Below are 70,535 nucleotides of genomic sequence, written 5' to 3' on the forward strand. Positions count from 1 at the left end.
TGCTTTTCTGTTTGTTTGTTTTGTGTTTCCTCAACAAAAAAAAAAGTAATGTTTAGTACCACTAAGAGAGAATCTAATGAGCGGTTCCAATAATAGAAACTAGCCTAACTTCTACTTCGCACAATCTTAGCGATTCTATTCTTCACATCAAACAAGAAAGAAGTCAATACACATAGATTCAACAAAACACAGGGATTCAACAAAATACACGACTTTCGCGAACTAACATAAATATGTTTTCAGCAAACAACAGAAAGCGATATACTTGAAGCAATGACATACTCCATCCATCATAATTAATTAGAATACCCATGGCATCACTAGTTTGAAATTGACCTATCCAATTCATCTAAAAACCCATGTGTAAGGAAGAAATAAGTAAGAATATCAAGTTCTCCCAGACTATGTATCGTTTAATCTCAAGTGCTAAACCGAAATAAACAGATGATTCATGCCAAACTGAAACCTAGGTTTCGTTAAACTTTACCAGTTTCCTGCTCCTTCCGTTTTAAGGTATCGGCCCCACTTCGCAGACTTCCTTACCGTTCCAGAACCCATAATAGACCTGGTCCCTTTTAGAGTCAGAGCAAGGCTCAAGGCCTCCTGGACACTCGTGCCGAGCTCCTAGTTCTGAGCTTAGGTGATAGATTTCTTTCAGATCAACCCCCTTGATGACTGGTTCACGGGTTGATCCATTAGCGTCTAGGTCTTACCTTGACTCATTGAGGTAGTCAAGTAATGAACAATATTTGGATCACTGGAGAAGAACTTTCTCATATCTACTCTTTCTATTTCGGTGGCATCCTATTTAGTGAACCTCATCTTACAATACATCAAGCGAGGTAAGGATTTTTGACACCTAAGACTCTGTCTGCAATACGTGCCTTGATCTGCTTCCACCGTACTTCTGAAGAGAGGTTCTCAGTCCAGCACAGGATTCTTTTTTTATATAAAGGGTATCTGATGTCTCTCCTTAGGACATCATCCCTTATTAACTTCGGACCGATGAAACATAAGTGTATGTTCGTTTGGGCCTTATTGGTGTGGCTTATATTTGTGTGACACCTATAAAAGTCTGTTGTGAGGGACCAACTAACAAGGCCTTTTATATAAGTATAACATGACCTTAAGCTTATAAATTACATAAGACTCTGGAAGAGTGCCTCGTATGCCTTCTTAGTTGTGAGGATTGTTTCCCCTTCTTCTATCAAAATCTATCCAAAAATGGTTTTTGTAAGACCTTTTCTCTTGCGCATCCAGTCCGTTCCAAAATTGAAATGTTAGAGAAAACTAAATAAATAACCACGTTCTTTTCGCCATTTTTTCCCTTCCACTATCTTCGCCACATGTATTGGATTCGATTGAATTAGATCGACCCTATTTTATTTCAATTTATATTTTTCTATCTTCAACTCGACAGACAAATCGATTAGGCCTTTGCTATGAAGATGATTAATTAAAAAATTTAGTGATTGCATCTTCACATATCTATTGGAACCAAAAACGAGTTTAAGGTTTACCATTATATTTAGATTAGTTGGTTGTGAGAATTCTACTTAACAAAACCTCTTATGCTCTAAAATAAGAGTAAGATTCAATGGAATAACAAGATAGAGCTTCATAATTAAATTTGGTTTAATGAAACATTGAACAAACAAATGGATGAGCCAATGAGTAATGGTATTTGAGAAGGTGCAGATTTAGTTGCTGCCAAGCTAATGCAGTCATGTAGTTTATTCTAAGTACATGTTTCCCTAAAAACAAAAGTAAATCTTTTTCATTGAAATGATCCTATAGAGAGAAATCTAAACCTTTTTTTGTTGTTGAAAGCTAGGAATAACATTAATGTATCAAAGTTCTATTACGATAGAAATGAGAAATTAAAGGTGGAACATCATTCCAAATTCTATCTTTATTTCGAGTTCTAACCCATTTTGCTAACTTGTCTGCTGGAATGTTCTGTGATCGGTTGATATAAGCGACAGAAATGTGATGAAACCGTGGAAGTAATTTCCTTATCTGTTGGATGTGATAGAGGGATTGCAACTGCACGTTGCTCTTTGCATCTTGAAGGTGATAGATGAGCTTTTGAGTGTCACTTTCTATATTGACAACCAAAAGCTCGAAATAGAGATAAATCTAAACCTAATAGCCAAACCCGATGATCCAATCAAAAAGTACAAAGAGTCACCATCTACCCTAAAGACAACTATAATTTCACACCATAACACGAATGACGAATCCCTCAAAGTAGTAAACGAGAAAAACGGACTGAAAAAGAAAAATTCGAACCAAATAAAAAACATATCATTTTCTCAATACAAAACCGAATCTCTTTCTTTCCGGATTCTCGGGTTTCAATGGGTCGGGTTTCAATTCAATTGGAAAACCGATTTTTACCCATATTAGAGTTACATGCAATGAATAACGGGTCGGGTTTTAATTCAATGAGCAGTTTCGTTAATAGAAACTAGCCTAACTTCTTATACGAAAATGTATCTGCGATTCTATTCTTCACATCAAACAAGAAAGAAGTCAATACACACAGAGATTCAACAAAACATACTATTTTTGCGCACTACCATAAATATGTTATCAGCAAACAACTAAAACGATATATTTCAAGCTATGACATACTCTTTCATCCATCATAATAAATTCCAATACCCATGGCATCACCTTTAGTTTGAAATTGACCTAATGAATTCATTTAAATAAACATACATGTATTGTAAGGAAGAAAATCAGTAAGGTATCAAGTTCTCACAGATGATGTATTCATTTGATCTCAAGTTCTAAATTTGAACAAACAAAGAAAAGAAGATTCATAGCAAATTAAAACCTACGGTTGGTTAAACTTTAACAGCTTCCTGCTCTAACAGTGTATTGGCACATGAATCCATCCCTCCTCTTTAGTTTTAAGGTATTGGCTCCAGAATCCAAAGTAGACCTAATGGCTTTTAGTGGAAGAGCAGGGAATAAGGGACTGAGACACTCATGCCGACCTCTTAGTTCTGGGTTTAGGTGACAGAACTCTTTCGAGTTTTACCCACACCCTTAATTATTTTCCGATCACCATCCGTTCCGCTTGTTGCTTAACTCGGATCTTTCCATTCATCAACTAAAGGCAAAATATTGTTAATACATTAAGTGAAGATAAACCTTTTTTTGGGAAATAGACTACGTTCTACGTTAGTCATTATATGGCATTGATACATCATCAAGATGTAATAAGCACGATAGCTGCTGATAACTGCCGAAATTAAATTGCTATAGAAAGGAGCCCAAAGCCCAACAACATAATAAAGAGCCAATAACCATGGATTCCACCTTCTCTCATAATCCAACCTACGATCCACGATTTTCGAATTTATGTCAATACTTTCAACCACTTGGGCAACCAAGTGTTTACCAAGGTTTGGATTTTTCATACCTAAGACTTTACCTGCAATGCCTGTCTTAATTTGCTTCAGCGAGCACTTCCCCCGTGCTTTTTCCACGGTAGTTCCGGGAACAGGCTCACAAACTCGCATAGGATACTTTTAATATACAAGGTATCTGATGTCTCTCCCTAGGACTTCACATCCGTTATTAACTTCAGATGTATGAGAGAGAGAGGTGTATGTTGGGACTTTGGACACTATTGGTGTAGCTTAGTATGAACCCAAAATGAATTAGTCCTTTTTTTTGTTGAATGAATTAGTTGTGATCAAACAAACTAATTTTTTTATATAACATGACCTTAGGCCTATAAATAACAGACTCTTGAGGTTTCTTATGCCTATTAGTTTTTTTTTGTTGAAACCGTATGCCTATTAGTTGTGACGCATAGCTATCCTTCTTGATTTTTTTTTCAATTATTTTCCTTACACATTTCATGATTGAAATGTTGGAGAAAACTAAATAAGCAACTATGTGATCCCTTTCTTGTCAATTGGCGCGGTTAGGAAAGAGCGAACTGGATAATATTCTACCATTGTTTCAATCATCCTTGTCAATCATTCGATGTTGGAGAAACTGAAAGTAATAACTCTTCGGATCAACTTTCATTCTGTAATGCCAATAATGTTGGTAATGGTCATCCTCATTACATAGATAATAAGGAGATAGTAAGACAACAAGAGAGAGAAATATAAGAGAGAGGATGTATTACACAGATATTTTTATTCCCATCAATTTATGGTTAATTCTCTCTAATAGTTTTTCTAAAACTAAAGAACATCTATAGTAATTAGACTAAGCATCTCATTCTTTAAGGAGCCAACTGAATCAGTAGTTTAATGAAACAGTAACCATGAGAGTCAGCTAACAATGTCATACTTTTTATTCTAAAACCATGTTTCACTAAAAACGATGATTTAGCTTTTCTTCAGCTAACAATGTCATACTTACTTATCTCATCGATAAAAAAAAAATGTCATACTTACTTTTATTCTAAAACCATGTTTCCCTAAAAACGATTGGACAATAATCTTTTTCATTGAGATGATTGGACAAACTAGTGACGGTAGGAAATGAACTCAAGGGGGGAAATTAGAAAAAAGAAAAATCTAAAACATATCATTTTTTCCACTACAAGACGGAATCTCTTATTTCCAGTTTTCGGGTTTGGAAAAACCGATTTACCCAATACCCATATTAGATACATGCAGTGAATATTCACCTACCGTATGATTGGAATTGCATAAGTAACGGATAGTACTACTTAGAGAATCTAATGAGCAGTTTCATTAATAGAAACTAGCCTAACTCCTAATACGGAAAAATATCAGCGATTCTATTCTTCACATCAAACAAGAAAGAAGTCAATACACAGAGATTCAAGAAAACACGCCATTTTTGCGAACTGACATAAATATGTTATCAGCAAACAACGGAAAGCAATATATTTCAAGCAATGACATACTCTTTCATCCATCACAATAAATTAGAATACCCATGGCATCACCTTTAATTTGAAATTGATCTAATGAATTCATCTAAAAGAGCATGTACTGTAAAGAAGAAATCAGTAAGATAACAAGTTCTCACAGACGATGTATTCGTTTAATCTCAAGTGCTAAATTTAAATAAACAAAGAAAAGATGATCCATACCAAATCAAAATCTAGGGTTGATTAAACTTTACCAGCTTCCTGCTCTATTGGCACATGAACCCATCCTTCATCTATAGATTTCAAAGTCCCACTTAAACCATCATCGACGAAATCCCCAACCTTCTTTACTTTAATCTCTGTGCTAGGTGGTGAAACAGGATATTTCCCAGTAAAGCAAGCATAACAGAAATTAGAAGAATCCTCTTTTAGCAAATTCTTCAAGCTATCAAATGGGAGAAAAGCAAGTGAATCGGAACCGATATATTGCCTAATTTCCTCAACGCTTAACCTATTTGAAATCAACTCTTCCGAACTAGGTGTATCGACTCCATAATAACAAGAAGCAACCATGGGTGGACTAGCAATTCTCATATGAACTTCTTTTGCTCCTGATTCTTTCAACAACCTAACAATCTTAGAAGAAGTTGTTCCTCTCACAATTGAATCATCAACAACAACAACTCTCTTCCCTTCCAAAACAGCTTTAACTGGGGCTAATTTCAATTTCACCCCAAAATCCCTAATTCTCTGAGACGGTTCTATAAAAGTTCTACCAACATAATGTGACCTAATTAGACCTTGTTCAAATGGAACCCCAGCTTTTGCTGCATACCCAAGAGCAGCAACAACCCCGGAATCAGGTACAGCTATAACAACATCACAATCAACAGGAGCTTCTGTTGCTAAAATCTCACCAAATTCTCTTCTTGATTTATAAACGGAACGACCAAATACTATCGAATTTGGTTGAGAAAAGTAAATATGTTCAAAGATGCAAGCTTTTGGTTCAAAATGAGGCATTAAACAAAGAGTTTGAATACCATCTTTATCAATAACAATAACTTCACCTGGATTAACTTCTCTCTCATATGTTGCTTCAATAAGATCAAGTGCGCAAGTTTCAGAAGCAAAAACATAAGCTCCATTACTTCTTCTACCCATTACTAATGGTCGAAAACCATGAGGATCACGAACTGCAACTAATTTATCTTCAGTAATAAAAACCATTGAATAAGCTCCTTCAAGTTGTTCACATGCACTAACAATTCTAAGAAGAAAAGGTCTAGCTTTTGAAATAGCAATTAAATGAAGAACAACTTCAGTATCAGAACTAGTATTAAAAATTGAACCATTTTCTTCAAGCATAGCTCTAAGTTTACGATAATTGACTAAATTACCATTGTGGGCAACTCCAACTGATCCGAATCGGTAACCAGCAACAAAGGGTTGAACGTTTTTGAGCATAGAAGAACCGGCGGTGGAATAACGAACATGACCAATTGCAGAATCGCCGGGAAGTTGATTGAGTTTCGATTCATTGAAAACTTCAGAGACTAATCCAACTCCGGTAATGGATTTGAGGATATTTTCATGAACAGTAACGATTCCGGCGCCTTCTTGGCCGCGATGTTGAAGAGCATGAAGGGCTAAGTAACAGAGACGGGAAGCTTCAGGGTCACCATAAATACCAACAACTCCACATTCTTCTCTAAGTTTATCGTCATCATCACCATCAAAATCAATCTGATTAAGAACAGAGTTATTGATTTGAGGCAAATCATCATCTGGGTTTCCTTCAGAGGTGAAAACAGAGATTGGGTTTTTGTTATTGTTGCAGGAAAGATTCAAAAGGGATTTGGGTTGGGTAAAAGAACGAGATTGATGAAAAGAAGAGTTTAGGTTTGTTGAACTGGGGGAGAAGAAGGGTTTAACAAAGGATTTAGAACGAGAAGAAGAAAACAGATGATGATGATGGGTGGTGGAAGATGATGAGAAAGAAGAGAAATGAGTTGCTGCCATTGAAATCAAATGAAGGAGAACCAAGAGAAAGAAAGGGTAGAGAGAGAAAGAGATGAAGATAACTCCACCCCAGGAGAAAGAGTAAAGAAGAAAGACTAGAAAAGAGGGATTTTTTAAAAGAGAGAAAGTGAAGTTTTATGGAGCCTCGCAACTTGCAAAGTCTAGGGCAAAAAATCTTATTCTTTTTTGATGTTGAAGTCGGCTAGTTGGAGTAGTAGGGCAAAATACGACCAAATATAAACCCTAAACCCTACCAAACCGTTTGCAAATATATATATTCCCCTATATTTTCTAGCCAGTGGAAATTAGAGTTTCTTTATTTTATTTTGGCCAATCCAAATATTGACCGTTCTTCATTGTTTTAGTGGAAATTTTTCGCAATCCTAAAATCGACTTTTTTTTTGTTTTATTCGTATCATCTTGTTCCTTTTTTGTTCCAAAATCGTATCGTTATGTTGGTTAACCTATTCCCCTTATGTCTCGCTTTTATGGTTTAGAAAATAAATTTAGAATGTCAAAAACGGTTACTTATTATATTGCGATGTCTTCAAAATTCAAATAGGTTTTTGTTCAATCAAAATCGAATTCCATACTCTTTTGGTATTATCTTGTTCAATCAAAATTTAGTTATATGCTTTTTTGTTGACGGTTAAATATGTAAATAATGACAATAAATATGTGTTTGCAATATCTCTTGTTGATTCATTATTTGTTATTCTTAGATATTGATTTATTATTGAACAAATTATGATTCACTCTAAATCTATTGTAATCCAAATTTTGATAATTAAAATGTGTGTTTGCAACGGGGTGAGTGTTGACTTATTAAGAACATATTGTTTAGTCAAAATTGGAATTTATTATGGTTTGTAGGTTTCTAAGCGATACCATAATGACTGAAAATAAAATTTCGAGGAAAGACAAAATAATTGTGAAGAAAGACGTAAAATTTTAGAAAGAAATTAAGACGTTGTTGAACAAGAAATATCCAAGTTCAATTGGTACTCTAGACTAACAGTAGACGTATATTTGCAATTGCAAACGACAAATTCAAGTAATAGGTTAACAAAAACGTAAATCTAGTCAATAAGTGTTATCAATAAAGGAGGTCCACAACTAGTTGTAGACTAAAATTTGCAATTGTAAATGACACATCCAATATGTAATTAACAGACCTATGTAGTTGGTCTCGGCCGAGACATGTATATTTTTTTTTGGAAATTTTATACTTCATTTAAAAGCCTAATGGCTACCGAAAAGCATACAATGAAGCAAAAAAACACGTCACTCGACTATCCACAACATTCCAAAATGTAGGGACTAAAGTGAAAAAACCAAAGTTAGGAAGAGTTCAACACAGATTGGGCCAGGTTATGGGCATGCTTGTTCGCCACCCGGCTTACCCACACGAATTCGAACGATTCTAAGTTGGCCACGTTTTCCTTGATCTCGGTCATGCAAGTAAGTATCCTCCACGGGGTGGCATCATCACCGTTTGATGCAGCCTGTATAATGGCCCTTGCATCTCCTTCAAATATCACTCTTCTAAACCCTAGGGCAATCGCTAAATCTGTTGCGAACATGAGATCCCTAGCCAGTGGCGAGGCCAGAAATTTTCTTCTATGGGGGCACTTTTAATAAGAGAAACCCACATGAATAAATAAATCAAACAGTATCTATTAACTCATTCTGTTTATATTATTTAAGTATTTTATTCAAATTTCTAAGCAAAAAACAAGAATGATTCAAATTTAGATAGAAATACGAAGACAAAGAGAAAGAAAAACGGCATTTACTTTTTAGGGGACAAAATTTACATGTGATCAAAATTCTAAGATTTAATAGATACATATATATATATATATATATATATATATATATATATATATATATATATATATATATGTTCAAGTTTGTTTTCTTGTTTGATTTCTAAGACGACTGACTATCTACGATCACATTTTTTACTTAAAAGTTTTACATTTTATTTTGATAGTAATTTGGTTACATGTTATTTAACTAAATAATCAAGCTAGCTAATTAATGTAACACACTAAATACATTTAAAAATATAAATGCTATGCAAGAAAACAACAACCTTATTTTAGAGAGGAGATGACTAGAAAAAATCTTACCACTCAATGGATTAGGTTTACGAAGAACTTAAGAAATTAAATTACAAAAGACATGTATCATTTCTAAGTGTGAAGAAAGAGGTTATAGTGGGTGGTCTTTACCCTATTTTCTATGGACTTGAACTACAATGGTACATATGAGAAGTGGATGCACCTTTAGTAGTTAAAAGGTGGCCTTTCTGCAACAAACAAAACGGAAAGGTGGGCTTCATTAGGGGAATAGTTTTAAGGGGAGGTATATGGAGCTTGTGGGGGCATGTGACCCCACATGCCCCTTACTAGCCTCGCCCCTGGCCCTAGCTTCGCTCTCCAAAGGCGATTTAGGGTGTATTGTACGACCTTCTTGAAAGATGATTTCCCCCTCTCTGTTTCTGAATACAACCCCGATGGAAGCTCCTCTTGGTCCAAAAGATCCGTCGAAGTTGGCTTTAATCGTGTCTTCCGGTGGTGGAGACCAAAGCAGATCTTCTGTTTCACTTGTGATTTCTTGATCTCCCTGTTGATGATGACAGAGAGCCAGTGCTTTGGTGATGATACTCTTAAGATTAAGCTTGGATCTGTTGAAGATGATATTATTCCTTTCTTTCCAAAAGCTCCATAAAAGGTAAACATAGAAACTTACTTTACTTTGATTCTTTTTACTTTGCATAATCAGTTTTGTGATCAATTTTTCTGGATCTTAAAATCGCGAGAGAAGATTGTGTATGTTGAAGAAATGTTTCATTTTGTGATAATCAGCTTACATCTTATATTGCAGGCATGAATACATGAACGACTCTGATTTTATGAGTTCAACTTCCAACACCCACCCGTTTGATAACCTACAAACCATCATAAAAAAATTAAAAAATATAATTACTCCCTGTCTTCTCTTTCCAACACCACCATCTTCCGATCATCACTAACCCACCACCACCATTTCTCTCTTCCACTCTCTGTTATGGACCATCATAGAGAAATGAATATTGAGATATAAGGGGCGAAGAGATATTACAGGGGTGGAAGGTGAAGAGGGGAAATCAAAGGAAAAAAGAGACTAGCATTTTTGGCGAAGGTCGTTGGTGGCCAAGTGGGCGTCCGACCGCCAGTTCTCAGACGAAGAAGAAGAGATGACGGACCGGAGGAAATTATTGAGTAGAAAATAAAATAAAAAATCAGCTACTAAAATTGACTAAGTCAAATTAAAAAAATGCCATTTTTCTTAATTTATGGGAAGTTAGGGGCCAAAAAACTGATCTTCAACCATGGGACAATTTATAAAAACAACATAAAAAAGTTACTTTAAAGTACGATATCTATAAAATATATTTCTATCATATTACTGTTGTATTTTTGTTTTACCAATAGATTTTTAACTCTACCTCCACAAAAAAATGTTTGGCAGGTCTTAGTGTGCACAAACTTAATGGCTCTCTCAGTATCGCCAAGTCCGGGCGATATCGTCTTACTCAAACCCATTATGTTTTATTACCTTATTTGACAGAAGCATTACCACATTCGACATATACCTCGGATACTTTTGCATTTTAAAGTTTAAGAGCTTTTCAGGACTTAACCACTCCAGATGTGTATATTGTTATCGTCAGATATTCTCCGACTTTCTTTTATCAGATTAACGGCGGTTACAAAATCTCTACAGAACGATACCTGATAAGTCTCTGGGTTTCGCACTTGTTTGGTCTGCATGTATTTTGTACTTTTTTTTCTTTTCAGTATGTTTATAGACAAGCATCCCGCACACGACACAACCTTCACTTTATCGGGATATACTGGGTCTTCTGTTTTTCAACAAAAAAAATATACTCAGTTCTTCTGTGGTTACTTAAGTTTGTTATCGAACCGCTGTCATTTTTAGCTAGCTTCAAGTTCAATCTTTGTGACTTTTTGTTAAATAAACGAAGTTGAAAAAATACATATTATTTTGAATCGAAGAGCCTAGGTTCACAAAAAAGTTGACAAAATTTTTACCGAAATGAAGTGACAAGATTATTTTTCAAAGTTTGACTGAATCTGGACATTTCTCTTTACGAGTCGTTCATCTTTTAACAGTCAACATTTAGTCGAACTTTCAAACGGAACTTGCCACATCTTTGACAAAAGTCTGTTTCTTACCCAAGTCCTTTTCTTTCACCACCCATATTTTTGTAGGTCCCTTATCCAACATCATCAATTTAAAGGGGAAAAGTACTCATCTTTGGATTTTCAATCATCAATTCTCAAACTAAGAAAATTTCTAAAGAGACGACCACACCTCTTAAAATATGCATCTCATGCTTCTTGCTTCGTATCCTAATGGCTAGTGTGTGTATCTTACTTGGAGAAAGAGCATGCAAATTTTCAAATCAAGTAGGCATATATCTATAAACTATTTCCCAAATTCCCATAAAGACGTAGAGGGACTTAGCTCAAACAGTCTGTCGAGATTATAATGAAGTAGCTTGATTTTTAGTTTTAAAATTACAACAAATTTAGATGTTAATCGGACGGTCATTAGCATATAAGGCCTACCTCTATATGACAAGTTACAACTTAAACGTCACCGAGATGGGGTTTTTGCACTTTGGGGAAAAAAAAAAATTCAAGGTACAAAGAGCTTAGTTGACTAATTTTTTTCTAATTGTTGGAGGGAAACGATTTTGAGTAAAATGGTTTTGTTTTCCCTTCTCCATAAATCCACCACTATTTTTAATCCACTTCGGTAATGGTCACCGACGAACGACATCGAACAACATGGTTAAAGTATAGTTTATAAAAAGTCAATGAGTTATAATGGGGAAGACAGAAGATTCTAAGTTTTTCATTTAAGATTGGGCTATAGACCTTTTTTTTTTATTTTGGCCCTAAGACACTTAATCTCTAAGAGTATCTCCTTGCGAAACTCACAACAAAATCAAATTGTCCTATGTCTCAAGTCCTAGTTCAGATTCTTTTTCCTCAGTGGTACAATTGATATCTACAATTCAAAAAACATAATTCAATGTAACAATCTAAAAACTTAAAAATTACTTAGGTGTCATTTTCTAGATATACCCTTTTGTTTTTATTATTGAGTAGCAAATTGAGATAATTAAGAGAAATCTCAAATATTGAATTTCTTCTTGCGACGTCTTAGAATTAAATGTCGCCACACACTTTGAAAACCTATATTGAGTTTCACGTTAAAGATAATCTTTTGTAAAAAATTCAAAAAAAAGTTGGGTGACGCTTAACTTATAGCATTGGATATAATTTTTTGTTAATAACTCAGAAAATCTGTAAGTATCACTCTGAAGTTTTCAATTTGAGTTTTGGGAGATGCTCTAAAGCCCATGGCCCTCTAACAAACTAGAGATAAAGAAACCTTACGATGATTCGTGAGGTAATGGGCAAAAATGCCTAAAAACGACATCCATAATTGACCGTCGACACTTGCTTGCCCAAGTAGTTGAAATTGTTGACGTAAACTCAAAAATCCTCTGAGGTCTCAACTTCGATTTTCAGAAGAAGTGGAATCCATTATTGAACTTGGGGTATTAAAGGTACAATAATGTAATAAATTTGTGGGACTTACATTTCTTTCATGTTGTTGGGCTTTAGACCTCTTACACTAATTGTTTAACTTAGGCGGTTATCATACTTATTACATCTCACGATGTATCAATGCCCCGATTTGTCAAAAAAAAAGGGTTATTTTCCAAATAGCCCTCAACTTTATGACCAGCTTCCTCCCTAGCTCCCTACTTTATAAAAAAAAACCTAGATGACCCCCTTTGTTAATTTACCGTTAAATGTCTGTTACTTTCTCTCTTCCATCTCATCATCTCTCTCTGCCACCTCATCTTCTCGCCACCTCACCGTCTTCACCGGCGAAGGTCGCCAGCCGACCAATTTCCGACCGACGACCTTCAAACATAAAAAAAAACTTTTTTTTCCTCTATCTCTCTGAACTTTTTTTTATCTCTCCCCTCTCTCTCTAAGTACTCCGGCGAAGGGGGTTTCCCTTCGTCGGAGGTCAGTCGAACGGACCATTGAAGATTTGTTCGACAAACCTATGAAGGTCTGCGAACAAACAAACCTTCAATGGTCTGTTCGACAAGACTCCGGCGAAGGAAACCCCCTTCACCGGAGTACTTAGAGAGAGGAGAGATAAAAAAAATTTAGAGAGAGAGGAAAAAAAAGTTTTTTTTTTATGTTTGAAGGTCGCCGACTGAAATTCGGTCGGCCGGCGACCTTCGCCGATGAAGACGATGAGGTGGCGAGAAGATGAGGTGGAAAAGAGAGGTGATGAGATGGAGGAGAGAGTAACAGACATTTAACGTTAAGTTAAAAAGGGGGTCATCTGAGTATTTTTGATAAAGTAGGGGCTAGGCAGGAAGATGGTCATAAATTTGGGGGCTATTTGGGAAATAACCCATTTTTACCCTTGATTGGAAGCCTCTGGTGGTGCCCCAAGCAATAAAAAAGAAAGGCCGAAAGAAAAGCTAATTTCTTCTTTATACTGCACTGACGGTCCAGAGAACTCACACGCTCAGCCAAACCCAATTACTTCCACTTTTTCAGGGGAAAAGATTTCCTCTGTCCTAAATCGGAAACCCTAGGTTCAGCTCAACAGTGAAAGGAAAGGAAAGGAGTCAACCTTAAAGCTCAATCTCAGCAGCTACTCCTCTAATTTTTCAAAACTGGAGGAGAAGAAGAAGATGAAGAGAAAGAAATGGACAGAATCAGAAGAAGAAACCCTAATTAACAAATATTCCGAGCTACTAAATTCAGGTACTTTACTTAAACTCAGAACTCGAGAGAAGAAATTTCAACCAATTGCTGATCATGTTAACTCTGTTCATCATCTTCAAAACCCTATTTTATTTCCATTTAGTTGGTCATGGCGTGATGTTTCAATTAAAGTTCAGAATATGCGTCATCAGTATTTAGGTGTTAAGCAGAAAATTAGGGTTTCAGATGAAGAGTTCAATTGGAGTGATGGACAAGATCATTGGACTAATTTCTTTAAGTATAAAGAAGTTTTTGGTGATGTTGAATTAGATGTTGTTAACAATTTGAGTAGAAGAGGTTTGATTGATGATGATGATGATGATTGTTGTAATGGTAATGAATCTTCTGATGTTATGGGGTTAGGGTTAGGTATTGATGGAGATGGGTATGATGATTTTGATGATGTTGAAGGTGAAGAAATGGGGATTTGTGATCATGGGGAGGTGAATTTAGGTTCAATTAGGAGGAAGAGATTGAAGAAAAATGGATTAGGGTTTGTAGGATCACAAATATTGGAACTTAGAGATTTGGTTGGTAAGAGAGAAGAAAGATCTAGGGAGAGAAAATTTAATGAAGAAGTGGAAATGTCAGCAAGAGAAGATAGAATTAGAGAGAGAGAATTTCAAATGGAAGAAAGGATGAGAGAAGAAGAAGAAAGAATGGAAAGTCGAGAATTCGAGTTCGAAGAGAGACAATTAGTAATGGGTAGGATGAATCTGGATAGAAAATTAAGAGTAGAGAAAGAATTTAATGAAGAAAGAAGAAGATGGTTAATGAAAATGGAAGAGAAAAGGGTAGAAGAAGAAATGTCATTTAGAGAGAGAATGATTGAATTACAAATAGAACATGAGAAACAAATGATGCAAATGTATACTGAATCTTGTCAAAATCAAATACAAGTTCTTGGCGTTCTTGTTAGGGTTGTTGGTCAATTTTTTGGATCAGGGAATGATGGTAGTTCACTTGGTTCAATTCAACCACAGGTTTTGCAGAATTTACAACATCCTAATAACTTAGTTGTAGATGATAGTGTTAAACCAAATGTCAATTCAGATACCCATTTCATGTAATTTTTGAAATGTCTTAAGTGATGTTCATCTAGCTTTGCTGTACTAAATTCATAAATTGTTGTGTTTGTGAATTGTATTCTTGTTTATGATAATGAAAATATGAAGAATTTAGTCCTCTTGTATTGCAAGTTGAGTTTTATTTTCTCTCTATCTCTCTAGACAATCTTATCAGTCTAAACCTTTCGATTGCTCACTTCTTCATGTGCTATATATTCATATATATCGCTAGCCCACGGACTATATATATAACGAGGGTATATCATGTGCCTGGTTGGGAACAGACAAATCTATAATCTCAAAGTTTGGGAGGTATAATCTCATCATTAGAGATAAGTTTAGGATATATAATCTCAACTGTTAAAGATAAGATTGAGTGGTGTAATCTTAGCCATTAAAGAGGTCAGTATATTCTAAAAAATGTCATCCTCCCTTATTATATCGATTACAGACATTATATAAAATCATAAAAAATAGTAGCAAAACTATTACAGAAGTTGTTCGACAACAAGCTTCGACACGGGAGCAACCTCTCTCTCTCTCTCTCTCTCTCTCTCTCTCAAGTGTGAAATTCTTTGACTCAGGGGATCGGCTCACTCTACCCAGGATCGCTAGTTGGACCGACTATATATCTAAAGCATATATGGTATATTGTGATCTCGTATTTTTCGATTTTTTTATAATCATGAACATTTGAATGTGTGACTCAGACGGAAGTTTGAATCTCAAACTCAAAATTTGTAACATCATTCGAAGTAGTAACTAGAAATCCATCTCTTCTGGAGCCAAATCTACACCTTCCGAAACAGTAATAGATGTAAGAAATAGAATGGAAACTTTAATAATGCATAGAACAAACTAGATATTAATCTGCCTACTTATATAATAGAAAACCATACATCATCACTGTTCTTTTAACAGATTAATGGGATAACAAACCAGTTTCCGTCAATCTCCAATCCACAAACCACACTAGATATAGGTAAACACTAGAACAATATTACTTTGTCGATATTAGGACGAAGACAAGTCATCAACCATGAATCAAGGCTGACTTTTTCGTCTACCTCAGATGGTTTTCTTATTTATAATTAGTTAGTGAGGAACTTGAGATGAAGTCCTTTCTGCTTGATCTGAAGCTGTAGCAAGACCTTGAAGCATTCTGACTATCTCTGTAGTGTCCTCTAAGTAATACTTTGCTTTACTAGGTTTTTGACCAACTGTGCACGCGAAAACCTCGGCCACAGGTGAAAGAGAAGGACCTGAAATTGCACTTGTGAAAACTTCAAACATGTCTTCGTCTGATCGATCATCACCGATGCATAGAACAAAGTCGGGAAGCATTCCTTTTTGTCGCATTGTTGATAAGAGGCGCCCAGCCACCAAGCCTTTGCTCACATCCTAAATCAAATGGATTCAAAATAGAGAAGACTACAAGTAAATAATCGGAAATTGGGGCATGACTGAATCTGACATTCTATTTGTACGCTTACATATGAATTGATAGTAGATATGTAGATACACATTTAGTTTGCATTTTTTTTTTGAGAATAGTTTGCAGGTTAGTCTTCAAACCTATTATGGTGTAATTTCTGGCGTAAATTATAAGTACATGTTTGGCATGCACATATTAAGCGTGGCACTGGCAGTTGTGGTGGTGGTGGCAGTGATGATGGAGCGGCAAATGTGATAGTTATGGTGGTACTGGAAAAATGGAGGTCGACAAGGTGGTATCCACTTATGGGATCTAAAGACAATAATATTTTCCATGTGCATACTAACAGACTGAACACGAAAATCATAAGTCGGAGCTTATTACAAAACACATGTCGTGTTCAAGCATATAAGCACAGGACACCAACCCATTTCGAAAACTAAAATTGATAAACCACCAAAGAAAATTTATATGATGACATAATTGATAATATAGGAAAAAACTGTTCTTACTAACCTGAGGTTTGACTTCGACAATATGCTGTCCACTCTTGACAGACACTGGCTCATTTGCAAGAACACTTTCAAGATGATCAAGAAGTTCCTTGGCCTGGCATGACCCAAAATCTGGATCCGCGTATTGGTAATGCCAAACAAGTGCACTCTCTTTGGTCTCTATAGTTGAACCATCAGTTGTTTCGGTGTATAACTTCATTACTGGCTCTGCAGTCTGTTTCCAATCGAAATCTGCTACATTGACACAATTTTCCCATTCCTCCTCCTGGTTCAGCCTGACGAAAATGGAAGATGAGTTCTCAAATCTCTACCATATAAGCATAGAAAACTACCCGAAAAAGGAAATCTAAGTTTAAGGCTTTATCATTCCCAAAAGAGTAAATCTAATATCACTAAAGATCATTGAATTGCGTAATTCTAGAGAAGAAACAATTTTTTTTTTGGTTTTGGTTAGTTAAACAAAATATTGAACCGAAAATGAGAATGAACACAACGAAGTGTGGGTATACCTCATGAAGTAACCATGTTCAGCTGCAATTCCAAGCTTTTCGCAAGACGAAAACCACCGAGTCAAAGTCGTCTTATCTCTCCCACTAACAAGGAAAACAACGTTCTTTGGGTCTCGACACAAGCTATTCAAGAAACCAATAACTTCGGGGTTGGGGGTTTTATTTATCGATGTTCGTGGCATCATAGTACCGTCATAGTCTAGGAGAATCGCTCGGTTATTAGTTCTCTTATATGCAGACACTATATGTTCAACTGAAAGCTTCCTGAAAGTGGGATCAAGTGCAATTACCCTGAACCCTAAACCAAAACCGATACCCCAACACCGCCTCCTCAAATGGTCCTTACAAGCCCGCTCAAGATCCACTAAGAAACTATGGGCCCAGTACCCGACATGATGTGTACTCACATATCTATAGTGTTTTTCATGTCGCAAGTGTTTTTCTGCTTCTGGCACTACTAAAGCAGAATCCATAGCTTCAGCAACAGCTTCGATATTCCAAGGATTGACCCGAATTGCCCCACTGAGTGATGGGGAGCAACCAATGAACTCTGAGACCACCAACATGCTCTTCTTTGGGGTGGACTTATCTATCTGCAGTGCTTCATCTAGCTTATCGTTCCCTTCCCGACATATAATATATTCATATGGAATTAGATTCATACCATCTCTCACTGCCGTCACCAGACAGCATTCAGCAATCACATAATAAGCAATTCTCTCATAAAATTGAAGTGGGGTATCGATCAAAACCACGGGTTGATAGCCCGGGGTTCCGAATTTCTCATTAATCCTCTTGACTGTCGAATAAGTCTCAGATTGAACCTCTTCAACATCTTTCCCTCTTCCTCTTGCTGGATTTGCTATCTGAACTAACACGACTTTTCCCCTCCAATCAGGATGGTGTGTGAGAAGTTGTTCCATTGCTAGTAACTTCAAGCTGATCCCCTTGAATATATCCATGTCATCCACCCCAAGTAACACTGTACGACCCTTAAACTTGTCCGCCAGCTCTCCCACACGGGCTTCAGTCTCTGGAAGATTCATTACGGATTTCAGCTGGCCCATATGAATCCCAACAGGAAGAATCTTAATGCTGACTGTTCGACCATAGTACTCAAGCCCGATATAGCCCCGTTTAGACTGATAAGCAAGACCGAGCATTCTACTACAACACGAAAGGAAGTGTCTGGCATAGTCAAATGTATGAAAACCGATAAGGTCAGAATTTAGGAGAGATCGAAGAAGCTCATCCCTCACAGGAAGTGTTCTATAAATCTCAGATGATGGAAATGGACTATGAAGGAAAAATCCAAGCTTCACCCTATTAAACCTCTTTCTTAAAAAGGTCGGTAATACCATTAAATGATAATCATGAACCCACACAAAATCATCGTCAGGGTTAATTACTTCCATTACTTTATCAGCAAAGATCTTGTTCACTGATACATAAGCTTGCCAGAGGGATCGATCAAACCGTCCGCCTAGATCAGGGGAGAGAGGAAGCATGTAATGAAACAAAGGCCATAACTGCTGCTTACAGAAACCATGGTAGAATCTAGTGAAAAGATCGGGTGGGAGAAAAGCCGGAACACATTTGAATGTTTCAAGTAAGGTTTGGGCAACTTCGTCTTGTTCATTCGGATCGATTTCTTCTCTTAAACATCCAATGTAAATCACTTCAACATCTTCTCCTAGACCATCTTTGAGTTGTAAAAGAAGGGAGTCTTCATCCCAACTGAAATACCATCCCTCGTTGTCGGGTTTTCGATGAGCTCGAAGTGGAAGTTGGTTACCCACGATAATCATCCGTTCTTGAGTGACAGATGAAGGAATATCTGAACCAACACTGTTATCATCATCTAGTTCAGATATTATTCCAGCCACAGTCATAACTCTAGGAAGCCTCTTTCCTACTCGTCCAAAGGTCGAACTATCACCAGAAGCAAGATCCAAAAGATTGGAATAAGACAGAGAAACCATTTTCGCTATCAGATCAAATGCTCAGACTACTATAAGGAAGTGGCTTCAGATGAATTTTTCTTTCTCCCAATTCATACAATCAAGTCCTAAACAAAAGAAGATGAATTCGTAGAAGTGAAGTCAGATTATGAATTATGTAATTACAACATAAGCAAACTTTGAAACATAAATACCTACTGATTTTTACTACTTACTAGACTTGAATTTAGGGTAAAAAATCATTCAAACCAAATCTACTTCTAAAATTCATGCAAAACAAAAAACAAATTAGAAAAAAGAATCTTAGAAGATCTAAATAATTATTAAGACCTTCACCTAAAAATTAAACTAATTTTATGTCTACTCCTAATCAAACAATAAACTTCCATAAAAGAACAACAACATTTGATGCATGAGAAAGAAGAACAAAGAAATAGCAAGTTTTGGGAATAACCCACAAAATTGAAGAAATAAAGGATGATTTAGACATTCCAAAAAACCCCAAGTAAGAAAATGACTTCAAACTCATAATATGTACTAAAAAGAATCATCTCTACTTAGATCACCCACTTAACCAAATCATCTCATAATATAAATTAACCAACATAATCAAGCAAACCACTATTCCCCAAAACTTAATTAAAAAAAAATTAACTAAAAACAGAGAGAACCAGTGTGAGTTCTATTAGAGAGAAAGAGTGATAGAGAAAACAAACACTTACCCAAGTACCATTTTGTTAAGAACTGTATGAAAATGTAAAAGTAAAGAGAAAACACCATGAAAAGGGAGAAGGTGATGAGAGTGGAGAAACTGAGAAAAGATATATCTACCTTTAAGATGGTAACAAAGAGGAGAAGAAAGTAGAGAACCTAATAAATACTCTTCTTCTAAGCCTCTCTCTTAAAACCCTTTTATAAAAGCATTGATTCCCTTTGAGCTTTTCTCTCTCTCTCTCTCTCTCTCTCTCTCTCTCTTTCTCTCTTTCAGCTTCACAGTCTCATTCAGTGGAAGAAAGGACAACACTGGAATATACCAAGTAACCAAATTATAGGGGGTAGGTTTTAAAGGTCTCCACTATAATTGTTACAAGCACCTCCTTCTCTCACGTACTCTCCCTAAATTTGCCTTGAGGGAGGTGTCTGTGACATTTATAGAGAGCGCTGTTAGCAGTTCCAATTATTGGCCCCTTGCTCGGCTTAGCTGGCGCAGCTAGGTTTTGGCTTCTGTTTTTTTTATGTTTTATAGGTCAACTCATTTTTGTTAATAGACCCCTTCAGTACACCCATGACTTAGTCAATTAGTTTTCCCAAGCGAGCATCTCCAATGGGACACTCAAACTCTAAAACTTAGAGTATCACTTAAGATTTGTAGAGATTTTGTTAAAAATCTGTTTTTAATGAGACTATTTATTAATTGAGATTCTCAAGGGACACGATGTGTATCCTTGAGACTCTTTAAGTGTCACTTTAAAACAAGACTGATTGAGATTCGTAATTAGCTGCAATAAAAGAATACGCTCTTTCGACAACTAATTATAACCCTTACTTTTTAACTACTTTTTATCTATTGAATTAAAGAGTGACACATGCATTAAGTAGTGGTATTTTAGAGATCTCCATTGGAGACAAACAAAAGTTTACAGTGTCTCTATATTGACGTTTAAAAAAGAAATTCTTCACTGACCCTCGACAACTAAACTTTTAGAGTATTTATTAAAGTGTCCCATTAGAGACGCTCTTAGCGAGAACGACTCCCTTTGCTATGGGTATAAAAGTTCACTTTTTGAGGTTTTTTCACCCACATTATTTTTTTTTTCTCCCTCTAAAAATTCGAGTCTTAAATCTCAAAAAACCTCAAATCAATAAGCAACCACTTCTCACTAGAATCACCAAGGTCACCCATGACCAACGAGCTTTTGAAACATCTCCATACCGAATTTGTGCACGAACCCATGTTGTTGCCCTCAAACTCCGAAGTACAAAAGATATCTTTTATGTTGCATACAAACATGGATGGATGAAGTTGATGAAGTTTGGAAAGAGTTGGGAAGCGCCAATCGACTATACTAAATCAATTTATGGACATGATTCATTCTTCATAGAGGTAGGTATATGAACATTTCCTAACACATTATTACATGTTTCATGAAGTATTTTCTGGTTATGCAAAAAAAAAAATTGGAGCACGAGCAAAAATTCAACCTGGTGCAACCAATTTCGCTCAACAAGTTTAGTTGCAACAAGTCGAATTCAACCTTCAGCTAACATAGTACAGTTATGGAAGTTGAAATTAGTGACCTTGAACTGAATTTCCTCAATAAAAGCTCACCGTTTTCAACTTCCCAAGATTAAGTAATTTATTAGAGTCGAAATAGGGGTGCCCAAACCAATTTTTCAAGGTAACTCAGTGAGCTCGTGTCGATGTATATAGGAGAAATTTGTTTTATGTCTAAAAATTTGTAAGTAAATTGTTTAGATATCGGAGTTGTTTTATTGTTTTTTTTTTGTAAATTTAATTCTGAAGTTATTTTGATTGGTTTATTTTAGTCGCGGGTTCCATCTTGGATGAGGTTGAAAAGCGATACGAGAAGAGAAAGTCTACAGAAGGATCGAATTTTTTAGCCTATGTGGTGTAAATTTTATGTTCAAAACGTTTAAACAAGGATGAATGTATTAATTGAACTTTGAGGTGTTAAAATTTGTGGAATTGAATAGTAAGAAAGACAAGTTATGTAATTCTAATATCAAGAAAGATGTTAATATAAAACTCATTTTAACTCCATGACGCAAGCTCAAAACATGTATGTACATCAACACTCACAACTCAAAAATATTATTACCTAACATCCAAAACTGAATCAAGTCCAATAACGTAAAATAACATCCAATTAAACATCGATATGCCTTATGAAAAAATTAAATTGTAGCATAACACAAATGTACCCTGTCTAACATTGGATGACTCCCTTGTTCATTAGTCAAAGAATCATGCCTTATTTTCTTTCGAACTTTCTCCTTCCGCTTCTCTCACTCCTAGCTTGAGGGATACGACAAACCATGCCTAAATTAAGTCAAAATTAATAAAATACACTAAACATAAATAAAAATACACTTATTAAAAAATTATAATCAACGTAAATGCAAAAATACAACTTGTACAAAACCAACAAGGCCAAAAAACATTTTTTTATTTATACAATCGGTGTGGTCGTACCAAAATTGATTTAGGAATTTGACATGATGTCGACGGAGGTTACTAGAGTTAAAATCGACAGACTCATGTCGAATTTCTCAACAAATTTCAACATGATCCTACCAATTTGAACACTATCAAACTCACTTAACTTACAAGATCTTAAATCGAAGGGACACTGTCGAATTAACATAGAAATATCAGTCGGGTTTGACTGATTGTGAGTGCGAAAAATTATACTTAAAAAGACTCAAATATAACCCAAACAACTTATTTAAGGCTACAAAAACATGCATAAACTGATACAAATATCAAAATATCACCTTTCAACTTTATAAAGTATAAAAAAAAAGTTTGATTTCAGGATTTCCTCAAGTCGCTTATTCTTCTTATTTGTTCTAATTGGCTCTTCACTAAATTTGAAAATGATCGATATAATTGCTTCGAACAACTTTCAAACATCCGTGAACAATATATTCGAGTTTTGGAACCAAAAATTTGACGATTTGGGTTTTGGAAATTGAAGGCAAATTGGTTTATTTGTTAGCTTGTCGCTCGGTTTGTTGGAGATGTGTGAGAGAAGGTGGTAAGTCGAGTAGATCTGTGTAGCTCCGTTTGAGAATTTAGTCTCGCATTGAAAACTGAGGAAGAATTCCCATGAAGCTATGGTAATATAGACCAAACACCACTCAATGCTTGTAAGTTGTTTGTTAAAGCATAAAAACACTTTTTACCAGCTCGCCCCTTACATATATTAGCTTTTGGGGAGCAGATAGGGAGCAATGCATTGGCCTTAATTAGTCCACGCTAAACTTATAGGTCGGATACTTGAAATAAGCCATCAGATAAAATCCAAAATGTCAGGCGTGTGCGAGGGGTTCAGTAAAGGTTTTATCCCGAACCCGCTCACTAAAGATTTGTGGGCGCGGTGGATACTATTCGAAACGGGCAGCAGGTGCCCGTGGTGACTTAGGTGCGTGGTGAGTTTGGGTCCATCGGCAAGTTTCCAACTCCTACCCACAGTTATCTTTTATTCACCATCATTCATCATGGAGACGGGAGAGGTTGCGAAATGGTCAAATTTCCTAGAATTAGTTGACCAGGAATATCGTTGACTCCACGTGTGAGCTAAAAAAAGCAAGGTGTACATATTCTGATTACAGCACGCTGCGCATTAGCATCTCTATCAAACAATAATTCTAACCTTTCTAGCCGAGCCGATGTGAGCTGAGCCACTTACTGCTGAGTCAAAGAAACTTGACCAAAAGGTTGACTATATTAGCTCCAAAATTAAGACTTCAGGTATGAAGAAAGGACAAAATAGAAAAGAGAAGTGCGTCCTACTTCCTAGTGGTAAGAATATATGATGATGTGAAATTTGACCTAGTTATTATTGATTTTGACATATGTCCTGGCCCACATCATAAACTCTGGAGAATTCTCCACCGTTGGATTAAAATTAATGGGATATATAATATTATGTAATTATTGTTGATTACGTGCAAACTTCGAATTTACATGTTATAGATCCCACACACCAATAATTGGCCGATTTCCAACATACAAAAAGTTCATCAACCTTTGATCCAGTAGGACGCTCCCTTTTAAGCTCACCACGTATTGAGATTGAGTCTATATAGAAGCAGTTTATCATCCAGATTTATCTCATTCGATTTAAGCAATACGTAGAGTACAAGTAGGAATAGGTAAGCTTTCAGGCTTTATAGACCATAAAGGTCCAAGATGTCTCAATTTACGGTTATATCGCTCATCCGAATTCATGATGTATCAATATCATTCAAATTTAATGAATATCGGAGTCCAATATTAGAAAAAAAATACAAACAAAAAAACTGTCTGGCCCAATGTTGGAAAGTTAGACAATTCATAGGTATAGGCGTACCCAAAATTTCTCTCAGGACCTCCATCTGTAGGTGCGCCCTCTACGCCTCAAGAGGTGACTCGAGCACCCCTTATCCTTCTCTTATTTATTTGTTGTTCTTTCTTTCTCTACCTTCTCTCTCGTCAAAGATCATGTGTTGCCTCCGTTTCTTCTTCTTCTTTTTTGTAGAAAACCCAAAATCTAAATCAAAATAATAGACATAATCTTAGAAATGAATAAAAAACCCAACACAAAGAATCCTATGTAGAAAGGTAGATGAAAACTCAAGTGAGCTAGAACGAGAGTGAACTCAAATAAGAGAATAACCCCAACCCAAAACAAAGCCAAAGAAGATTAGCGATTAGACCCAAAACCAAATTGTTAATTGATAGCTTGAGATGAACGAGAGAAAAAGGATAAAACAAATGAAACGTAGATGAAAACCCAAACCAAAGGTGATTAAAGATCTCACTAGACAAGAGTAGAGAAGTTGGACTGCTAATAGATGAGAAATGAACGAGAGAGAGAGAGAGAGAGATCTCAATGAGATACCCTGATCTGAGACCCTCAAACTGATCTGAGTCTGAACCTCTGCTTAGCTCTCAGACTGGGTCAGTCCAAAAACCGCGATTGTAGGTATCGGGAGTCAATGGAGATTGACCATGGCCAATCTAAACAGAGGCACCGTGAGCAATTTGGGGTGCGCCTATAAACACACCCGTACATAGGTGTCGTGCATGCCACAACATAAAATATGTAATTTTTGTACTCATTATAGTAGAAAAATTATAAAGTTATTCTCATTATGTAAAAGTCGCGGACAACAAGTTAAGTTTCAATCGGCAACAAAGAAAAAAATATCCGTTGTTGGAAAAATATTGTTCGTAACTTCAAACTAAAACTACTCACCGGAATTCAAACTAGTTTAAAACATTTTCGATAGGATACACTTAGTATCGGAACCGACCAAACCAATCCGACGCAAATGGATTGGGCTGTTTGGGGACCGATCCAATAGTTATCCGGATTAGATCAAATACTAAAAAGTCAAAATCAAGGGATTTGGTTCGGCCTATGGATTTGCTTGACGGATAACCGAAAAAAAACCAAACCAAACCACTTATTATTATCTTTTATATTATATATATAAGATTAGATGATTGAGCATGATGGACGACAGAGATTCAATTGTTTATCATCTTTTTATCTTCCTCGAATGTTGATAAATTATGTCGGATTAATTACGTACATGTAGACTCAACGGTTTGCAAGAGAGTACTAATTTTTAATCGGTTGTAAGTATCATTGTAGGAAGTTTTAAAGTCGAAAATTCAAAATTTTATTCTTGATAAAATTTTAACTTTTGATCGTCGGGCCTTTTTCCTCCCTCAAAGAAGACGAAGTCCATAACAACAGAAGTTGTGTTGGGCCTTTTTCCTCCCTCATTTCTTCTCACACATGTGCACCCCACCTTCATTTTTATAATTTAGACTGATTCACTCTAACCCACAACATTACTGCTTCATTTTTTTTTTCTCTCTCTCCTCCCCCTATCTCAACAATGGACACGTCTCTTTTTCTATCCTCCCACTTCACTGACCATCTTTCTCCCTCCCAGTTCAACAAAAAAAAATAAAAAAAATCTTTCTCCCTCCCTCCCACACTTGATCTTCATTTATACAGATGTGTGCTTTAGTTATCATATTTTGGGTTGATATGTCTAGCTGTACTCTTTTTTGGCTTTCGTTATTTAATTAATTTCAGTTGTTGATTATTGCTTTTATTGTTTTTTTTTTTTTTTTGCTGACAGTTTTATAGTTTTTTTTTTGTTGAGAGGTTAGTTTTATAGTTAGTATAACTTATTTTCACTAGTTAACTTCCATCTCAGCAGTTCGGAGCCAGCATGGAGGTCTGAACTTTGAAAGTTGAATAAACTTTGAAAAAAATAGTAGTATAAACTTTTATGAGTATGAAATGAATTGGCATAGACTCAAGTAGACCAAGGGCTACAAGTTAAGATTTTAGTAACTGTCAGACTAGTTTGGGTTGTAATTTAGTTTTTTTTTGAATTAGTAAGCGTGTGCCTCGAACCCTTGACCTCTAAGTTGGAAGACTTACCTCTTACCACTTGAGCCAAGGGTTGTAATTTAGTTACTACATCTATGACGAAGTTCTAACCTCATCAGTATTTTTTCCGACTAGCTAGATTACAGATTCCTAACGATTAGTAAGTTCTTCAATATTAGCCTCATCTTAGGTCCATGTCCAGGTTCCTTAACACGCTAATGGTGTGTTTTTCTTATGCTCAAGAAAGATATAAAATTGATTAGAAAAATGAATTCTGAAAATAACTGCCTTCAAATTGCTCTTGTTTATGCTTTCTAATTGCTCTAGTTTACTCAACTTTGGTGTTGCATTTTCGGAGACAACCTATCCTCTTCTTCGCCTTGTTTATGATCTTGCATTTTTGACAGGTTTACGGAGGTCCAAATTTTCAACTTAGAGTTTTATGGAGTTCTCAGAACTTTTTACAACAGTAGAAGAAAAAGAAGATCTAAATCCTTTTAAAACGGCTGCCGACATCGACAGTCTGCGGACAACTCTTGTTGACTTGAAGAGAAAATGGTGAGGGCATGGGGGGAAAAATTAGATTGTCCACCCAAAATGTTCTTACAACCCTATAATATTCTTTTATTTCCCAAGCGGTGACCTAATCACTAAAAACCTCCATACTGGCTCCAACTGGGTTTTTCAATGTTTATTCGAGTTTCAAAGTTTATACAAAGGTTGATTCCAAATACCAACTATCATCTATGGGGTAAACATAATTACCAGTTAGGGTTTTTTTTTTTGATGAAAAAATTACCAGTTAGGGTTAGGTGGTGAAAGTTAGTAACTGTTAATAGTTGTCTGAAAATCAGATATTTAAGGTCATGACCGCCATTATTTTCGGTGACATAAAGGCATCTCTTTCTCTGCAAAATCGTCATGAAAAATGTAAAAGGAAAACAAGAAAAGGGTCATCGAAAATTTGTTGACGAGAAGTGGACTGTTAAACCTATGAATCAAGAAGACCAAAATCTCAAAATACAACAAGAAGAACAATCTAATCCTGAAAATCCAGTATCTTCTGAGCAAATTATTGATTCTTCAACAGTACCCATATCAGATTTCATAAAAAATTCCCCAAAATCAGCTTCAAATCATCGAAAACCTAGAAGGTTTAATCGAAATCGAGGTACCCATGTTGTCAAAAGACCCGAATCTGATGTGGGTACTTCATATTCTAATAAGGAAGAAGAGGATGAGAGAGAAACTGAGAAATCTAAAGATGAGTATGATTCAGATATGAAGAATATTACAGAGCAAGTAATTGAGGGTTCTGATTCAGCTTCAGTTGAGGACATTGATGATATCTCTACTCGATTAGATGAGCTTAAATTCGGTACCCAAGAACCTGAATTGTCTGAAGATCAAGTTAGAATCAATGATCAGTTGCAGGAGGATGAGGTAAAGTCAATTCCTTTATAAACGATCATCTTATTAGCTAGACTTTTTGTTCAATAAGTAGTAAAGCTTCTTCTTTTGAATGCTCTGAAAAGCTAAAAAATCATTGCAAACACCAAACCACAATTTTTAGGTTTTAACAAAGAAAATTAAGAAAACTAATTTGATATAGGAGTAAGAAAATTAACTTGGGATGTGTTTGGGGTATTTGGATGTAGAGATAGATTTGGCCATTAACATATTGATCAATGTAACAGTTTATTGGGGTGTTTTTCGTTCAAACAAACAGTAAGCAGACCAATTAGAACTTTCGAACTATGCGCATAATCTTGAACCTCAGCATTGACTTAGGAAGGATGATTTGAAATATGGAACTTTTTAAGGTTTGTATGAAAGCAAGCTAGATGCACATGTAGTGCAATGGGAATAGATTGTAATAGAGAGAGAATCGGAAAGTCTTCGGTATTGTGATGAAATATCTCTCCCGTGGCAGTGTTGCCGTTAGTGGCCCATGCTCTCCACTTTTATAGTGATTCAAATACATTTATGCAAGTCGTATTCTGTTTTGATCTCAATGTTGTTCTTTGTAGATACTAGCTATGGAGGCCATATATGGTGAAAGTGTCACTAAACTCGACAGGGAGGATGGATTAAGATCTTTTCAGGTTTGTGATGATAGAACTATTCCTTGTTAGATGTGTTAGAAAGAAACCCACCAAAAAATTGTTATTTCGTTTCGGTGTTTCAAGCATAAATATTTGTATTTCCTTATGAAACAGTTGTGATTTTGTTTTTCAGATCAATATAAATTTTGAAGCTCCAGACGAACTTACGATATCTACAAACCTTCACTCATCTAGTGGAAAGGTTAAATTTGGAGGAAAAGTCAGTGAATCAACTTCTGAAACAGATAATTCGAATGGTTTCTTATATTCTTTCAAAGTTAAGCACCTTCCCCCAGTTATACTGACATGTCTATTACCCGAAGCATATCCTAGCCATGTTTGTCCTTATTTTACCATCTCGGTTCAGTGGTTGGATTCAACTAGGATTTCAAAACTTTGCAGTATGTTGGATTCTATATGGGTGGATCAATTTGGTCAAGAGGTTATATATCAATGGGTGGAATGGCTACAGAGTTCTTCTCTTTCTTACCTAGGGTTTGATAAAGAAATAACCCTGGGTCCTTATAACATACAACATACTGGAGATAGGCGTGCCATATCTGAAAGTGTCTCTCCTGATGTTGATATACCTTCTATGATGAATTTTAATGATGACAGGCGACATGAGATTTTTCGTCAAAATCAACATGAATGTTGTATTTGCTTCAGCGAGTATGCAGGTAATCTCAAGCTCTGCTTTGTAAGCATCTAGTTGAAGTTATTCTCAACCTTCTCTATTGAGATGAAGACTTCATTACTACCTGGGGTAGTTAGATAAGTGATACATATTTCTTTCTGCTCCTTTAATGTCCATATAATGTATCTCTTGAGTCTTGATGTCTAAAGACGTTCTTTTCTACACAAATTGAAAACAAAGTAACAACTACAAGAGTGGTGTTTTGTTTCTCTATCACTAAACCTCTTAAGTTTTAAACGCCTATGTCGTTTTACTAGAAGAACTTTAGTCAACACAGCTTAACAATAACACATAGTATGCGCAATAACATGCACTTGCACACATGGTTCTTCGAGTAAATTTTAATCAAGAAATGACTTCTTTGAAAGGCCGGTTCTTGGTTGAAGACTAACAAGACTGTTTTTAGCTACTCTACTACGAGGCCTGCTTATTGTTTGTTAATTGAAAACCGACTGTGCGAACGAATTTATCATTTCTGCATTCGATTGATATAGTTAGTTCTTTTTACCAGGGACGGATTTTGTTAGATTGCCGTGTCAACATTTCTTCTGTTGGAAATGTATGGAAACTTATTCAAATATGCATGTGAAGGAAGGCACAATAAACAAGTTACTATGTCCGGATACAAAATGTGGAGGTTTGGTTCCTCCTGGCTTGTTAAAACGTTTACTTGGGGATGCAGAATTCGAACGATGGGAATCGTTAATGTTACAGAAAACACTTGATTCAATGTCGGATATAGTTTATTGCCCAAGATGTGAAACCGCTTGCTTAGAAGATGGGGACCAACATGCTCAATGCACAAAATGTTTCTTTAGCTTTTGTAGCCTTTGTCGAGAGCGTCGTCATGTTGGATTTGCATGTATGTCACCAGAAATGAAGCTTCAAATCTTGCAGGTAAATATGACACCTTTACACCTTTGATCAAAACCACATTACACCTTTGATATTCCAACACAATTAGTTAAAGTTAACTTAATTCAGAAAATGCCATAAAGGGTTATTCCTACTCTTTCTTTTTTTCTTTAACACCTGCAAGAACGATAATTAGTAAGAAGTTAGTTCATAAGTATAGGTATAACTTATAAGAGGAGATTGAAGACCTAACAGAGAAAGGTTCCAGTTCTTCCACTTGACCTAAAAGGGAAGAAGTACGAGAATCACCACCTTCAAGCTATCAAGTTGATACTCTTTCCCTTGTATATAGTCTCATTCCTGCTTTCTGAGACCGAGTTCCCCACAGCATAGCATGAGGAATTAGGTCGTAGAGCTTTTTACCTTCTTTGGGCTTGGGAATTCCTCGCAGGAGAAACTAAAAATCGTTCAAGTGTAAAGGCTCATTCTTTTAGTTGCATAGTTTTGGTTGTCACTCTTCAGTAAACTGATCCAGTATTTTTCCCGTCTCACGAGTTTCGGGCTTCATCAAAGTTATTTTCCTTCATTCTGCTGAAAGAAATGTTACATGTTTAACTAGGTCTTCCACTAGGTACTCGTAGCAGATTCTTTATTTCTATTTTTTTTCTTGTACTACTGTTCCAAATTTCAAAATGATAAAAAAATGACGAAAGAAACTAAGTGAAAGATCGGGGGCCTGAGGCAACTAAACCCAAGTCAACTAATGAGAACCTCGCAAGCCCAACTACTTAGCCGGTGTTACTGTTGAATCATTTTTTCATTTTCAATTGGGAACTTCCTCTATTACGCACCTATCGTTATGCAATTAACTTGTTGCTATCAACTATTTATCTTTTGAAGTTCTTATTTCTTTTTTCCTGCAGGAGCGCCAGAATTCGTCTCAACTCAAGGAAGAACAAAGACGAAAGGAGCGTGAGATGATTAATGAGATTCTTAGTGTAAAGGAAATACTTCGTGATGCCAAGCAATGCCCATCCTGCAATATGGCAATCTCTCGAATAGAAGGTTGTAACAAAATGACGTGCCAGAACTGTGGGCAGTACTTTTGTTATCGATGTAACAAGGCAATTGATGGTTATGATCATTTCAGGTGCTTGTTTATTTGGTCTTCTACTCTTTTATATACTCCTTTCACTTTATCGTTTAATCTAGTATATGACTAATAAAACTTTATAAATTGAAGAGATGAAGGATGTATCCTTTTTCCCAACGAAACCATTCAACAGTGGGAAGCACAGATGAATGACCGCCAGGTTATGGCTCAGATGCAAGCTCAACTCTTCGCAGATCATGCTCACGCATGCCCAAATTGCGGCCAGATGAATGCAAAGGTGAGAGGATATCAATTAGTTTGGCATAATTTCCTTTCATGGGGTGAACGAAGGCCCCATTGTCACTCTTCCTTAGTGTATAGATAATAAGACATCCTTAGATGAATTAAAATCCTGAAGTAGTTAGTTTCTACATACACATCTTTTGCTTATTCAAAGTTTTGATTTTCACTCTGTGGGTTAAGAATTCATCTAAATGCAACTACGCTGAATTACAAACAGGTTGGGAATAACAACCATATCTTCTGCTGGGCTTGCCAAAGCCATTACTGCTACTTGTGCAGAAAGATAGTTCGTCGCAGCGTTCAGCATTTCGGACCCAAAGGATGCAAGCAACATACGGTCGGATGAATTATTAGAAAGCATTAGAAGCTAAAGTAGGTCGTGCCAGAGTGCCTGCTGTCCCACACATCAGTTCAATATCAACATACGGTCGGATGAATTATTAGAAAGCATTAGAAGCTAAAATAGGTTGTGTCGGAGTGCCCGCTGACCCACACATCAGATCAATATCTTGGTTCAGTTCAACCCTTCTCTGACAAAAAATCATCACCACCTTATACTACTTTTTTATGGGTTCTCTAGAATAAAATAGGTGTTTCATGTTTGTTTCATTCTTTGGATTCCATTTTGGAGCTGGTGCCGTTTATCGAATTTCTGCAGAAAGAGTGTATTTCGAGTGTTTGGCGTGGATGAAATAAAACAAGAGATCTGATACAAAAAAATAACATTTGGTGGTGGTGCCTTGAATAGTCATCAGAGTGTGATTGCTCTTTCAAAGACGAAGTTTATTTCTCGTCAGTCTTTTATTTGTCTTTGCCTTCTATCAGCTTTATTTTTCTTACCGACCTTTTACGATGTCTGTATAACTCAAAGATATCAGATGTCAATTGATTTCGAAGCAATGCTTTTAAAGTATGAGACCGAGTTCAATTACAGTTAAAAGAATACATCTCTAACGAGAAGCACATATTGTACATGACTTCTTTCTCCACTAGTTGAAGCCTCTGGAGATTCATAGAACAGCAGCAGTCATGAATCGATGATTCAGTACAGCTTCCGCAATTGGGCGATTTCGGAAGTCTGGATTCAGCATTGCCTGATCAAAAAAAGAAACATACTCAAAAATCAGAAATGAATTTTGTGCTTTTATACTTATTTCAGATATTATGGCCCAGGCGCTGCGAGACTAGTACGCTCAAAGTCACTTTAGTAGGTATATTGTTAGATTCTGAAGTACATCTTGTGTCTGCTTGCACAAAATTGTATCGCGTCTACAAAGAAATGCTAGGTTAAAACTTTTTATTGTACGTTGATCCAAGAGTTAAAGAAATGAAAGTAAAATTAGAGGACTTGATAACTTATATGTGCACACAGTTAGTATCTCCGTCTCGGCCGTCCCCTAATTGCCGGTATCTGATAAGGTGATACCTGCTACCAGTCTAGGATACTGATTTCCACCAAACATAAGGGCAATGGTGTAAATTTAAAAAATTATGATAAATTTGCAGGATACAATTCTACCTGGAGTAACTCCCAACCAGCACCAGAATCAAGATCGAGGAACTTGACAGCTTCTAAGAGGCGGTCATCTGCAACACAGTACCTAAAAAGCAAGCAGTTGAATGGTCATGCTTCCTTAAGCATAAAAAGTATAGCCAACAGAATAATGTAAATAAGTGAGCGAACTGATCATCTAAATTTCTAGGTATTTAAGGTCATAATCAACATTTACAAATGTTCAAGAGACATACATGGTTTGAATAATTTCTAGGGTCTCCCGAGAAGGCCAAATAGTGAGTTTTTTTCCCTTTTCTTTTATTTCGATCAATAAAAAGTTCATGTTATTGGCACAAGATATCGAAATAAGGCTCTTATACCAACTGTGATGCCCTCTGCTCTCAAGTATCTACTATGGGCCCCAGATAGAACTAGGCACTAGGGGTGCCCCTCAACGAGTTACATACAAAACTCGAACCCAATAGAGTCACATCTGTAAATCGTACTGGTCACACTTATACACCAACCATTTATTCAAGATATAACTCAAAACATTACACTAGGAATGCGGAAGAACTTTAAAAGTTGAATCACTTCGAAAGATGCCCGTTCACTTAAGCACCATAAATCCAATTCAACTCACGGAAAACAGCAAATTTATAACTTTTAAGGCATAGAAAATAAGAGTTCTTACTCTCTTGCAGCAACAAGATCAAGCTGAAATGTGTTTTCAAGAAGCCTCTGCAAATAAATACTTAAATTAGAGTATAAGATCAATAACCATGTCAGGGGTCATTTATTGGGGTGAAATATAAGCATACTAAACAAAAAAAGAAGCAAGACTCAGTCATGCTCGTAGCTTACTTGCAACGAGAGCGCATCTATGATTCCTGCTTCACAAAATGGAATAAAAGCCAAGTATGCAAAAAGAAGGCCTGCTTCAAAACTAATCATACAGAAAGGAACATGAAGAGTCAAAAAAGAAAGTTACAGTCAAGCTAGAGGAAAAGAATTAGAAATAGTATGACTTAGCCGACCACGAAAATATAGATGAAGATAAGAGTAGTCCAGTTCAAAAGAATAGCTAAAAAAATATTACATGTCGTCTGCTATCCCGAAAGCTCTTTTCTCCATAGGACTGTACGCACCAGCTGCTGATGCTCGTCTCCAAAGTCCCTCTGAAAGTGATCCAGGAATTGCTTCTAGGGATGAATTCCTAACAGATTAAGAGCTCAGCAAATCATTCATTTCGAAGTACAAAAACTATTCGAATGAAAGTTGATCAATCAGTTTTATGGGTTTTCTCTCATTCGATAGAAAAACAGTATTTATTTTTAGCGAGTTGTCAAAGGATCATGTATGGTTACTATAGTTCGTGTAAAACTAATAAAAAAAAATCTCTATTAAGGGAGGATGACCATGAATGCACTCCCCATACTAGAACAGAAAAGCTTACCTTAGATCAACTGAAAATGCTAAATCACGGAGGCGTGGAACTAGGTAAGCTGCATCTTTTTCCACAATTGTGCTGTCAATAGTCACATAGAATTTTATTGGATACTCGACAAAGGAAAGCATTGAGTTCTCAAATGAACATTAGAAAACAGTTACTGTTGGACTATTTAGTCCAGTGACATACTTGAGAACAATAGAAGCTGGTCCAAGACTCTGATGTAGTCTCTCACGATCATGCATATAAGCGAGGCCATTCATAATTCCTCGAAGAAGCTGAACAACAAAGTATCTTCGACGTTTCAGTTTTACCTCCTGCTCGAAGGGATTCCATTTCGGTTGCCCGAGATCCTTTGATATTGCTTCACTTGTACTTTTTGCGTAGTCCACTGCAGTATTTTTGCCATCGTTACGAAAAGCAAGCCACTGTTGATGCAGAATTCTTTAGTTTTGGAACTGAAAAAAATAACAATTCTAATATATATCTTGTGGAAGAGATAACAGTAAACACCTGTTCCCCTGTCTGCGTCTCAAATCCACCCAATAGTAGCTGGATGTTCTTACAGATATCCCTTGGATCACTCTGCTAAGATATGAGCTCGACCGTTAAACAGATGGCATTCATTCTTAAGAGATGTTTTTGATGTTTTCCTTTACCTGAAGGAAAGAATGTGCATTTAGCTCATTTGCAGCCATCATATCTGCTTCAATACCACCAGCGCGCTGTCCAGGATATACCTTTATAAGGAGCAAAATGGCGCCAATTAGAACAGAAAAAGAAAAACATGAGAAAAGCTTAGAACTTCATCTAAACAAGACAAAGAAACTCATAATTGAAGGAAAAGATGGTTATTATTGAATAAAGAATGCATAAATTCTAAGCTCAAAGCCCGTTAACATCGTAAATAATTGCGTACAAGGTCTTGGATGCGACAAGTGAACAATGCCACTACAGGGGTACAGTTGTACACGTGTCAAGCAAAAAATAAATTTAAAAATATTTAGGCAGAAATTACCGAAATGTTTCCATTTCGTTGCCTACCGAAATTTCACTCCTTAATATCAAGTACTCATTTTTTTACTTACAATTGTTACACTTTTGGACTTTTGGTGTTACATTTCAAACAAAAGACATTAACTTGGAGTGGTATCTTATGGTCTTAACATAATCGTATGCAAGTTTACACAAAATGAGTAATATAAGAGTCTATAAAAAGTGAAGTGAAATTATCCAAGTAATACAATCACCTAAAACAGAAAACAGAAACAAGGTTGCCCGCCCGAACAATCAAAACTCATCGGAAATATGATTAACTTAACAGCTTCTATACTAAGAAGAAAATTAGATGAAGATGGGAAGGAAAAAAAGGTTACTTTAAAAATAACTTTTGTTCCTTTCGACGGACCCTGAGATATTCTTCCCTCATAAAGCCTGCATAATAGAACTGCCATAGATTGTATCAGAAGAAAGAGATAGTAGCTATGTCAACAACCTGTGAATTCGACTTTTTCTTACTTCCAAAATTCACAGAGAGGTCAAACACATTTCAATACAAGGAAAAAAGATTCCCTAATCATTTTAAGAAGTAATTGGATTGTTAAGTTCTTGGTCATCCATTAGCCTAACACATTTTTTTTTTCGGGTGACGTGGAGCACGTGTGGGTTTTAAGCCTATCACGTATGGCCCTTCTCCCCATACTTAATAGTTTTTTCCTTTTTTGAGAATTCGACCCGTTAGTCGTTACAAGGCATTGATACATAAATATGATGAGCACGATAACGGCCTAATTTAAGCCATTGAATGAAAGAGGCCTAAAGCTCGACAACATGAAAGAGGCCTAAAGCCCGACAACATGAAAGAGGCCTAAAGCCCGAAAAATTTATTTACTTTATTTATAGCCTAAATTACATTGGATAAATCTTGTCATCCTTTATTTATAGCCTAAATTACATTGGATAAATCTTGATGACAAACCGCTTCCACGAGACTCGATCCCATGACCTCATGGGCTTAAAAGGAGTGTCCAACCACTGCACCAAAGGTTGGGGGACCTAACATAATACTACTGGTTTTAATCTAACCTAGTTGTTAGGTTTGTGGATCATCAAACGCAAAACCAATTGGGAGTGGAGATGACCTAGGCCAATACTCTAGGTTGTTGAAGTGCCGATTCCCAATGTGGGACTAGACTACTCTCACATTAGTTCATTTGGGTATTTATTTTTAATGGAGAGACAAGGAATCACCTAATCTTAACGCTTCCTTCTCCCACATCTTGGACTCTCAATCGTTCCATATCTTCTGAAGAATACTGGACGTCCGGTCCGGAATTTAATTTCGAATAGCTGAGAAAGTGGAAGAAGGATTCCAATCAAAAATCAAGAAACAAAAAATGAAGGTAGAGAGAGAGAGAGAGAGAGAGAGAGAAATTTACCTAGTGATATTCATGAATCCATAACTACCGACAAATCTTCCAACTTCAAAATCACCTGGATTAGTAATTAGGTTTGATTTACATATTGGAAATCTTCGTCTTTGATACTTGTAGGAATTGAAATTCAAGTTGGAGAAATTGGGGGAAAGTTTAATAGATCCATGAATAAATGAATTTTGAAGAAATGGAAGAGTATCAGAAACCCTAGTACAAATAGAGAAGTAATCTGAAGTAGTAGTAGTTAGCATTTTTCTTCTATCTTTTGTTTTGATTGGTGATGATAAAAATCTGATCTTTTTCGAGGAAAATGGCGCCAAAACAAATAAACAGGAAAAGAAACGAAACCCTGAACGGCCAATAATAAGGAATGGATAAGGATAAAGACCTAACAAATGAGTTCTAATATGTTACTTCAGATTCAAAGACAAGAAAGGATCCGTGGCGCAATGGTAGCGCGTCTGACTCCAGATCAGAAGGTTGCGTGTTCGATTCACGTCGGGTTCAATTTTTACTATTTTTTTTTTAACGGTGGGAGTTGGGCTCGGTAGTCCGAAGCCCGGCACGGCGGCACCGAATGCCTAGGTCCGGTGGGCAAATGAACTACCCGAAGTTCGACATGGGGATGTTCACGCCCGTCTCTGAATCCTCTCAGAAATGTAATCCTATTAGAAATGTCGGCCAACAATTGAGAAAGTATTATGTTTTCGACAATGCAAGTCTCTCAAGTTTGTTGTTGTCACAAGAAACTTCATTCGGACATGAAGCATAGTTGGTAGTATTTTTATCAGATGGGGCGTGTCCAGCTATAATATCTCAATATAATTGATTATTTGTTGAAATATTGTGCAAGTTCCTTACACCATTTTATGATGTCATTGTATTTTTTTTTCATTATAGCAAGTAGACTATGTACGTCTTTCAACAAAAAAAAAAAAAAAAAAAGTAGACTATGTATGTCTCTCTCATCAAAAAAAAGTAGACTATGTCAGTGTTAATCATGTACTAGCATACTGCATACTTGGTTGAAATAGGTTTGAGGCACGTTGACAATTAAAAAAAACGCTTGATTTCTGGCAATATATGTCCAAAAATCGCATCTTCTACACGGCGGATCTATCGAAACCACCGTCTTCCTGAAGCCATTTTTTCATTGCTGTCTCGAGTTTAGATTTTGTATAATGAAAAAAACTTCAAACCCTTGCTAAAAGTAACAAAATCCAACCTACATAGAAACCCTAGTTTTATTTGTTTTGAATAATTCAAGATTTTTATAGAAAGAAAATCAAAACCAATGTTATCATCAAACTAACAACAATAAGCGTGCAAGAAATTCTAAGGTCAAAAGAACCTTCAGAAACAAAAGACTGGTTCCTTAACATCTGAAACAAAAAGCGATGGTTTTGATTTCACTACTTTAGCTATTAAATTTAGATTTAGGATTTTATTATACACATCATTTCTAAGAACTCCTCTCCGATTTGAACCTTTATATTTTCAATACGAAACCGTTTTTAAATCGTCACTAAAGGGCTCTTTAAGTATAAACGACACTCTCTAAATAACCAACTCCGCACATTGCTTATAAATACGAGTAGTCAAATAAAGCTATATAAAGGAGTCTGAATAAAATATGTTTGAGATGTCGAGATCACCAAAAAGAAATATTTAAAGTATGAAAACAATAAGAAATCTGATACAGTGACGTGTTATGTATTTGACCAAGTATCAAATGTTAATTACTATATTTTATTAATTATTAATTCATAAGAGACCTTTATAGTTTCAAACTATTACAAAATGAATTAGACCAACTACCAAATATCCCCCACGCTGATTTCAAATTTTAAAGTGAATCTAATCCAAAAGCAAATTTCAACAACAAAAAAAAAAAAAAATCTAATCTAAAGGGAAATACTAAATGTACAAAGAATCATTAACAAGATTTTTGACAAAATGTCATTTGAACGGTCTCGATCAAAGTCAAACTTTGAAAAGTTTTGATCAATTTTTGTCTTTTAGTGAAAAAGAGTCATTAAGTCACAAATTTTGTCAAAGATCTTGTACATGTAGCACTCCTGTAATCTAAAAGCATAAGCATTTGGACCACAAAAAATCTACAAGAAAAATCCATCAAAGGCCAGGTGTTTAGGTTACAAAATAGCTATTACAAAAGAAAAGTGCACCAAACGCCAAGTATTTATGTCACAAATAACTATTAAAAAAGTGTATCGAGTCTATCTGCTCAGCATGCCAGAAGTTCCAAATTCGATTCATACACAAATGAAAATCTATAAGTTATTGAACTTCAGCACAACAAAAAATACGAATAAATGGATTCTCATGTCTCGAAGGATGACTTTATGTGTCTTTATAGTCATGTTGTATTAATATCATGTAATTAATAACTATTAAAAAAGTGTATCGAGTCTATCTGCTCAGCATGCCAGAAGTTCCAAATTCGATTCATACACAAATGAAAATCTATAAGTTATTGAACTTCAGCACAACAAAAAATACTAATAAATGGATTCTCATGTCTCGAAGGATGATTTTATGGGTCTTTATAGTCATGTTGTATTAATACCACGTAATTAAGTAAACAAGTCATTTAAAATAATATAATGTACTCATTTTTTTTTGTTGCATATAAGCTAGATTAAAAAACAAGCTAGTGAGTCATTAAGATATCTATATCTAATCAGATTGGGAACAACTTCCCAATTACTATTACAATTACGAGTCTGAGCCCATTTAGCCAGAGAGTCAGCTAGATCATTGCCTTTGCGAGGAATATGCGCGAAGATTGTAACTTGTAATTGAGGTAGCAACTGCTTGATCGATGAGACATGAGACTTGGTTTGCCAGTGTAATTGAATCTTGAGTTGTTGACATGTTTGATAATTGCCTGATTATCACTTTCAATACGGAGGTACTCGATTTTATGAGTAGCCCATTTCATGTCGTCTAGAGTAGCCTTAATTTATGTTTCTTTTGTTGTCGTCTACAAAAGTGTGAGCGAATAAGAAGTATGCTCTGTCGCTATGAAATATAGTGCTAATCCCCATCGGATCCTTAATGTCAATAAATGAAGCATCAATATTAAGTTTAATAAACGGAGAAGTTGGAGGAATCCATCTAGTCTGATTGGTGGTAGAATGACCTGCGGTATTGTGATATATAATCTATGGGAATACCATTATTTGTTTGATTACCTTCGCTGGTTTGCTGAAAATACTTTTCGCATCTCGCTTTCCAAATATGCCATAAAATAGTTGCATGCAAAGATTCCAGATTACTACAACCAAAACAAAGACGGTTTGAAGTTTTTTCCGAAAAAGATTTATTGAAGCTTTGAAATAAGATTTTTGAAAGAAACCTTTTTTTTTTTTTGGAGAAGATGAACTTAATTCCTATTAATAACTTGATTGTGGACTATTAGATGTGTACCTTTTAGACACGAAACCGATCAGTAATTCTGAGTGGATCTTCGGCTATTTTGTCTCCACTTTAGACGTAAACCACAAATTTTAATTATAAGTTTATTGTTACCTCTATAAATAAAGTATTTCATTTTTTAATATAAAATAATTTATTTGTAAATTGTTGCGAGAAATATGAGAGAAGAAAGGCATTAGGAATATAAACCAAGAGATAATAGATAATAAGAACTAGATTTGTGTTCTAATGTTTGTATAGAATTCTCTACTTTGACACATCATGTTCATTAGCTAGATACCTCTTTATATAGGCATCTGGAGAGTTACATATCTAATTTGAGAGTTACAAGACTAATGGTGTTTGGATACAAAGTAATGGTGGAGAACATGGTGGTAAGAATTACAAAATGTGGTGGTCATCCACCATGAAACAAATATTTACAACAAAAAATAAATTTAAGTTCATTTAAATTATTTTTGCCAATCTAAAAAAGATAACAAGCAGAGGATTTTCTCATGCGAATATTCTCACAAGTAAACAACTTGGAATGTACTTTGGTTTTAGAGATTACAATTTATTATGTTAATCCCTAATTACATAATAATATTGTTTTCCTTGAAAAAAAAAGAAATTTTTTTTGAGAAAGAAATATTCATTTCATTAATGATGGAGTAAAATCCAAACATCTTACATGACTTTGATAATATCATGTGGATACTATAGAAAGTAACATCATGATGATTTAAGAAAACACTTTTACTGTCATAATTACATATACTTGAACCTTTAAAAGTCATAGCAAAACCCTAAAAGGCTATACCAAGATCCTTAAAGGCCATTGCAAAGACCTAGAGATGATATATACTTTATTTATACCATAATACATAACTTTTTTACATATGAGTAATGAAGACCACCCTTATGAATCGAATCCATAGTCTCTTGGATTTCAGAATACTGCACATCTAACATAGCAAATAGTGGAGAAGTTAGAGAATTGACGAGTTTGTGGCTTGAGGTTGTTGATCGGAGATGAGATTTTCTTCTTAATGTCACCTTTGTTTTGAGTCTTCTTGATCTCCAGTTTGAGTGAAAGAATCGTCATTACACACTAGCAAACTGTAATATCTCTTTCTTCGTGATGAAACAACTTCATCCCCCCTCTAGTCTTCCACATTTTTTACTCCAAATTGATAAGGAAAGAAGTAAAAACTAAAACAAAGCTGCCCTAACAATAGTTACATTCTATTGCCTTGTGTTAATCATATATTATCATGGGATTTAATTAGATGATCAACATAATTCTACACACTACCATCAATATAAGTAGCAAAACATTCTAGCCCTTCTGGCACAAGGTTAGAGCTTATTGGGGCTAATCTTACTTTCAAAGAAAAAATTTACGAAGATTTATTAGCTTTACAAATCCTAATATTTTTGCAATGTAAGATAATGCAAATGCATCCCCTAATGCAAGGGCGGAGTCACCGAACACCCCTTGCAGTGGCGTGGCTGAGAATTTAGATGTTTTGTGCGACATTTTATTTGGGGTCTTTCCTCTGATAATATAAAACATACAATTATACGTAATGTAATTGGCGAAATTTCAAAACGATCTAAGTTAAACAATCTTTTTAATCTTAGATGAGTCTCTAATTGACCATTTCGTTGTGTTTGCTATATGCAAGCAAAATCTGTACATGTCGAACTACATTCCTTCCTTTAAAACTTTAAATCTTAGATGTGTCTCTAATTGACTATTTTCGTTGTATATTGCTCCGAGTATATGCAAGAAAAATTTGTACATACCGAACTACATTCCTTCCTTTAAAACAAATCAAATTTAATGAAATCACTACTACGAGAAAGAATAAAGAATTTTTTTTTCTTTTTTGATATGGACTCCGGAGTCATTACATTCGTCATTACGTGGTATGCAACATATATGAATATACTCAGTGGTGCTTATCGGGTCGGGTCGACCCGAAATAAAACCCGAGTTGACCTGGCCGACCCAAAATAAAACCCAGGTTCACCTGGGCTCGAAATCCGTACGACCCAGGTCGGGTCGGTCCCGAGTCCAACCTGGGCCAGCCCGATCTTTTAAACACCACTAATTATACTACGTCATTAGCTCAATAAATATCATCTTAAAGATGTCTTGGGCCTTATGGGACATATATAACCCTAAGGTCATCCTCCGGGGCATGTGAGTCCATTTATTTATAGTTCTATCTTATCTATATCCAAGTTCAATATTTCACGGATTTTCACTTCCATGAGAATCGAACTTGGGACCTCCGACATCAGAGTGGGTGTTCAACCACCAAACCAAATAGTGGTGGACAAAGAAGTATAAATAAAAAAATAATTGAAACAATAACTATTGAACTTCTAATTTTATAATCACTCGTTTGAATGATATAAACTAAACCAAATCTACTTTATTGTCAATATTGTTGATAGTGATACTAAAAGTTTAGGATAATAATGAGTTGGAAAAACGAACTAAAATTTAATGAGGAAGAATATTCAACTTGTGACTTTATGGTCGTGATACAAGATGCTTACCGACTAAACTACATCTATCTTGCTGATCTAACTAGATTAATTTTGGTATGTAGAGGCCTCGAAATCCTAAAAAACATAGGGTGGGTGGGGGGGGGGGGGGGGGGAGGGGGGGGGGGGGGGGGGGGGTGGGCGCCCGGGGGAGACTAGTAGCACCCGCTCAAACACACCTCTTGTTACAAATAATCTTTGAAATACGAGGTTGGTACGGTACCATGTTGCAAATTCTGCCAAATACTACCGGAATGTTGAAGGGGGGAAAAAAGCATAAATGTTAAAGTAGAATTTAGTAAAGATAATAACTAAAGTTAGTTCTACAAATTTAGCCAAATTATGCCAAAAGTACAATATCTCTGTTGTCGTTGTTAGACCCAAATGTGAATAATATTGTAAAAAAAACCTATTTTGTCAAAATACAATTTTACAAAAACATTTTTTGAAAATTTCTAAACAAATCACAGTTTGCTCTCAACAATTTTCTATTTGCTCTCAACAATTTTGTAGATGTGTGAACAAATTTGTTTTTGTTCAGAAATTGTTTTCCAAGAATATTTTGCATTTCTTCTTTTCATTTGACAAACACATTGACCGACACTTACATTTTATAACAAGTCACCACAATTATATACGTTGTTAATGATATATGTCGTAAACATTTTATAACAAGTCACGACAATTATATATGTTATTAAGAGCATAATGATATATTTCGTAAACATTTTATAACAAGTCACGACAATTATATATGTTGTCAACATTTTATAACAAGTAATGACGTTATTGTATATGTTGTTAACCTAGAAGGGTAAAAATGAGATCCTAAAAAAATAGAATTGCCTTGTTTTTTTTTTTTGAATTGGTAAGCATGTGCCTCGAACTCTCGACCTCTAAGTTGGAAGACTTACCTCTTACCACTTGAGCCAAGGGTTGTTGGCTAGAATTGCCTTGTTAAGAACATATTTATATCTTTCTCCGAAAAAAAGAACATAATTATATATGTTGTCACAGTTTCAAAAGTGTTGTCAACATTTTCAAAAGTGTTGTCAACAGTTTAAAAATAGGTTTTGTACATTATTATTCTCGAGTTGGTTTTTTTTTTAAATGTTCCCCACACTCAATACAACTCTAAACTCAATGTAATACATATTTATTTTAATCGATTATTATCCAACTATAATGCAACCCCTTTGCAAAAGGAAGAATGAATTGGAAGACCAAATATTGGGGGGTTAATAAGGTTCTCCCCCAACAAAGATGAAATATAAGGTGCAGGTCCAAATTTCAGCTTTTGTGGTATCCAAAGTATAAAGGTACTTTGGCAATTGTGTCTTTTCTTTTTTTCTTCTTTTTTTACCCTTTGCAACTCTCTCTCTCTCTAAGTAACGCATTTTCCTTCTCTTTCACAGTTCTCTCTCTCAGTTTCTCTCTCAACTTAATGAGATTTACTTTCTCTCTCTAAAATCTCTTCATTTACAAACTCTCACTTTTCTCTCTTTCTCTCACATAATCCAAAAAGATCTAAACCAATAACTCCTATTTTAGATTCGTTTGGACTTGAAAGTCTGGTGAAGATTCAGATCAACTATTTTTCGATTTAATGGTGAAGAGTTAGATCAGTGATTTTGGTTTATGGAAAAAATCAGATTCGTTGGGATGTGTAAGTAGTAAATTTGGAAACAACAAATTTGGATTTTGATTTATTAATGGTGAGAAGTTAAGTCTTATGCTTGTGTCTCTCTCTCCATCTCTCACACAATCTGAATCTTGATAGGAACCCTAAATCCAGATTCGCAGAGATCTGGAAGCATCAAATCTGGATTTAGGGTTTAAAATACCAAATGTTATTTCTCTTTTCTATCTTGTATTTTCTTAATTTTATCTTATGACTCTATCTACATTTCTTCATCTCTTCATCTTAAAGATTTCATTGTTAGATCTATAGTTTTTTCTACTATATACGATCTAATAAATTGAAGATTTAAAAGTTGAAGATGAAATTATTGTTTCTTTTTTTGTATGTATTGGGATGATAATAATGGTATTGACACGGATTGTGTTTTTTTCGTACGATGATGAAGATGATCATACGTACATGACAATGTACATCTGATTATGTACTGGACATAACATAATGTTCAATACTTCCCCTCCAGTAAACTTATGTTTTGGAAGGAATGCATATGACATTTGATTCTGTCCTGTACATTCGTAAATGTCTGTATACATATTTGCAAATGTCTTGTGCATTACGCTGATATCACAAAATTAGTTTTTTTCCCTGTACAAGTATCCATTAACTTAGATTATATCTCAATTACAGTACATAATATCGTGTACCTCTAATAAATAAGTTTACAGTACATAAATGGATGTACTGGAGCATTCTGGCATCTGATTTGTTTAGTAGTGTATCATTGATTTTTTTCTATCCACCCAACTGTTCGGAGAACATTACAACATGTACTAAATGTGCTATTTGGTTCTCTCTACATTGTTCACTTGAAAATGTTATATTATTTAAGCATCCCTATACATATGTCCATTAACTTAATATGTTTGAATGTTTACACAATTTTGTTCCATGTACACCAGATTCATTCGTTACAAGAAACCCGAGTAGATTAGAGCCAACAAGATATATCGAAGAGGAAGAGGAAGGTTACTGAAGAACAGTTAGAATGTAACATACTTGTATTACTATCGAACTGCCCCTACTACAATCAGAATTGTTTAGGAAATAGATTTTTTTCTATCCACCCAACTGTTCGGAGAACATTACAACATGTACTGAAGAACAGTTAGAATGTAACATACTTGTATTACTATCGAACTGCCCCTACTACAATCAGAATTGTTTAGGAAATAGATTTGTGTACAAGAAAAAAATTTGTGTACAGGAAATATGTTCGGGTACAGGGGAAAAAGTTGTGTACATGGCAGAAAGTTGGGTTTAGAGGAGAATGAAATCAATATCTATTTCACTATGTTTCATGAAATTGTTTGAATATGGTTTATCATATTTAGTTTCCCTGAATTTGTGAATGAATTTTTCTTGAAATGTAATGTACAGTACTGGACATTGGATTGTGTACTGTACATAATAAAATTTCTTATACTTTCTATTCAAAAGTGTCTAATACATAACAAAATATCCAGCACATAAAAAAAGGTCCAGTACATAACAAAATGTCTTATGAATTTTCAATGAAATAGTTTACCTTTTGAAAGGAATGTATAGGAAATTTTATTATGTACTGTACATAACAAAATTTCCTACACTTGTTCAATAAGTGTTCAGTACATAACAAAATGCCCAGTACATATGAAAATGTCCAGTACATAACAAACTTTCCCATACTTTCTTATCATATGTCTAGTACATAACAAAATGTCTTATGAATTTTTAATGAAATAGTTTACCTTTTGAAAGGAATGTATAGGAAATTTTATTATGTACTGTACATAACAAAATTTCCTACACTTTCTTTTCAATAAGTGTTCAGTACATAACAAAATGCCCAGTACATATGAACATGTCCAGTACATAACAAAATTTCCCATACTTTCTAATCATATGTCTAGTACATAACAAAATGTCTTATGAATTTTTAATGAAATAGTTTACCTTTTGAAAGGAATGTACAAGAAACTTTATTATGTACTGTACATAACAAATTTCCTACACTTTCTTTTCAATAAGTGTTCAGTACATAACAAAATGCTCAGTACATATGAACATGTCCAGTACATAACAAAATTTCCTATACTTTCTAATCATATGTACATTACAATACTTTTGGTTATGTATTTTACATAATCAAATGTCTTGTAAATTTTTATTAAAATAAGTTACATTTTGGAAGGAATGTATAGGATATTTGATTATGTATTGTACACAAGAAAATTCCCTATACTTTCTTCCGAGAAAGTGAAAGAAAATAGCTAGAAAGAGAAAAAATAGAAAAGTAATTCATTTCCTGTGCATAACTTTTTTTTCCCTGTACAGAAAAAATAGAAAAGTAATTTATTTCCTCTGAACCCGACTTTCTTCCCTGTGCAGGTCTGTTTTTCATCTCACTTGCTGATCCCACTTCAGGTTTGAAGGACTTTCCCTTCTTTTTATTACTTTCTCCTATTGTTTCTTCGGGTGTTTTTCTCTTTCGTATAGACCGGTCGGGTACTTCAGTAGTTTCCGTAGCTGTCTGTAAACAAAATAAACCAGGAACAAACTTGTGTTACCCATTATAACAAACACTTTATAACTGACATTAAAAGTTCAATGTTATTTCATGGACATACATTTTTTCAGTACATGGGGATAGGTACAGTGTGTTATTAATCGAGAATAAGCCTGTTTACAATACACGAAATGATGTACCAGAAATCAATGTTTGTTCTAGTGCATAGCGTCATGTACTGGGAATAAGAAAATGCACAGGAAACAACTTTATAGGAAGTAGAAGAAATCAGTATAACCCCATTAGGGTTCTTAAAAGTTCAATGTTATTTCATGGACATACATTTTTCATTACATGGGGATAGGTACAGTGTGTTATGAATCGAGAAAAAGTCTGTTTACAAGCCACGAAATGATGTACCAGAAATCAGTCTTTGTTCTAGTGCATAACGTCATGTATTGGGAATAAACAAATGTACAGGAAACAAGTTTATAGGAAGTAAAAGAAATCAGTATAAACCCCTTTAGGGTTCTAACATTCGTGTTTTTACCAGGAATCAAGCAATTCTCTGGACAGAAGATTATGTATCATTCTGAAAACATTTACTTAGAAAAAAGAATATTAAGTTGCATACCTTATTCTTGATCGTGGTTCTTGTATAGTCACACTTTTTGAGGTCTTCTTGTTAGTACATATTTAACATCCCCATTCACTGAAATAATACCAGGAACATTAGGGTTTTTCAATAACAAAAGTTATTTTACCATTTTTAGAGATTCTCAAAAACAGAAAGTTTTGGTGATTTAGGTTATGTTTAGGATAGAGAGAGTAAATCTACCTTAGGGTTTTTCAATAACAAAAGTTATTTTACAAGAATTTAGGCTGAAAAATATTAAGTTACATACCTCAACAATTTAGGGTTTTTTAAAGAAAAAATACCAGGAACATTAGGGGTTTTCAATAACAAAAGTTACTTTACCATTTTTAGGGGTTTTCAAGAACAGAAAGTCATGGTAATTTAGGTTATGTTAAAGATATAGAGAGAGAGAGAGAATAAACCTACCTTTTGATTGACAAAAATCCTTCAATCTGGAAATTTTTTTGGAAGAAGAAAGTTGGTTTACTCTTTTTCTCTCCCAATAATGACAACAAAGAAATGTCTGAGAAGAAGAAAGGTTTTTGGAGAGAGAAAGAGGAAGGCGTGGTTTGAATTGATGAGATGGGACGGTTGCGTGTTAAAGTGGACGGGCATCAGAGATTTGGCGCGATTTTCTTCGTTGGGTTTTTCGTTATTTCTTGAAAAAGCTATGCCCTTTCCGTAATTTGAACACCCAATCTGACAGAGAGGACCTGCCCCTAAATTATTCACTGACGCGGGCCTGCACCTTATTGCTGCTTTGTTTTTGGGCGTTTTGCCCAAGCCCTCTTTGCAAAACCATTCACTGTAACCCGATGCAGCCCTCTATTTTCTAAAATAGATTATTTTCGTTTTGACCCCTAGTTCGTGACCAGTTTCTATTTCGGTCCTTTATTTTCCTAAAATCAAATAACGATCCCCTTTTTATAAAACTATCAGGTAATTCTAACAACTGATTAATCTATTTTCTCAATTACCCTTCCCATAAAATTTAATTATTTCTTCTTTTTCTTTTCTTCTCTTCATTGTTTCTTCTTCTTCTTTTCCTCTCTACATTTCTTCTTGTGCTTCTTCTCTCTAAATTTTTTTTTTCTTTCGCTTTTTTTTTTTGTAATGATTGAGACAACACAAAAATGAGACATGTTTATTAGATACTGAGTTTGGAGAGGAAGATGGTGATGTGATTGAAGTTATTGGACCTCAAAGTGTACATCTAAGTGGTTACCATACGGGGAAGATCAATTCGCTGGAAAAAAGAAGCTAAATTGAAAGAGACTACTGAAGCACAAAAGAGTAGTGAAGACATGGTGAAGTATATTGTTCATATTTTACTTTCTCCTCATTACTGCTCTCAGTTTCTCTCCCAAACGGTCGTTGCTCTTTATCTCTCTCTACAACGATTAGTGCTATCTTTATCTTTTTTTTTTCTCTCTCTCCAAAGATTGTTGTGTTCCTGCTGTTCTCTCTCTCTCTATACGACCGACGATCAGAGTGCTAAACCATCGCCAGATCCGACAAGAGTTTATAGACCATGCAATGTGTTTCATGGTGTTTCTTGCGGTGATTTTCATGGTGTTCTCTATGGCGATGGAAAGCAATATCTATTAGTTTCTCTCCCTTAAAATTAGAAACAGTATAGAGAAGAAGATAAATAGATGAGGATTATAGAGTTTCAAATACGAAGATCCCCTTATTTATACGAAAAAGCTGCTAATTCCTTCAAAATCGCCCTAAGCAACCTAAATCCTTGCCATATCCGGCGAGGGTTTCGAGCAAGATGACCTTCGCCAAATTCGACGAGTTTACAGACCTTCCTACGGTGGCTTTCATGGTGTTTTATGTGGTGGTCTTCGTGAGGTTTTCTATAGTGGTGGTTTGTGGTCCTGGTCGTCTGTGGTGGTGTATTTGGACTCTCATTTCAAACTTATTTCAGAGTCTGAAATAAGGGGGCTCTTTTTCAGCCATTCAGACAATGACTTAAATCAACTAAGTTTTTTAGATTTTGATCTTCTACAAAAAAAAAGTTTTCAGATTTTGTTAAAGATATAAAATAATAATAAAAAAAAACAAACAACAAAAGAGAAAGAAAAATATTAGGGGTGAGCAACGGTCGGTTGTCGACCATCTAACGTCAAGTCGAACCGAACCAATGAATAACGGTTTGGCTGAATTATCGGCCGAAGCCGAGCCGATCAAATCATCAACCGACTTCACTCGACCCGGTTCGGTTCGACTCGATTGAGTTCGGTTGGTCGGTCCGGCCGAACTCACATAACCAAATAAAACATGAGAAAAAAAATGAACTTAGACAAGCAGAATGAAAGTTCAAATTCAACGTCACTCTTTAAACTATTTGGTTTGGTTCGGCCGAGTTCGGTCTGGTCGGTCTGGTCGGTTTGGGCGACCGTTGCTCACCCCCCAAAAAAAAATATAATTACTTTCAACCAAAAAAAAGAAAAGGAAAAAAAGAAAAATAAGATTAAGAAACCTTAACGGCGTTTGATAAGTTGGCCCACTTTATAAAGATCCAGGGTTCGTGTCCGTGTATCTCGTCGTCTCCACACCTCTGCTATAAACTCCTCCAATCCCAATAACAAAACCTCTCCCTCTCTCTCTCTCTAAAAACGAAAATTTGCGGATGACCGTACAACGACACACCATCTCTTCTTCCTTCATTTTTTAGGGTTTTTTCTTTTAAATCTCTGTAACCCAAAATCCCCCCTTTCTCTTCACTACTTCCTCTTTCATACCTTTTTCTCTCTCTACTGTCTCTTTCTAGCTTTTGTCTCATGATGCCTCTGTAGATTCTTGTACTTTTGGATATGGCGACAGTAAAACCCTAATCTCCGCCGGAGGAAACTCAGATTCATTGATTTCCATTGAGTATCGAAGATTATGTTCTCGGTATGAACTTCATAAGATTATAAAAAATGGATGGAATTCTAAGCAAGACAACAACGGCAACGACGATGCCAAGTTCGAATCTGAATGTTAATTCTCCACCTCCATTTCTCAGTAAAACTTATGATATGGTTGATGATCCTTCAACGGATTCAGTTGTTTCTTGGAGTTCAAGCAATAATAGCTTTATTGTCTGGAAGCCGCCGGAGTTCGCTAGAGATCTTTTGCCCAAACATTTTAAGCACAATAATTTCTCCAGTTTTGTTCGACAATTGAATACATATGTAAGCTTTCTTTTCCATTTTGATTCAATCTGATTTGTTCTTCATTTACTAACTTTGTTGTTGAAGATTGAATAAAAATCCCGATCATCCTTAGTAAAGCTAGGGTTTTAACATAGTTCCATGACAAATCAAATATGTTTATTTGGAATTGAAGACAATCTTAGTGACTTAATGAGTTGGATGGAAGCAACTTAGTTTGTGAATTAGAGTCCAAAAAAGAATTACTAACTTGATTTGGTATTCTACTAAGTTAAGTGTGAAATACTCTTAATTAGATTGTGATTACTGAGTAATTAAAAGAGGAATCCTATTTTGGATCTAGAAGAAACTGTAAGATGCCCCCTGTCATCCTAATTATAGTGCTATAGCTTCTATTGAGTATTATCAATTTATGTTGAAGAGGAATTTCATGGTCTTAGTAATATTTGTTATTTGCATGAGTAGTTTTTTTTTCTTTTGTGAATTGGTGACATTATATGCCCAAGGACTAGTTTTGTTTAATGAAAATTTGATTATGGTTAATTTCATCAAATATAAAATGTTTCGATAGTTGACAGGGTGCTTTCGTTTTTTGCATTTTATTGTATTAGACTACTTAAGTTTCTCACTGATGTTGTACACTTGTTGAATTCTTGAGGTTGAGGTCTCTTTGTCAAGAGAGTGTTCCTAACTTCCTATCTCATTAATCCTTACTTCATCACCGGCCTTAAGAGTTGCATTTGGAAATTGTGGTTTAGTTATTAGCTCTCCATATGATAAAACCCATGCTTCTATATTCTTTTATTAGCTTTGTCCCATCAAAAGTTTAAAACACAAAACATAATATATTGCCGTAAGTTGGTAGGGTAGTAAAGTTGACATAGACATAGCTCAAAGCTTCTACATAGGTTCCACAATTGATTAAGATAAGAAAAGGTAGGGTCTTGTCATTATACCCTCGGTCATAATATTTATGTAATCCCATATTTGCTGATTTGAGATGTTGTTTGTCAATCATAGGTGTGAGTCATTGGCTCATCTTCTTTTGTTTCTCCCTTTTCGCCCTTGCTTTAGTGTCTGTTAAGTCTTAACTTAAAAGTTAAAACACCTACTTTTCGCCATTTAAAAATTATCCTAGGTATATCTTCAAATGGCATTGGGATTGAAAGTATTAATTTAGATGAACTTGCCATCCATTATGACTGTTTATTGGCATGTGTGTTCTGCAAGCCTGGTAAGATGAACTTTCTGTATTATCCTTTGTTTGCGTTTGGATTGAATTTCTCAGATCTCAGGTCGGGCACGAAATTGTTTTCTCCTTTAACTATATCAATCCATCCTTTCTCTGAACAGGGATTTAAGAAGGTTGATCCTGATCGTTGGGAATTTGCAAATGAGGGATTTCTAAGAGGTCAAAAACACTTGTTGAAGACTATAAATAGGCGAAAATCTTCGGGTATACAAAACCATCAACATCAACCTCAAGGTCAGAGTTCCTCAGTCGGTGCTTGTGTTGAAGTTGGCAAGTTTGGGATCGAAGAAGAGATCGACAGACTTAAAAGAGACAAAAACGTTCTTATGCAGGAGCTGGTTAGGGTTAGACAGCAACAGCAAGCAACTGATAATCATATGCAGACTTTAGAGCAACGACTTCAAGGCATGGAACAACGACAACAACAAATGATGTCATTTCTAGCAAAAGCCATGCAAAGTCCAGGCTTCTTCGCTCAACTGGTCCAACAACAGAATGAAAGTAATAGGCGAATTGCTGTTAACAAGAAACGCAGACTTCCCAAACAGGAAGATAACTTAGAAGATGGCCATTCAGCTACTACTCAAAATGGACAAATCATTAAATTTCAGCCATTGATGAATGAAGCAGCAAAAGCAATGTTGAGTCAACTGACATTCGATTCATCTTACAGACAAGAAACAGACACCAATCCCGATAGTTTTTTGGTTGATGATTTTCCCTCCCCATCAAGTGGATTAGACAGTGGAAGCACCACATCGAACCGGGTATCCGGGGTTACCCTTTCTGAGGTTCTTCCAACTTCACATACATCATCTACTCCATTCCATGCGTTGCGTTCATCAGCTGCAATTTCGGAGATTCAATCTTCTCCAGATATGGTAACAACAAATCCATTAACAGATTTGTGCATCCTTGATGAGTTGCAGGAGGATAATATCACACCAGAATTTCCTCTTATACAAGAAATGATGCTCGAAAGTAATGGAACCGAAATAGCTGGTGCAAACTTTGGGGGTTCTGAGACAGGAAATGTAGGTTTTCTGGATGAAACAACTATCCCATTAGAAAGTGGAAAGTTCTCACCTGATCCAGAAGGGGATATGTTCGAAGAGATTAAGCTTCCTGGGATAAATGATCCATTCTGGGAACAGCTTCTTTCAGCTGGTGAACTCTCCATTGAAAGCGGTGACAATAACGAAGCAGTCACACCAGAAAACATCGGAACTGAAGTAATGCAGCAGGAGAATGAATGGAACAATAGTGAAAATGTGGATCAGATTATTCAACAGATGGGTCTTCTTACATCAAAAAACAATGGTAACTGAGACCTTGTTTCTTACTGTATTCTGCCCCCATTTACATACCCAGTTATCTCTCTAAAATACTCGCTCTCTCTAAAATACGCTTTCTATCTCCATAGTCACTGTAAGCCGAAAAACAGTAGCATCAGGTTTTGCACATATATGAGTACTGTTTTAGTTTATCTTGCTCCTGTCTATTTTGATTCTGTTGTGCTGTGTGATGATCATAAATTCATAATATTGTGGGTTGGTATATTATAGTAGTTGTTTAAAAGTACTATTTATAAAGAGAAAAACTTTAGGAGAAAGAGAGATTGAATTTTCAGACTTCGTATCTTGAAATCTAAATTATAGATTAGCTTTGACATGTTACCAGTTTGTTTTCGTCCATTGGCTGGAGAAAGATGTCCGACTTGAATTGTCGAGCAAGAGGTTTCGTAGGACACAGCTTCTGGGATCCAAAATATTCTTAAAGGAATAAAGATTTTGGTCAATTAGATTCGATTTAGGAGCACCAAAATTCGAGTCCAAAATCAATCTGTTTGATTTTTTACCTTCTAATCTTCGTCTTTAACATAAGCTCTGACCACGGCCACTTCTAACCACTAACACCATCACCACTTTTGATGACTACCACCACCCCTTGCAGATATTAGCACCACCATCTCTCGTTTCCTTCATCTCTCTCACTCTCTTCTGGCGTAGGAGAGAAAGAGAGAGAAATGGTGGTTATGGTCAGAAGCGGTGGTGGTGATTGCTAGAATTATTTCGGATGCCCCAAAGTCATGGCCCTAAGATAAGGAAAAAAAGGGAAGGGCAAATTCCTTTTTTGTCTTCAATTTATAAACAAATAGTCAGTTTGGCCTCCAATTGTGTATGTGTTTGCCAAACTGATTATTTGTTTATAAATTGAAGACAATTGCAGGAAATCTACGGTGAAACAAAAATGGAGCCCTCCATCGACACCATATTTAAAGCTAAATGTTGACGCCTCGTTTACCAAAGCTACAGACCCAGCAGGAGTTGGATGTATTATCAGAGATGAGAAGTCAAGATTCATTATAGCGGCAGCAACCTCAGTGCGCAGCCAGAATGCGGAAGAAAGCGAAGGACTCGCCATATTAACAGGGATGCAATGGGCCTTACTCCTTCACATTACCCATGCTCATATAGAAAATGATAACCAGGCACTGATAAATTACATCAATGGACACAGTATAGTGCTACAATGGCAAACCTTGAAGACAATACAGCAGATCAAAACACTCATGAACAATTTTGACAAAATCATTCACTTACATCTCAAGGGAAGGCAATGCTCCGGCCGATGCTATGGCAAAATGGGGAAGAAAGAATATAGTCAGAAAAGAATGGAATGATGTACCGTCTTTTATTTCGCATTTACTTTAGTTGTTGGTTTGTAATACTCTTGTTGGTTTAATGCTATGTTTCTTCATCAAAAAAATCTCAGACTATTTTGTATATGAACTTGTACTAGAGTGGGGGAAAATGTGAAAATTTGAGTTCCAAAGCAGATCATGTTTGACACTGAAAAATAAAGAGCTTACCAGGAATTTCAATTATGTAGTGTGATTTTGGCAATTGTAATACCTTTAGTTTACTAATATTTAGCTTGATCAGGGGGTCGATTAGTAGGTCCATAAATAAGTCTATTGAAAGCCTCAGCCATATGAAGCTTTAAGCCCATGTACTTTTGTTTGTCTTTTCTTTTTTTGGTATTAATGGACATGGAGTGATGATTTTGTCCATATGAGCTTTTAGTCAACTGGTGAAACTTTCCGGGACGATTTTATAGCTGCGGTGCATAAGTCGAAAGGTCGAAAATCTGATGGAGTGTTCAAAGAGTAATACAATTGAAAAATTATGGGCAAGAATCCATGGCTGAAGTGGTAAGAGGTTTAGTCTTCCACCTTAAAGATCAAGAGTTCGAAGCACACTGACAATTCAAAAACAAAAAACTAAAAAATTATGCGAAATTCTGCTATTAGCCTGTTTATATCCTCTACCACTGGGTGTCTAGGTCCCAACATTCATGTGAGAATAGTCCAACATGAAAGAAAGGCTTATCGCAACCAACAATATCATGTCTACGTCCACTTTACTCATTACCAATTGGTTTTGAGTCGGATGACCACACAGCTTAACATGGTGTCACAGTATCAGAGTTGAGGCCACACGTGACGAGCCCCATCAATCCAAATTTGTAAAGATCTAGATGTTAGAACAAATCCAACAAGGGAGATTTGCTGTTTGGACCCCCTTTCGTATAATTGACTTCCTCTTTGGACTCTCTTTTTCCAGTGTTGCACTTTGGACTCTCTTTTTCAAAAAAAAAAAGTTTAATATAACACTTCAAGAAGGAAAAATACTAGTGTACCCTCTTCTGGTAGCATGGTTGTTATTATGGGTGGACCACCACTTATGGTTGTGGCGGTGATGATCTAGTGAGGAAACTTCCACTGGTTTACTGGATCAAAATTTTCATAGATTAACATAAACCCTAACTAAGATTGAAATACTTAACAGTTATGAAATCAAATCGTAAACAATACCATTAATTACATGTATGAAGTTTTTTTATGTGATTGGGAAGTAATTCTTCCAGGAGTGAGAATATACAGATGTAAAATATATGAAGAACTTTCCATTTTTCAGATCTGGGTTTTCATCCAATTTGCTTTTTCTGATATGTTGTTTTCATCCAATAATGGAGTAAGTGAATCTTCACCCTATGATTAAAAATACCAAAAGGAAGATTAACATAAACCCTAAGTTATACATCCAATTCGCTTTCTCAGATCGGACTTTTATCTATCAAAGCATGAATAAATTTTGCAGACCAACATTCTCTCTCTACTCAATAACTTCAAATTAACTTTCAAGTGGCTCGACAACTTCAAATTAACCTCCAAGCTTCATTCTTCTTCCTTCTCTTTGAAACAATCCCTTATTTTCTCAAAAAAAAAAAAAGTATTCCAATCAAATTAACCCCCTCCAAGAATGATATTTGGGTGATTAAATAATTAGAGTTTGTGAGGAAGAAGATGAGTTAAAGATAGAAGAAGATGATGAGTTAAATAAAATAGGGGGTCCAAAGTGCAATATTGATTATATAGGTGTAAATTAGGTATTCTTTAAAGTATAACTTTAGAGACGGAATATTCCCGAGGGATTCGTCAAAAGGGAGTCCAAAGTGCAACACTGAAAAAAGAGAGTCCAAACAGCAAGTCAATTACACGAAAGGGGGTCCAAACAAAAAATCTCCCATCCAACCACCAGATCTTGCTCAACATATGATCGGTGGGACTCCCAACAGTCATATGCAGACGGACCCAAAGAAACCCGTTGGACCAGTGGGCTGAAGCTGAAAATGAGGGAATATGGGGTTTTCAAATGAGGACGTCCCAACCCAAATTTAATACGATGTTTGATCTATATGTGTAAGATTTTGATTTCAATTTTCATCTATAAAGTTATATTTGACTCACTTCAAAAAAAAAAAAAAATTTATATTTGACTCCACTAAAATTGTAAATTTAATTTTGGATGTAATTAGAAATTTTAATTTAAATCAATTTTGAAGAGGGGTGTTTGAATTTCAAAGTTTCCCACTCATCCATAAGTGGAGCTTTGCACCCATCTTCAAAGAGTTCAGCGGAAACATTACACCGATCACAAACACCACTAGGCAATTTCCATCACAACAGGCGGTCAACTACACAGGTCTCTCTCTCTCTCTCTCTCTCTCTCTCTCTCTCTCTTACCTGTTAATCCTGATAAACGTGTACTCCTTTAAAACCCTAGAAATAAAAAGTGTTCATGTGCTCCCAAAAGTATTAATAAGTTGAAGTTTTAAGTGATTTGCTAGTATTTTGTACTAAAAATTCTCATTTTATATAAGTCATTATCAATTTGAAGTAAATTCACAGCCTCAATTTCTGTATTTATTAGATGCTATGTTAGTGAAGCTATTGAAGATGATGGTGTTATCGAAGTGTAAGAATTAAAAATATCAGTAGTGTTATTAAAGTGTAAGAATAACAAAGATGTTAAAACAAAGTGTGGGTACCTTAGCTATGCTATTGAGTGCCTAAATAGATATAAGGTCTGCCTATATTCTAATAGCTGTTAGGAAGTTAGTTGAGAAGTTGTTAGAATAACAACCTTCTAACTAACTCTCGTTTTCTCTCTCTAAACTCTTTAAATAGAGCTAAGTAGTTGTAATTGAGATTCATCGATTTCAAGTTAATAAAAGTTGTGACTTCTCTTTATCTTCTCTGATAATCTTCATCTTCTTCACTACTAATTCATCATCTTCTTCATCCTTCATCATCTTCTTCATCCTTTCCGCCATTGATGTTACTTAAGCTAATCTTCACATGGTATCAGAGCTTGTTTAAGCAACAAATTGATTTTTAAATCAACGAAATCGAATCAAGTAAGTTCTAATTTTCAATTTCTCTCGTCTCTAATTCACTCATATTCTAATGGAATCTTCGAATTCATCATTACAAAATTCAAGTTCAAACACTAATGTTTCAATTTCAAATATATCAAATTTTATATCTGAAAAACTAGATGGATCAAACTATTTGTTATGGAAAGATCAATTCGAGACTATTCTTTTGAGTACTGATCTCCTAGGTTATGTTGATGGATCGATTGAGTCTCCAAATAAGTATATTGTTGAAAATGGTGTAGAAATGATAAATTCATCTTTTCTCACTTGGAGGAAAACAGACAGTTTTGTCAAGGCTTGTATGAAAGCTACTTTCACTCGAGCTGTATCATCTGATGTTCTAGGGCTTGAATCAGCCAGGGAAATTTGGAAATTCCTTGAGATGATGTACATTGAGGAATATGAAGCTAAGATTGCTTCCTTAAAGGAGCAGCTTCAAAATGTTAAAAGAGGAGACCTATCTGTTAGTAATTACTTAAGGAAGATAAAGAATATCTCTGATTCTTTGACTGCTGTGAGTAATAAGGTTCCTGAATCCGAACTTTGTAGAATAGCTTTAAAAGGATTAGGAAGAGAGTATAAACAATTTGTTATAGTTACACATCAACGAGAATCCAAGTTATCTTTTCCAGAGTTAAGAACTCGAATTATCCACCATGAACAGTGGTTAAGTGCTCAAGAAAATGATGAAGTAAATGAGTCTGCTTACTTAGTTAGGCGAACACAGTTCAAACAGCAAGTAAAACCAAATCAAGTTGGTCAAAATCAATTGAGGCATTTACAACCTCAACAACAAAGGAATTATGCAAATCAAGAGCAACAAAATTTCTCAAACAGCAACAAATATAGCAACTATAACAGCAACTATAATAGCATTCAAAAGTCAAATAATGGTATTCAAAGGAACTCTCAATCAGGAGAAAGAGCCAATGATTTCGATTTTTCTAGCATTCCTTGTGGAATTTGCAGAAAATGGGGTCATGCTGCTTCTAAGTGCAGATACAGGTATGCTCCTGATGACTCCTATAAACTCTATAATGGTAATAATTCAAATAATAATCATAATAGTACAAGCATAACTCATAATAGCATAAATAAGAATTTCAATAGCAAAGATAGACCAAACTTTGCTGGTCTGCATCTATATGAAGAAGGAGAGCCTTCTCATTCTCATTCTTATCATGAAGAAGAGAAACAAAGTGAGGAAGAAGCATATGATGCTCAATTTGGTCAATTTGATCAATCTCTGGACAGAGATGAATATGAAGAAGCTCTAATGGTTTCAGTGGTCAAGAAGAATAGTGAATCTACTTCAGCAATTTGGTTAGCTGATACAGGGGCTACTAGTCATATGACTAATGATGGAAATGCTATTACAAATGAAAGAAGTTATTCAGGTTCAAACTCAGTCATGGTTGGAAGTGGAACATGTATACCAATTTCTAGCACAGGTGATACTAAACTTACAACTGATAATCATATATTTGATCTCAAGAATGTATTAGTGGTTCCAAATATTAAAAGAAATTTGCTCTCTATCTCCAAATTTACAAGAGACAATCAATGCTTGGTACAATTCTCTCCTTGGGGTTATAAAGTTTTGGATATTTGGTCTGATCAGATCTTTAGTGAAGGTCCAGTGATAAATGATCTATATCCTATCACTTTTGAAGTACAAAAACCTCATGAAGCTCATTTTTCAGAAGAAAATACTTCTTCTTCCATCTGGCACAGTAGATTGGGACATACTTCTGATTCTATACTTCATTTATTAGCAAGGAATAAGGCTATAGACTTGAATTTTGAACCTCAACATGGTTTATGTCACTATTGTCAATTATCAAAGAGCAAATCACTTCCTTTTGCTAACTCTCAAAGCTATACATCAACTCCTCTCTACCTAATCCATTCAGACATTTGGGGACCAGCACCAATTCCTTCTTCAAGAGGAGAGAGATACTATATTCTCTTCCTTGATGATTATAGTAGACATTTATGGGTATATCCACTCAAGACAAGATCTGATAGTATCTCTTGTTTCAAACATTTTAAAGCTCTATCTGAAAATCTACTAAATACCCATATCAAATACTTTCAAGCTGATGGTGCTCCTGAACTAGCTAAAGGGGACTTCAAAGTTTTTCTTGATCAAAGTGGCATTCTTTTCAGAAGCTCTTGCCCATATACACCACAACAAAATGGCAAAGCTGAGAGAAGAAACAGGCAAATAACAGAAGTTGGAAATGCATTGCTTTTTCAGTCTCATCTTCCAAAAGAATACTGGTATGAGGCTTTTTCTACAGCTGTTTTCATTATAAATAGATTACCAACTAAATTGCTAAATGGTTCCTGTCCTCATGAAACCTTATTTCAAAAGAAACCAGACTATACTCAACTTAGAGTATTTGGGAGTCTATGTTATCCTTTTTTGGGTAATACTAGACCAAATAAGCTTTGTCCCAAATCTGCTGCTTGTGCTTTTGTTGGTTATAGTCTTCATCATAAGGGTTATAAGTGTCTAGATATTGAAGGAGGAAAAATTATTATATCAAGACATGTTGTGTTTGATGAGACTGTGTTTCCCTTTTCCTCAAATCAAAATCCTAAGAAATCTTCTTGCACTTCTAAAGTATTGGAGCTACCACATCATATTCAATTTGGCTCTGCACCTATTTCAGGCACCACACCAATTCAAAATTCACCTCCTATTCATAGTCCTGAACAACCTCAAAATACATCTCCCATTCATCACTCACCCTCTCCTGAACAACAAATTGTTCACTCACAGTCTGTTCATCCTATGAGAACTAGACTTAGAGATGGTATTTTAAAACCCAAATTTATACCCGATCATATAGCACATTATAGCAGCTGTCACCCTCTTCCTCTTGCATATGTGGCTTTGCTCAACCAACCAGCTGAGCCTACTACCTATAAGCAAGCATCTAAAGATCCAAATTGGTGTAAAGCTATGCAGGATGAATATGATGCCTTGATAAACAACCACACTTGGGTTTTGATTCCAAGCTCACCAACTATGAACATTTTAGGTTGTAAGTGGGTTTATAGAATCAAATATAAGGCTGATGGCACTGTTGAGAGATACAAAGCCAGATTAGTGGCTAAAGGTTTTCATCAAATGGATGGTCTTGATTATTCAGAGACCTTTAGTCCTGTAGTTAAAGCTACTACTATTAGACTTGTGTTAACAGTGGCTGTTTCAAATCATTGGAGCATTCTTCAACTTGATGTTTCGAATGCATTCCTTCATGGACTCTTAGAAGAAGATGTTTTTATGTCTCAACCTCCTGGTTTCATTGATGCTACATCTCCATCCTATGTTTGTAAGCTTCAAAGAAGTCTTTATGGCCTAAAACAAGCTCCTAGAGCTTGGTTTACCAGATTTGCTACTTTCTTATTCACTTTGGGATTTAAGAAGAGCTCTCATGATCACTCAATGTTTGTGAAGAGTCAAGGGTCTTCTATTATCATTCTTCTGCTCTATGTTGATGATATAGTGCTTACAGGTACTCACTCTTCTGACTTAGCTCTTCTTATTACCACTCTAAAGTCTGAATTCCCAATGAAGGAGCTTGGTTCTTTAAATTTCTTCTTGGGTATTGAGGTAACTAGAAATTCAGCTAATGAGCTTCTTCTAACACAGAGAAAGTATGCTCTAGAATTATTACAAAAGGCTAATTTGTTGGATTCAAATCCTAGCATCACTCCTGTTTCAGGGGGCAATAGATTATCTAAGTATGATGGTGAGTCTCTCTCTGATCCCACTTTCTATAGAACCTTAGTTGGGGGTCTTCAGTATCTTACTATGACACGACCTGACATCTCCTTTGGTGTTAACTATGCTGCTCAATTTATGCAAAATCCAAGCTTTCTTCATCTTCAATTGGTTAAGAAAATTTTAAGATACATTAAGGGAACAATTGGTTATGGGATTTCTATAACTCAAGGAAATTTGACATCTTTAGTGGGATACTCAGATTCTGATTGGGCTGGATGTCCTGATACAAGACGTTCCACCACTGGTTACTGTATTGTTTTAGGTAATTCTCTTGTTTCATGGTGTTCAAAGAAGCAACCAACTGTTGCTAAGTCATCAACAGAGGCTGAATATAAAGCCTTGTCCATTGCTGCTGCTGAAATGCAATGGATTTCTTTTGTTCTCACTGAGCTAAAACTATCAATTACCAGGCCTTTTGTGCTATATTGTGATAATCTTGGTGCCAAAAACATTGCTGCTAATCCTATTTGTCATGCTCGAACAAAACATATCGAAGTTGATTACCATTTTGTTCGTGATTTGGTATCTACTGGTTCGATAGTTATTCGACACATTCCAACTGCTGAGCAACCTGCTGACTTGCTTACTAAGGGTTTAGCTCGAGCACTTTTTGTTCCTCTTCGTGACAAACTGATGTCTTCATCTGGATCATCAGTTTGAGGGGGCATGTTAGTGAAGCTATTGAAGATGATGGTGTTATCGAAGTGTAAGAATTAAAAATATCAGTAGTGTTATTAAAGTGTAAGAATAACAAAGATGTTAAAACAAAGTGTGGGTACCTTAGCTATGCTATTGAGTGCCTAAATAGATATAAGGTCTGCCTATATTCTAATAGCTGTTAGGAAGTTAGTTGAGAAGTTGTTAGAATAACAACCTTCTAACTAACTCTCGTTTTCTCTCTCTAAACTCTTTAAATAGAGCTAAGTAGTTGTAATTGAGATTCATCGATTTCAAGTTAATAAAAGTTGTGACTTCTCTTTATCTTCTCTGATAATCTTCATCTTCTTCACTACTAATTCATCATCTTCTTCATCCTTCATCATCTTCTTCATCCTTTCCGCCATTGATGTTACTTAAGCTAATCTTCACATGCTATATAAGTTTCTTCTTTTACAATTTACCTGTATGTCATCTCTATCTTAAGAGGATGAAATTGGATGAAGTTCTAAAACTACATCTCTCTGTTGTTTTCCTAAGATGATATCTATTCTAAGTAGTACCCTTTTCTTTTGGGGGTAGTTTTTGAGTGCCTAAAATGAAGATGATAATGTCTTAGCCCTTTAGGTATTGTTGACTCATGAAATCTGGAGAACAAAAAGATGGGTTAATTTCTTTAGCACAAATACATAAAAGGGTAGCTTGAGAAGTTTTTGAATCTTTACTAGAAGTTGTTATATTATATACCAATGTTACTGGGTATTCTATCATTCCTTCTGTATTGCGTATCAGATACCTAGTACCACTTTAAGCCTTTTAGGGTTTAAGAAAATGGAATGTCTGGGAGTAGGTGTATCTATTATGCCTCATAGAGAGCATTGTCAACTTATAGTCCAAAACGTGTTGCAACCGAAAATAGCTTATCGGAAAGGTATACCCCTTGCATATCGCATTCTCCTATTTTGTACCGCTACATGTACCACGTAGCGGAGTGATCCACTCGGCTTGCTTTTGATAGGAGTCATGAAGTTCAGGCTTCTTCAATCCCCGATGCCATTGGAGCACCTTAGCCTCATGCTCTTCATTTGAAACTACTCAGATAATGGATGACTAATTCGTAGGAGTTTTTCGTAGATGAACATTGGAATGATAATGTGGATATATGAATTGTTCTTTAGAGGCCTGGATACTTGATTAGACCTTTTGGAGTTTGATTAATGCTATTGTTCATCCTGTCATAGGACCATACTTGGGTCTTTTGGCTTGAATGAAGTATTCCCAATTCATGAATTTTCTGCAACTTTGCTTCATTCAGTTTTATAACTCGAACTCGAAGAGACCTCTAGAAATATACCTTATCATAACAAATTTAAAATAATTTGTTTCATCATGAGTTATGTAGATAGTGATTATATAAGCTTTCTTTAAAATATAATCATCTTTCTTATGGAGTATAATGGAAATGAGCATTTGTGCAGATGGATTCTTCGGAACGACGTATTAGTTTTGATGAATATGCGGGATGCTCTTCGAAAGTGACGAGCCCTCTCTCCGCCCTGAAACCTGATAAAGGTAAAACCATGATCCTTATTAAGATTAAATCCCTTCATGCTTAAAATACCTTGCCAGCCCATGTATCTTGGACACTGGTACCAGTATTAGTGCCGACATGACGTCTCAAAAACGGTGAACAAGGAAGGGCCAAAATGGGATACAACTGTACCCATATATTTGATGTTGTCTTAGTGTTTAGTTCATTGATGTTAAATATGCGATATGGATTGGATATACTTCTTCATGTTCTTCTGTCCACTATTCTGGGCCGCGTACGTTTTGGAATATTTACCAACACAATACATTTCCTTTGTCGCATATAGAATACATATACTTCCTGTCAAACATTCAATTTCCAGAGAACTTAAAATCGTAACTCCTTAACTAAACATGTTATAGTTAACTACTAAACTAGTGAATCCTATAGGTTTTTGCATGAAAAGGGATTTAATTAAGCCAGAAGATTTCTGTACACCAAATTCTGAGGATTATATTTCTGAACTACTCAAAAACGATATGAAAATCCTGTAATAGGTCCCCCAAGGGGAAGGAAAGTCTTCCATAACATTGCTCGTGAGTTCTGAAACGATCTTCTTGGTTTTCTTTTTTGGCAGCTAGGCTGAAACCGAACCCCCAAAATCAGAATTCTGAAGCACCTTTGAAGAATCCTAAGCTCGAGGTTAAGGAGCTGTCAGATAACAACACAACTGAAGTAGATGATGAATTCAGTGATAAGGAAATACAGGATGAGATCTGGCCACTTACAGACAAACCTTACTTCGATTGTATTCTTGCAAAGTCCCAAGTCGAAAAATGTTTCGTTATGGTAAATATGCTTTCCCCATTCCAGCACAAATAGTCTCTTTCTTGCATTTTTTTCTTCTCATTGTCTGAATTTGAATTGCGTGAACCAAATGAAGCCAAAATCAACTCGAATCAGCCATTTAAAGAATCAGACATCTCAAATCAGACGAAAACACATTTGAAATCTGATTTGACTCAAGTCAGACCTCGAGTCAGATTTCACACCTAGAGAGAAAACAAACACTCTCTAAGTAAGGTTCAGATATCTTGATTGTTGAACCAAAGTGACTTCATTTTGTCTACGCAAAATAATATATGTTGTTATAGAAGCTTCAGACAGTTTTCTTTTTTAGGTGATTCCAAAGAAGATTCAACAATTTCTACCTGAAAGGGAGATAACGGTGGTACTAGCATGCCGGAACAAAAAATGGAGGATGACGTATTATGGAAATTGCCCACTCAAGAGATTTGGCTCAGGCTGGAGATCTTTTGTTAAAGACAATAATCTTAGAGTGGGCGATGGCATCGTCTTTGAACTCTTAAGCTCCAGCGAAAAATGCATCAACTTCAGAGTACAAATTCTTGATGGTGACATCCCTTCAGAGTTCCTCGAAGAGATCGACGGCGAGACCCTTAATCACCCAATTACGATTGACTAATGTCTCATAAGCATCTTTTGAGAGTTCAGCGGGCAAAACTAGAAATATTAGTTAACTTATATAGTTCTTTTACATGAATCGCGATCATCCATCGGAATTCAAGAGAATATGGAACGGATCTTTTGGTGCTACCAAAATGGAGATAGTCCAGGATCAATATCATTTTTGCTAAAACAAAAGGAAGGTTAATAGATATATAGATATATGTGTTTGTGTGTGTGTATGTGTGTGATTAGGATATGAATCTGGATTCAGTTGGATGATGAAATGGAATTCATGTTTTGCTGCCCAAAACTTCCATAGATGTTCATTTGTTTTCCTTGTGGTCTTGGATAATTGTTTAGCTGATTTAAGGATGAATTGGTTTTGTATGATCAAAAACTATACTCAACCAACCTCCAGGGACTCCCACTTGAACCGCATGTGAGAGAAACCCTTGTTTCTCTCTCCTCTCACATGCCAGTCACGTGGAGAGAGAAACTTTTGTTTCTCTCACATGCGGTTCAAGTGGGAGTCTCCAGAGGCGGGTTGTGTAGCCTTGTTGTTGTATGATATATAATCTGGAGATGACAACAATTGACCAACTAGAAGTTTTAAAGGCGCCTCCAATAAATGTTAACGCTGGGAGTTTTTGAGGGAAAGAGGCGCTTTCGACACTTGCGTGCTTTTAACACGTATGCGGCTTTAACTATTATAAGGGGCACCTTTAATACTTGCAAGGGCATCTATACAATTTCTGTTGATCAAAACAAGGACCCATTTGATAGATAAAAAATTCTTTTTCTTCTTTCAGCTTCATTCAACAACTAATAAAGCATGTAAATGATTAAGAAAAAAATAACAACTTCAGCTCGCGATTAGAGAAACCTGCCATTAGAGAATCGGCGATTAGAGAACCGCCTATCGTTAAGTGAGAAGGTTAAGTATTGAGAATAGATAACAAGCTTGTTAGGTCGATCTCCCGAGATCTCTAGTTACTTGGATTAATCCTCCATTAATGGAATTTGAGTAACTATCATTCAATCCATCTTCAACCAAACCACCCACCTTTTCTCCATTAACAACCTCTTTCAAGGTTGATGGTAAAACAGGGTAGTTCCCATTAAGACAAGCATAACAATATACTTTTCCTGTCATTTCCTTCAACCTCTCTAATGGCAAAAATGCAAGTGAATCAGCTCCAATAAACTTCCTTATTTCTTCAACACTTAACCTATTCGAAATCAACTCTTTTGAACTAGGTGTATCAACTCCATAATAACAAGATGAAATCATGGGTGGACTAGCAATTCTCATATGAACTTCTTTCGCTCCCGATTCTCTCAATAATCTAACAATCTTAGAAGAAGTTGTTCCTCTCACTATTGAATCATCAACAACAACAACTCTTTTACCTTCTAAAACAGCTTTAACTGGGGCTAATTTCAATTTCACCCCAAAATCTCTAATTCTTTGAGATGGTTCTATAAAAGTTCTACCAACATAATGTGACCTAATTAAACCTTGTTCAAATGGAACCCCAGCTTTTGCTGCATACCCAAGAGCAGCAACAACCCCAGAATCAGGTACAGCTATAACAACATCACAATCAACAGGAGCTTCTGTTGCTAAAATCTCACCAAATTCTCTTCTTGATTTATAGACGGAACGACCAAATACTATCGAATTTGGTTGAGAAAAGTAAATATGTTCAAAGATACAAGCTTTTTGTTCTTTATATGGCATTAAACAAAAACTTTGAATACCTTCATTACTAACAACAATTACTTCTCCTGGATTTACTTCTCTTTCATATTTCGCTTCGATAAGATCAAGTGCACAAGTTTCAGAAGCGAAAACATAAGCTCCATTACTTCTTCTACCCATTACCAATGGTCGAAAACCGAATGGGTCTCGAACTGCAACTAGTTTATCTTCTGTAATGAACACCATTGAATAAGCTCCTTCAAGTTGTTCACAAGCATCAAGAACTCTAAGAATAAAGGTTTCAGCTTTTGATTTGGCAAGTAAGTGAAGAACAACTTCAGTATCAGAACTAGTATTAAAGATTGAACCTTTTTCTTCTAATGAAGATCTGAGTGAATGATAATTGACAAAATTTCCATTATGAGCAATACCCACTGATCCAAATTGGTAATTAGACACAAAAGGTTGAATATTTTTAAGCATTGAAGAACCTGAAGTTGAATATCTGACATGACCAATAGCTGAGTTACCTGGAAGTTGATTGAGTTTTGATTCATTAAAAACTTCTGAAACTAAACCAACACCAGTAATGGAGTTCAAAGTGTTTTTATTATAAGTAACAATTCCAGCACCTTCTTGTCCACGATGTTGAAGGGCATGAAGAGCTATATAACAGAGATATGAAGCTTCAGGGTCTCTGTAAATACCCACAACTCCACATTCTTCTCTTGGTTTATCATCATCATCATCATTATTAATATGATCAGAATTGATTAAATTCTCACCTGGGTAAGAATTAGAATTGAAATTCAAAGTGGGTTTATTGTTATTGCAACAGAGATTAAGTTGGGTATTGAGATTTCTGGTTGAAAAGAAAAGTTTATTAGTTAAAGAAGATGATGAATTTGGAGAAGAAAAAGCATGGTGGGTTTTAATGGTGAAAGAAAGAGAAGGAGAAGAAGTAGAAGAAGAAAAGATTTGAGTTGTGGCCATTGGGAGGAAGAGAGAATTTTGATATGGAAAGAAGAAGAGAGATGGTTTATTTATAGTTAGGATTTTAAAGAGAAAAAGAAGAGACGTCTGATGATACTAGGTTATTTTTAGGACTTCCCCAAATTTAGGGGAACTATCTTTTTCATATAAATCTAATCTAATAGTGAATGATTGGAAAAACAAAAAATCTAGTAGTGAATGAAAAATAGTTTCCCTGCACGACTAAAGCAAGTAATATTACTAAATAAAGTTAAAAGAGACTAATAAACAGTTTCGATTTTCTCAAGGGAAGTTTTAAGTCGCGGCCTCTAACCTTTAGAAGCGTCTACCTCATGGCGAAATTCAGGGGGATATAACCGGATACGTGAGGGGAGAAGGCGCTTTTACCACTTAGAACGAACGCCTTTAAAACTTTCTTTTTGTTAATTATATAGAGATCTAACTTTGAATTAATATGTTGAAATAGTCTATGTGATTTTGTTGTTGGTGTAACTTTATAAACTATGTCATTTGGTGAGTATTACAGCTTATACGAGGGAAGAGTCCGGGTGCGTGGTCTATATCGGCTTGATCTCGGTTTTCCTTGACCAATAACCTATATTTTGTATACCTTTATGACAATACCCCCGTAATTGGAATGGTAAACGACAAGGTATCTGTTAGGTCCTGGAACTACGTTTGATTTAAGCACGCTTATGGTATTGCCAATCTCCTTTTGTTGAGTTACATGCTGTTAGATTTGTATTATGTTCTTAATAAATGATTAAGAGCATCTCCAATGCAATTTTTTCTACACCCAATTTTAGAAATTTTGAGCGTCACATAGAACTTTTAGAGTTCTTTATTAAAAATTCTTTCCAATGTAACATTTTATTTAGATCTCTTACGATGATCTGAAAGTAGTTAAATAAAAAATAACTAGAGTGTCCTCTTGAGATATCTCTAATTGCCACCTCATCAATATTTCGAATTTCAACTAATAGATATTGAGTCTTCTATATTTTTTAAATAACTAATTATTTTTTTTGCAAAAATAACTATATCACATAAGTAAATAAGATAAGTTTGAATTTCGCATTGGAGACACAAAGAATTGAGAATCTCTATTTTCGTCACCTAAGAGTGAGAATTCAATTGGAACTTGACATATAGGACAAATAAAGATCTTTTTAGAAAATTTGAGCTTCCCATAGAACTTTTAGAAAATTTGAGCGTCACATAGGACTTTGAGCGTCACATAGAACTTTTAGAGTTTTTTCTTAAAAACTCGCTCCAATGTAACACCTTATTTGGATCTCTTACGATGATCTGAAGTAGTTAAATAAAGATAGGCTAAGAGGACACTCTAGAAATAGAGTGTCATCTTGAGATATCTCTTATTGTCATCTCATCAATATTTCGAATCTCAATTAGTAGATATTGGGTCTTCTATATTTTCTAAATAACTAATTGTTTTTTTATAAAAATGATCATATCACATAAGTAAATGAGGTAAGTTTGAATTTTGCATTGGAGACGCAAAAGAATTGAGGATCTCTATTTTCGTCACTTAAGAGTGAGAATCTCAATTGCAACTTGACATATACGAGAAATAGAGATCGTTTTGAATTTTGTATTAGAGATGCTCTAAATGGGTTAAGCACATTTGCCTTGACCCATGCTATCAGAAGTTGCGAATTCTTTAGAAATAATACGTGATATGGTGCAACTTTCTCTTTCATCTGAGGTTCGAGTCTCGTCTTCATTTTTATGGAAACTATTTTATTATGTTGATTACGGCGAATGGCATGATAATGGAAAACATTTGTGTTCATATCACTGAGTATTATGGAGGAGTCTTGAGATTTTTCTTTATACTTGCTGACGATACAAAGATTCCATCCAAAAATTCTTTTCATTCCTCTATTGTGGTTCCTCCCCCCCAACCTTCCGCTGTTGTGGCGACATATCACTTGAGTATATTTTGTCACCATTCTCTCTCCAACTGCTCCACACTCAAGTGATATGTCGCCACATCAGCGGATTACTGGCTGGCTGGGGGAGGGACCAAAATGGAGGGGTGAATAGAATTTCTCGATTCCAACTGTTTATTCATGTCCATGACACGCCAGGACCTCACTCGTATCCATTCTCTAGTTTTGTCACCCTTTTCTCGTAGACTCTATTTTCTTTTGTTAAAATAATCCTCACAAAATTTAGCAAAAGTAGTTTTGAGAGAACCAGAGAAGCTAGGGTTTACAAGTCGAAGAATGAAAAGAGGAATTAGGGATTTACAAGTCTCTTATATGGTCAATGACAGTCAAGAGTCAAGAGGGTTTCGGTCTTCAGTCAAGGAGAAGTCAATGGAAGCAGCCCAGCCTGTTCAAGTCTCATCTGTGTTAAGGGCACTCTCCACCTGTTAAGAAAAGTTAGTTGAGAAGTTAGTTAATCAACCTAACTTTTCTGTTTTCTGTTTTTAACAACAAACTTAACAAACTTGGTTTGTTTTCTTTTCTTTTCTACTTCTATAAATAAAGAG

General features: G+C 35.5%; 7 protein-coding genes, 1 non-coding gene and 1 pseudogene across 13 annotated transcripts; 5 read left to right on the plus strand and 4 right to left on the minus strand.

The window, feature by feature from the left end:
- Positions 1-4,860: 4,860 nt before the first annotated feature.
- Positions 4,861-7,149, minus strand: LOC147536660 (amidophosphoribosyltransferase, chloroplastic-like). Its single transcript, XM_086640267.1, has one exon. It carries the CDS (start codon positions 6,893-6,895, stop codon positions 5,117-5,119), a length of 1,779 nt encoding a protein of 592 aa, XP_086496393.1. The 5' UTR covers positions 6,896-7,149; the 3' UTR covers positions 4,861-5,116.
- A 6,379-nt stretch (positions 7,150-13,528) lies between these two features.
- Positions 13,529-14,964, plus strand: LOC147536661 (uncharacterized). Its single transcript, XM_086640270.1, has one exon. It carries the CDS (start codon positions 13,707-13,709, stop codon positions 14,847-14,849), a length of 1,143 nt encoding a protein of 380 aa, XP_086496396.1. The 5' UTR covers positions 13,529-13,706; the 3' UTR covers positions 14,850-14,964.
- A 741-nt stretch (positions 14,965-15,705) lies between these two features.
- LOC147536662 (alpha,alpha-trehalose-phosphate synthase [UDP-forming] 5-like) lies at positions 15,706-20,474 on the minus strand. 2 transcript variants are annotated; one of them, XM_086640268.1, is made up of 4 exons: positions 20,098-20,474; positions 17,306-19,373; positions 16,798-17,071; positions 15,706-16,247 (listed from the first exon to the last, which is right to left on the minus strand). In XM_086640268.1, the coding sequence occupies exons 2-4, from the start codon at positions 19,285-19,287 to the stop codon at positions 15,942-15,944; spliced, it is 2,562 nt and encodes an 853-aa protein (XP_086496394.1). In that variant the 5' UTR covers positions 19,288-19,373; positions 20,098-20,474; the 3' UTR covers positions 15,706-15,941. The 2 variants fall into 2 exon arrangements, with proteins under 2 accessions (XP_086496394.1, XP_086496395.1); XM_086640269.1 differs by having other exon boundaries at positions 19,989-20,301.
- Positions 20,475-26,994: 6,520 nt separating this feature from the next.
- LOC147536663 (uncharacterized) lies at positions 26,995-32,374 on the plus strand. The gene is made up of 7 exons (XM_086639418.1): positions 26,995-27,851; positions 28,439-28,513; positions 28,647-29,193; positions 29,722-30,107; positions 30,989-31,215; positions 31,309-31,456; positions 31,679-32,374. Exons 1-7 carry the CDS (start codon positions 27,330-27,332, stop codon positions 31,805-31,807), a joined length of 2,034 nt encoding a protein of 677 aa, XP_086495544.1. The 5' UTR covers positions 26,995-27,329; the 3' UTR covers positions 31,808-32,374.
- Positions 32,323-37,229, minus strand: LOC147536664 (Protein kinase superfamily protein). Of its 2 annotated transcripts, none has more exons than XM_086639420.1 (12): positions 36,845-37,229; positions 36,657-36,755; positions 35,783-35,840; positions 35,066-35,146; positions 34,920-34,991; positions 34,596-34,834; positions 34,413-34,484; positions 34,056-34,172; positions 33,821-33,902; positions 33,651-33,697; positions 32,981-33,062; positions 32,323-32,555 (listed from the first exon to the last, which is right to left on the minus strand). In XM_086639420.1, the coding sequence occupies exons 1-12, from the start codon at positions 37,090-37,092 to the stop codon at positions 32,472-32,474; spliced, it is 1,281 nt and encodes a 426-aa protein (XP_086495546.1). In that variant the 5' UTR covers positions 37,093-37,229; the 3' UTR covers positions 32,323-32,471. The 2 variants fall into 2 exon arrangements, with proteins under 2 accessions (XP_086495546.1, XP_086495545.1); XM_086639419.1 differs by having other exon boundaries at positions 34,920-34,994; positions 36,845-37,183.
- A 47-nt stretch (positions 37,230-37,276) lies between these two features.
- TRNAW-CCA (transfer RNA tryptophan (anticodon CCA)) lies at positions 37,277-37,348 on the plus strand. Its single transcript has one exon. It is a non-coding gene; the product is annotated as a tRNA-Trp (tRNA).
- A 12,826-nt stretch (positions 37,349-50,174) lies between these two features.
- HSF3 (heat shock factor 3) lies at positions 50,175-53,693 on the plus strand. The gene is made up of 2 exons (XM_086643542.1): positions 50,175-50,850; positions 52,183-53,693. Exons 1-2 carry the CDS (start codon positions 50,596-50,598, stop codon positions 53,407-53,409), a joined length of 1,482 nt encoding a protein of 493 aa, XP_086499668.1. The 5' UTR covers positions 50,175-50,595; the 3' UTR covers positions 53,410-53,693.
- A 3,202-nt stretch (positions 53,694-56,895) lies between these two features.
- Positions 56,896-65,632, plus strand: LOC147536667 (B3 domain-containing protein Os04g0386900-like). 3 transcript variants are annotated; one of them, XM_086640271.1, is made up of 4 exons: positions 56,896-57,129; positions 63,800-63,893; positions 64,490-64,701; positions 65,033-65,632. In XM_086640271.1, the coding sequence occupies exons 2-4, from the start codon at positions 63,800-63,802 to the stop codon at positions 65,336-65,338; spliced, it is 612 nt and encodes a 203-aa protein (XP_086496397.1). In that variant the 5' UTR covers positions 56,896-57,129; the 3' UTR covers positions 65,339-65,632. The 3 variants fall into 3 exon arrangements, with proteins under 3 accessions (XP_086496397.1, XP_086496398.1, XP_086496400.1); XM_086640272.1 differs by lacking the exon at positions 56,896-57,129 and adding an exon at positions 57,138-57,323; XM_086640274.1 differs by lacking the exon at positions 56,896-57,129 and adding an exon at positions 57,661-57,844.
- A 334-nt stretch (positions 65,633-65,966) lies between these two features.
- Positions 65,967-68,023, minus strand: LOC147536668 (amidophosphoribosyltransferase, chloroplastic pseudogene; annotated as a pseudogene). Its single transcript, XR_015225174.1, has one exon. The product of XR_015225174.1 is annotated as an amidophosphoribosyltransferase, chloroplastic pseudogene (transcript).
- Positions 68,024-70,535: the final 2,512 nt, after the last annotated feature.

The sequence above is a fragment of the Eschscholzia californica genome, unplaced genomic scaffold (genome assembly GCF_041429995.1).
Source record: "Eschscholzia californica isolate CP2 unplaced genomic scaffold, dmEscCali1.0.p SCAF_5, whole genome shotgun sequence".
NCBI classification, from domain to species: Eukaryota; Viridiplantae; Streptophyta; class Magnoliopsida; order Ranunculales; family Papaveraceae; genus Eschscholzia; species Eschscholzia californica.

Excerpts from the sequence above, each read along its gene's own strand:
- LOC147536660 (XM_086640267.1), bottom strand. The coding sequence starts at position 6,895 with ATGGCAGCAACTCATTTCTCTTCTTTCTCATCATCTTCCACCACCCAT.
- LOC147536661 (XM_086640270.1), top strand. The coding sequence starts at position 13,707 with ATGAAGAGAAAGAAATGGACAGAATCAGAAGAAGAAACCCTAATTAAC.
- LOC147536662 (XM_086640268.1), bottom strand. The coding sequence starts at position 19,287 with ATGGTTTCTCTGTCTTATTCCAATCTTTTGGATCTTGCTTCTGGTGAT. Across the intron at positions 17,072-17,305 it reads GAACATGGTTACTTCATGAG|GCTGAACCAGGAGGAGGAAT; the intron begins GTATACCCACAC and ends CATTTTCGTCAG. Across the intron at positions 16,248-16,797 it reads TTGTCGAAGTCAAACCTCAG|GATGTGAGCAAAGGCTTGGT; the intron begins GTTAGTAAGAAC and ends CATTTGATTTAG.
- LOC147536663 (XM_086639418.1), top strand. The coding sequence starts at position 27,330 with ATGAAAAATGTAAAAGGAAAACAAGAAAAGGGTCATCGAAAATTTGTT. Across the intron at positions 30,108-30,988 it reads TGAAGCTTCAAATCTTGCAG|GAGCGCCAGAATTCGTCTCA; the intron begins GTAAATATGACA and ends TTTTTCCTGCAG. Across the intron at positions 31,216-31,308 it reads GATGGTTATGATCATTTCAG|AGATGAAGGATGTATCCTTT; the intron begins GTGCTTGTTTAT and ends TATAAATTGAAG.
- LOC147536664 (XM_086639419.1), bottom strand. The coding sequence starts at position 37,092 with ATGCTAACTACTACTACTTCAGATTACTTCTCTATTTGTACTAGGGTT. Across the intron at positions 34,995-35,065 it reads ATGCACATTCTTTCCTTCAG|CAGAGTGATCCAAGGGATAT; the intron begins GTAAAGGAAAAC and ends CTCATATCTTAG. Across the intron at positions 33,063-33,650 it reads GATCTTGTTGCTGCAAGAGA|GTACTGTGTTGCAGATGACC; the intron begins GTAAGAACTCTT and ends CTTGCTTTTTAG.
- HSF3 (XM_086643542.1), top strand. The coding sequence starts at position 50,596 with ATGGATGGAATTCTAAGCAAGACAACAACGGCAACGACGATGCCAAGT. Across the intron at positions 50,851-52,182 it reads TTCGACAATTGAATACATAT|GGATTTAAGAAGGTTGATCC; the intron begins GTAAGCTTTCTT and ends TTCTCTGAACAG.
- LOC147536667 (XM_086640271.1), top strand. The coding sequence starts at position 63,800 with ATGGATTCTTCGGAACGACGTATTAGTTTTGATGAATATGCGGGATGC. Across the intron at positions 63,894-64,489 it reads CGCCCTGAAACCTGATAAAG|CTAGGCTGAAACCGAACCCC; the intron begins GTAAAACCATGA and ends CTTTTTTGGCAG. Across the intron at positions 64,702-65,032 it reads TCGAAAAATGTTTCGTTATG|GTGATTCCAAAGAAGATTCA; the intron begins GTAAATATGCTT and ends TTTCTTTTTTAG.